This window comes from Calypte anna, chromosome 6, assembly GCF_003957555.1.
Source record: "Calypte anna isolate BGI_N300 chromosome 6, bCalAnn1_v1.p, whole genome shotgun sequence".
NCBI lineage: Eukaryota > Metazoa > Chordata > Aves > Apodiformes > Trochilidae > Calypte > Calypte anna.
In genome coordinates this window covers 32,064,846-32,136,223 of record NC_044252.1, presented here as the reverse complement: position 1 = coordinate 32,136,223, position 71,378 = coordinate 32,064,846, and the positions used below count along the sequence as shown (strand labels likewise).

The 71,378-nt window shown below is 43.2% G+C and overlaps 1 protein-coding gene across 1 annotated transcript; it reads left to right on the top strand.

Moving 5' to 3' along the window:
- The first annotated feature begins 16,729 nt into the window (after positions 1–16,729).
- CHST15 (carbohydrate sulfotransferase 15) lies at positions 16,730–60,858 on the top strand. Its single transcript, XM_030453650.1, has 8 exons — positions 16,730–16,858; positions 45,729–46,811; positions 47,586–47,925; positions 49,765–49,911; positions 53,839–53,995; positions 56,158–56,314; positions 58,878–59,025; positions 60,223–60,858. The coding sequence occupies exons 2-8, from the start codon at positions 46,224–46,226 to the stop codon at positions 60,411–60,413; spliced, it is 1,728 nt and encodes a 575-aa protein (XP_030309510.1). The 5' UTR covers positions 16,730–16,858; positions 45,729–46,223; the 3' UTR covers positions 60,414–60,858.
- Positions 60,859–71,378: the final 10,520 nt, after the last annotated feature.

The following is a 71,378-nucleotide window of genomic DNA, read 5'->3' as shown; positions in this document are numbered from 1 at the left end:
AAAAAGCCCCAAAGAAACAACAAAGCTAACATCTTATTGAAACAAAACCTTGGCAGTTTAATTAGAAAAGTGTATTCAAATTTGCTAGGTCACCTCCAACACTGCTGCTGCAAAACTTCCCTTCTTCCAAATCCCTCTCCATGTCTGTCCCAGCAAGGCAATGAGAAACTGGGAGCTTCATGCTGACAGGTTCTACGAGTGAAAAAGGAAATTTTTGGCACCCTACCATGTCCATCTCTTGAAGCCCAGCCTCACTCTCTCAGTTCAAGTGGCACCTTGGTCTGGATTTGATCTTGGCCCTTAAATTCCCCCTCAGCTCAATGAAGCTGTGGTGTCAAAGTGGGAAAATCAGAGCACAAAGTCTGGTAGAGACACAAAGGTGAAGCTGATCCCAAAAAAGTCCACTTGGTTCCAGAGCTCTTGAAAAGCTTCACAGATTGGTTCTTGCTGACAGAGCTGGGAATGGATGAGGCTGTCAAAACCAAACTCAGATGCAATGTTGTGTCTGTCACCCTGTTGGGGGAATTCAGATAGAAATGAGAAAAAAAGAATTTGTTTCCTCGGTAGCAGAAAATTGCTTATTTTACAAGGTGCCATGGAGAGTGTTATCTACCTGGGATTTATAGGGCAGAGGCTTTAATAATGCATTCCAGCACTGAAAAGAATATTTGTTTTATGACATACTTGCCAGGGCTGGGCTTGGCTTCTGGATGCACCATGCCTGGCAAATTAATAATGCACCTGTCAGAGAGTTCTGATATCACTTGCCAGGAAAGCAGGGAGGATTTGCAAAGGAGTTGGAGCTAATGCTGTCCCCAAGATTTGGGGCTGTAGAGGCACCCTGGTGGGCAGGATACATCCTGGTGGGAAGGTGTCAAGAAGTGGATGGATCAGGAATCGGATGCAGTAAATGCAGCTCAATGATTTGAGGCAGCACCTCTTGGTGTGACAAAGCCATCAGCATTTTATGCCTTTGAATTAAATTCAGTGGGGTTAATAATGGTGCTGTTGTTTTGCTAGGAAAGGCAGAGGACTGGAAAAGACAACACAAAGGGCTTGGATGGGGGGAGCAGCAGCTCTGGCAGCTGAGGGGACCTGAAGCACCCGGCTGAGGAGGGAGGAAGGGACACGGTGTGACAAACACCTGGTAGAAAGTAGCACCAAGGAGTGGCAGAGAGTTATTTATTGCTTAATGAAGAGCCTCTGGAGGTTGAAAATTTACAGTCCTTTCATCCTTCAGTTTTATATGGAATAAAAATAACGGGCAGGGCACGGACCTTGTGGATCTGAGATGTAAAATTGTATTGGCAAGGGAAGGCAGAGGGAGGACACGAGCCAGCAAAGGTCAGCTAGGGCTTGCTGTGGGGGTGGTAATTGGGGCACTAATTAGATTCTTAAGGGCGAGCCAGGGAAGGGAAAATGCTTTACATTAGAAAAAGGAAGGAAAAATTCCCAGCACACTGTCAGGCATCACCATTTGCCTTCAGAACAATCAGCCTCATGATTGCCACCACCAGCCAAATCCTTGTTGAGATCAGGCTTGAGCAGCTGGTGGGGAGATGTGAGGACCTTGGGGCAGAAATAGACACATTTTCCTCACTGCAGGAAAACTAACCTGCTGCAAATCCTTCTCCATCCTCTCCAGGGAAAGCTCTCGGTCAAACAAGAGGGATAAAAGCTGAATGAGGGGCAGAAACAAAGGTGTCCAAGTCAGGGATCATCCCTGAGGAGCCAGAATGCACTGTCTGTCTCCCCAGAGGGTGGAGGCACCCAGAATAAAGTAAATTAAATAGGCTGAAAATCCTATTTCTCCTCCTTGGAGAAAATCAGGGCTTGGTTTCATCCTGCCTCCCTTCTCCTGGTTAAATTGAAAAATCACAACAATGTCATCTTCTTTTTCCTGAGCTGAGAGATCAGCAGTCAAGTCACACCCAAAGATAATCCAAATCGCTTTTTGTTGTTTTATTTTTTTATTTTATTTTTTGCTGTGCTGTTTTAGTTGTTATCACAAAAAGGGCTCTGACTGAAAAGAACTTTTACAAAAGCTTGTTGATTCTGCCAGGCTGGATCAAAGCTAAATCTGTAATCCAGAGAGCAGAGAGAGTTCAAATAGTAAGGAAGAAGGGAAGGCATCTGGGAAACAAAATAAATGCATCAGCTCAGATGTGATTCTTTCACCTCTATATTTTATCATGTTCCTGCTCTTATTATTTGAAGTAACATCTTGGGTGTAAATGAAGCACTGTACCTGAAACTGCAAAAAGTTGCTCAGAACCTTAAGAGGAAAATCAGAAAACTCTAGAAAATATTTCATAGAATCATAGAATCATAGAACTGGCTGGGTTGGAAGGGACCTCAGAGATCATCAAGTCCAACCCTTGATCCACTCCCGCTGCAGTTCCCAGCCCATGGCACTCAGTGCCACATCCAGGCTCTTTTGAAATATCTCCAGACACGGAGAATCCACTACTTCCCTGGGCAGCCCATTCCAATGCCTGATCACCCTCTCCAGAAAGAAATTCTTTCTCATCTCCAACCTAAACCTCCCCTGGCACAACTTGAGACCCTGCCCTCTTGTCTTGCTGAGAGTTGCCTGGGAAAAGAGCCCAACCCCCACCCCTGGCTCCAACCTCCTTTCAGGGAGTTGTAGAGAGTGATGAGGTCTCCCCTGAGCTGCCTCTTCTCCAGGCTGAACAACCCCAGCTCCCTCAGCCTGACAACCATGCTGTAACCAGTGGAAATTCTGATTTAAAGTGGGCAGAGTCTTGAATATTGGTCATTGGTCCAGTCAATCCATAAAATAAAATCCATGAACTGTGGTGGGCCAAGCAGCCAGGAGGAAAACTGACCCCATTAGCATTACACTCTGCTGTAATGCCATGTCACATCTCTGTACACCTTGGAAATAGAGCTCAGGCTCCAGGTACAAACTCTCTTGACTTCAGAGCACAGATCCAACATGGAAAACCTTCCCTCCGAGCCTTCCCATCCAGAGCGTGTGGGGAACAGCTCTTGTAGGGATGGCCATTGGAAAGGATAGAAAGCTTTCAACTCAACTGGAAAGAGTTCCCTATTGAAAAATTACTCTCCAAAACAAGAAAAAGACATGGCAGTGGAGCTTCTCTGGTTGTGACATTCTGAGAATTCACCTCTTTTTGGCAGAGTTTGCACCCAACTTGGTTATGACCATGTCGGGCAGGCTTGTTCTCACACTATTTGGGTTGGTTTCTTTTCTTATTTTTTTCTTGGCTAGCATTAGGCTGAAAAATAGGGAGCCTTGGAAGAAAAGAGAGGATTCTTAACCCAAGTGCCATCCTCAGCTACAGAGCACAGAACCAGGGTGTACATTAGGGTGCTGGCCCAGTGAGTTTATCGGTGCTCACCTTTCCAGGTCGCTCAGCTGGTCACCAGTTTACATGGAAAAAAAAAAAAATGGAAAAAACCTGTTATTTTTCCCAGACTCAGCTGCAGCCCAGTGTTGGGACTTCTTGTTGCCTAAGGAAGTCTCCAGCTGAGCTCCAGGGAACACGGAGTACGGGCGGAAAGGATGGGGCTTTGTTTTCCTTTGCTTTGGGACGGCTCTACCTTTGCTCAGCTGCCTGGGGAAATAGTGGAGCATAAAGCTAAATGTCTTTTTTTCCTCCTGAAATGAAAATAAAAAGCGACTACAACAAAACAAATCAGGAATGAAACCATGATTATAAATACAACCTTGCTGACAGAACTGGAAATAAAAGGAAGTATTAGTAAGGAGAGGAAGAGGAGGACTCGGTTTGGCCGGGCAGGGCTCCAGAGGGCTGGATGGGAATCAGGGAGCATCCTGCTGCAGTCCCCCTGGGAGGAAAAACTTGTCTGGACAACAGGAAAGGTTCCACAGACAAGAAGTGCTGGAACTACAATTTTACATCTCGGGTTGGAAAGGGTGATGGTTTAATCCATGGTGCCACATTGATTAGGGATTATTGCCTTGAAGGAAAACAAACAGAAATGGGGAATTCTGGCTGATGGATGAGTTCCCCCCTTCAGCAAACATACAGGGAGTGCAGAGGGAGTCCCAGGAACCTCCCAAAATTCCCCCTTCAATATTTTAATGAGATTTGCAGGTAGTAATTGACAGCAGCAGTTTAATTAAACAAACCCAGCACGACTGCTCCTTGCTAAAAGGGCAAACAACGCTCATTTTCCAGATATGGATCCCTCCAGCTCTCACTGAGCATAAACACTCAGAGCACTTGCAAATTCTGATAAGGGACTTCAAGCCTGCACTGTTATCTGGCTTTTTTTTTTTTTTTTTTTTTTCTACCCTTTTTTAGTGCTGTGAGGAATAAAAAGGGGTAGAAATCTTTATTATTCTTCCCCAGGGATTCATTGCATTCTGCTTTGCAGTGCTTTATCATATTACCAATTTTCACCGTACATGCTTTTAATAAATACTTATTATTATGAAGATAATAAAACTCTTATCACATTAATGACTTTTCAGTAGTGTAAATGAAAATGAATATTAATAAGGTTAGCAGTAACCTTGATACAGTAGATCACTGGTAACTGGGAAAATATCTCAGTGTTTTATAGCAGCAGAAAGCTTTCTTTGCTGTTTTTCCTCTGCCAGGACGTGAGATAGAAATTTAGATATTTATGAAAAAGTCTCAATGATTATTTCCTATAATAGATCACTGCAGTCAGTTTTATTAAAAATACCCTATCCAGCCCTAATTCTGCCCTTAAGTATTTTTGCTGCCTACCAACACTGCAATGAATGAATGAATGAAGAGGCCATATGGGCACTTGTCTCCCAGCATCTATATGGGGTTTTTTGGGGTTCTGTATGGATCCCAGCATATGGACCAGACTGATATTTCTTTTTTTTATCCAAGAGAGAAAAAAAGCAAAACAAAACAACCATGGTGCTGCAGTAACCTTTCTAGGCAGTTCTGCATTTTCTCATCCAAACATTGCTCCTTTTCCATCATTTTCCTCTCTGGTTTTGTACAGTTAAGCTGTACAAAAGATGCCAGAGCAGGGCTGATGATGCTAACTTGGGATTTGGTTCCTCTGCTGTAATATAAAGCCAAGCCAGAGGTCATGTCCCAGGACAGTCCCATTCCCAGGGAGCTGAGAGCTTCCAGAAGGCACAAATGTCCTGTCCACGGGTGACCTGCAACTGGACAGTCTGTTCAGGTGGCTCAAGGCATGTTGGAGCTCCTGAGTGTCTCCATCTTGAGTCCTGTGTCCAGTTCTGGGCCCCTCAGTTCAGGAAGAAGATTTTGGTGCTGGAGCAGGTCCAAAGGAGGCAACTGGGCTGGTGAAGGGACTCGAGCACAGATCCTATGAGGAGAGACTGAGAGAGCTGGGGTTGTTCAGCCTAAAGAAGAGGAGGCTCAGGGGAAACCTCATTACTCTCTCCAACTCCCTGAAAGGAGGTTGGAGCCAGGGGGGGGTTGGGCTCTTTTCCCAGGCAACTCTCAGCAAGACAAGAGGGCAGGGTCTCAAGTTGTGCCAGGGGAGGTTTAGGTTGGAGATGAGAAAGAATTTCTTTCTGGAGAGGGTGATCAGGCATTGGAATGGGCTGCCCAGGGAAGTAGTGGATTCTCCGTGTCTGGAGATCTTTCAAAAGAGCCTGGATGTGGCACTGAGTGCCATGGGCTGGGAACTGCAGTGGTAGTGGATCAAGGGTTGGACTTGATGATCTCTGAGGTCCCTTCCAACCCAGCCAATTCTATGATTCTATGGTTCTATGATCTATGCAAGGCAAGAGGAGTTGGCCTGGAATGGGTTCAGAGATTCCCTGAGCAATCTTTGTGTTTGATCTGTCCTATGAGAGACACATAGAACATTCCCAGAGGTCTCATTGTTTGGTATAAACCACTGGAAATCTTGGACAAATGGACAAAATCCCAGCCCACCAGAGAAGAAATGTGGAAACAAAGGTGGTGTAGAACTTGCTTCATAAATGAGTCAAACACGTGGAAGTTTGTTCCTTCTTACATAGCATTTTTTTTAAAACAAGAACCAGCTCCAAGCCAGTCATCAAACACCGGAATTTGTGCATCCCTCCAAGCTTCCCAAGGATTTTTCTTTGTTCCCCTCTGGGCTGAATGTGAGATTGGGAGCAAACGAAATTGAGCACTGAAGCTTTTTCCATGATTTTACTACAGCATATGCTGCTCTGACCCAAAAACTCCTACAACTGGTACTTGTATGTTCTACAAGTGAGAGAATAATCTGTTCTGGGCAAAGAGCTCTCAGACACAGGGTATTTTGTGAGCAGAGGTGTGCCAGCCTCCTGGAAGTACAGTCAGAAGAATTAAGGATACTGCAAGGTTTGGAATACGAGGTGTAGGGATTTAAAATGTAAAGTCCAAGGTTTTCCATAAGGTTAAACCGTGAGTTTTCAAGGCTGCAGGATCTGATAACTGTAAAGTTATTGTCTTTGCTGGGCTGAACCCTGTCACACTCCTCATTTGCTTTTATAGTCTGGAGACATTTTTACACCCTAAGGCATAAATTTAACAGAATAAACAGTGATGGGGAAAGAAAAAACCCTGCAGATGGTAACTGCAGAGCAGGGAAGCGTTGGTTCTGAGAATGAATTTAACTTGAAAGTTTTCTGGTTTAGCAGATGGCAGATCTCAAGGCTGACATTGCATTAATGGAACTTTCTTGAGTGCAATCAGTGGCTGGAAGGAAGCACAAGGTCAATTCACAGAGAATCTGCATTAGCTGCTGGTGCTACATTTGCCCCAAATGTAATAACATCAGCCTGAAGAAGGCTGCAGGGAGACCTTAGAGCCCCTTCCAGTGCTCTTCCAGGGCTACAGGAAAGCTAGGGAGGGACTTTTAAAAAGGGTGTGGAGTGATGGGATGAGGGGAATGGTTTTAAAATGAAACAGAGCAGATTGAGATGGGGAAGAAGATATTTGGTGTGAGGGTGCTGAGCCCCTGGCCCAGGTTTCCCAGAGAAGCTGTGGCTGCCCCATCCCTGGCAGTGTCTCAGGTCAGGTTGGATGGGGCTTGGAGCACCCTGGGCTGTGGGAGGTGTCCCTGACCATGGCAGGGGGGTTGGGAATGGATGATCTTTAAAGTCCCTTCCTACTCAAACCAATTTCTGTGATTTTACCTAAAGAGGACAGAAAATGCAAATTAAAAAGCATGGCTGTGTAAGAGCTTGACCTCATCATCACCATAGCCCTTTTTCTCACATTATGTGTTACCAGCACTGGGGATGAATGAGCTGCAGATGCATTTTACAAGATGTAGATGCCAGCACAGGCATTCACCTCTTTACACTGGCATTGCTAATTTGTCTCTCTCCACCACTCTGATTTATAACAGCCCTTAAAATGCAGACTAAGACCTCTCAGTGGTGTTTATGTCCCTGTCGTGTTTTCAGCTTCTCAGTCTGTTCTGCTCTTGAGCAGTCAGAAGCTGTCAGCTGCTGTCTTAAGCATAAAAAAAGGAATTGAATAAATTAATAATGGCCACAGGGTATGGTGGCAACTCGAGGTGGGAAAGAAGGTGGCCAGGTTTGCAAACAGCATGAGCAAACCTGGCAATATGACCTTGGTGGGTTAATACACCATTTGCCCACAACTAATGTGGTAATTTTACCATCCAGAAATACTCCAGGGAAATAAACATTCCTCATCATTGCCAGGAAAGCTGAATTGTGAGCAAATAGAATGATGATGGAATTATCATCAGAAAGTCTTGGTTCTTGAGCAAAGCTCATTATTTCCTGGGACAGGAGGCTCATTTGTAATAGGGAACTAATTCATATCATCAACACAAAGACTAAATACCAACGAGGAGATTTTCTGAAATAAAGATTGATTTCTGTGCCAGTCCTTACGTGAAAAACACACTGACAAACTGAATTTTTGTCTCCAGAAGTAGGCATTTAGATGCCTAGAGATCTATCTGTGCATACCAACAGGCACTTTGCCTTTGCAACTAAAAGAGACACAGTTGAGGGATGACTTTTCCAAATCTGTACTCCCCAGTGGTGTTCCCTGGCTCTCACTTTGAGGACAGTTGGCTCAGTGCTTCTCTGCCCTCAGTATTTCTGGGTAGAATTCAGAAGCTATTGAAGTGCTCCAAGGCACCAGTCCAAGCTCTTTGAATAGGGATGAAGCCACTGCTGCCTCATCTGCTGTATAGTAATGCCTGGTATTAATATTTCCCTTTTCACCAGAAGATCCCAGAGCTCTTTTCAAGCCTAATTAAGGTTCACATCACACTTAAGAATGAGACAGATATCTTAATGACAGGAAAAATGAGAGTGAGAGAACCCAAGTGATTTGCTCAATATCACACTGAGACTGAAATGCAGAGACCTTGAGTCTTGGTAGTTTGCTCTAACCACTAATGAATAATAATGACTGACCATATTGATAATTAATAGCACTTCCCCTCAGCTTAATGCATGTAAAGTGTCACAGAAGTACTAAATCTGATCACTGGGGGTATGCATGGTCTTCAGCTGTAGAGGCTTGAAATTAATAATCACCCCAAAACAGCCATCCTGGCACACTGCTGGCTTCTCATCCAACAAGCCATCTGGACATTGTTGTCACCAGGAGAGCTCCTTGTTTGGTACCCACCCTGACAAGGAGGACACTGCCCTCATTCAATAAGGTTCCAGCAAGTGGGGTCCTGTGGGTGCTCAGCACCTTCTTGGAAAGCCACTGAATGGGGTCACTGCTTGGTCAGCCTGATGGGGGAAAGGGGGAATAGCAAGTGACTCCCTGAACACCCATCTTCCCCCCCTGACTAATTTCCAAAACGTTCTCCAACCAACTCTGAGTGAGTGCAGAGTAGGCTGAGCCTCACCCAGGAGAAGTGGGGCCAGGGGGCATGAAAGAGGCAGGTTTGAAATGCTGGGTGGTTGAACCCACCACTTGAGAATCATTGAATAATTTAAGTTGGAAGGGACCTCTAAAGGTCTAAAGGTCCAAACCCCCAGCAGTCAGCAGGGAGACCCTCAACTAGCTCAGGATGCTCAGAGTCTCCTCAAGCCTCACCCTGAATATCACCAGGGATGAGGCTTCAACCACCTCCCTGGGCAATCTGTACCATTTTCCCACTTATTCTGTTAAATTCTGCTAGTTGTAGTCTGGAGAGTAATATTGTTGTTTCTTGACAAGCTTTATCATCTTGCTCCATTTTAAGTAAAGTTGTGCTTTGTAGAAGCTTCCTGGGCAATGGCCTCAGGGAGCAGAGGATTTAAGAGGTTAATCTTGCTGAATGGGGGGTTAAAAGAGATTAATTTAGAGTTAACCCTGCCCATGGGGCATTTAGAAAAGGTGAACTTGATCCTTCCTGGGAGGGACAGGTGAAAGGAAGGATGGATCTGACCATACTTGGGCTTACCCACCAGGTAGGACATGACAGCATCTTGGGATGTGACATCCTCTTGGGATATGACATCATTCTGCAACCCACTCCACTTTGTATTATGTAGAAAAGCCCTGAGTTAATCAGATACTGCTCCACAGTCCAAAGCTGAGCCTGGAAATGGTTGCAGGGAGAGGTAGGAAGGAGGAAACTCACAGTGCTGGGTTTTTGGTGTGGAAATGAAGTGTCTGAGTGGGCTCTGCCCCGGGGCAGGGGTGGAATCACCATCCCTAGAGGGACTGAAAAGAGATGTAGATGAGGTGCTGAGGGACATGGTTTAGTGGTGGATCCTCTAGTGCTGGGTTAGTTGCTGGATTTGGTGATCTGAAAGGTCTTTCCCAACCCAAAGGACTCTCTGATTGTGCAGCAGGGGGGCTTGAGCTGAGGACTTGTTCTCCCTCCCAGCAGAGAGGGGCAGGATCCATCAGAAGCCCATTCAAAGAGTTTGAATCAGAAAGTTTTTCTCTACTAAGCTTCTGGAGAACCTAACATTGGAGGTAGCAAGCTAGACATGTGAACACTCCTCCTCAAGTGCTTATTATTATTCCCATTTTGCAGGTGGCTGAACTGGAAAGGACAGGACTGTGCTAAATTAGGGGAGCTGCTTGCAGTGCTTGGGCTCCCTCCCTGCTCCCCCTGCAAACCCTTGGAAATGTGATGAGCATCAGAATGCTGAATAAATACCCAGGCAATATGTTGAGGCTGTAAAAATACAGAACCAGTGTCAAAACATCTGAAAGTGCTCTCAGAATTTCGGGTGAGCACCAGGCATGGAATGGCCAAGGCTTATTCACCAAAAGTAATTTCTCAGCTGAGGCCACAGGAATTGGCTTTGCACCAAACTGCCTGATTCAGCAAGATAGCAGCAGTGTGCAGAAACTCTGCTCCTACCTTTCAGCTTTCAGGGCCTGGGGGAGAGGAAACAACCAGCAGAGATTCTTTACAGAGCCCAGCATGGCAAAGCTTTAACCAGGAGAGTAAAACCTTATCAGAAAAAAAAAAATGATGCACTAAGGGCATGTAATATGTGTATGAAATTCATCCTTCCTGGGTTATCTCTTCAGCTTGTGTGAAGGAGACTGAATGGTATCTCTGGGATTTTTTTTCTAGCTGCTGTTCTTCCTGAAGCCAAAATTCTCCCCTAACTGTGGTAGTCATTAAAAGTTATAATATAAAAAAAAGTGTTTATCAGTTCTGTCATTGCAGGTGGACTGGAAGAATGATTGCAAATGGAAATGGTTTTGTAATGAAGCCTGAGTTAGGAGAAAAGGAAAAAAAAAAAAAGCAGAAAAAAGGAATATTCATTTTTTTCTGAAATTCAAAGCAAAAATAACACTTGGAGAAAACATTTATCATTATGTCACCAAGGAGGTAGGTGATTTATTTCTGTAACAATGGTTTTCATAACTCTCATGGTAAAGACAGTAGATCTATTTTGATATTTTTCATATAACCTCCAGCAAGTAAAATGACTCTATTTATGTATTTAAAATGTAGGCTGATCTGGAAATTCATCTCCCTGGAGCTTTCCTCTGGAAAGGAACAGGGCCAAGGCCATCTCTGCTCAGGTGAACCCTCTTAAAAGGAGCCTGACCTCATCCATTGGTGACTTTATCCTTCCAGGAACAGTTCCCTGAACCTGGTACCTCCTGGGCTACAATGGAGCTTGTGAAGCCGTGGAAGAGCTGAAGCTCAGAGATGGCCTCCAGATTTTGTCCTTCCCTGTCCTAATATTGGCCAATTAACATCTTTTCCTCAGGAGTGATGGACAACCAGGTCCCCCCTGGCTCCTCTCTCAGATCTGAGCAGGATTTTCCTCTTCATTGACAAATCTCTGCAGCAACAAATGGCAAGTCCATATGGTGAGCACTTATCCCCCAAACTCAACATGAGCAAATCAGCCTTGGTGCTTGAAATATTTACACATTATGGCTGAAAGAGACAGTTGGGTTGGTTATTTTTTTGAGTCCAGCACCATGAGGTGTTTATCCCAAAAGTAAAGAATTCTTAAGGGAAGATTCAAATGTACACACACATCCACTCAAATGTATTATGTATTTTACTTCATGCCACAATCTGTTTTGGGCTTTTTTTAACTCTGAAGCCCCTGCTGAAGGCTGAAAGTTAGCAAAAACATCAGGTTTAAGCTTGAATGAGGAGGCATTGATGAGAAAGAGGAAAGACCAGAGTATTCAGGGAAAAGAGCTTATGCTTACAGTTAATCTGATTTTTTTCTAGAGGTAGATGGTCAAAATGAGGTAAGGAAATAGGGTGCACATAAAATCCAAGCCCTCATTAAAACACATCCTTGCACAAATGTTATATTTGAATTCAGGAGCTGAAGGAAGGGTAATAAACCACACAAAAGTAAAAACTCCTGACAGTGGAGTGCAGATGAAGTGGCCCAGTGACCTACAGCTCCCTACCAGGGGCTCTGAGATGAAATATGTTGTCACACAGACATAATAGATCTGGTGACAGTTTAAATGTGTGTCACAGAGGGGAGAAGATTACTCTGTAACAGAAACAAAACTCCTCCAAGAGTAACCCCTTTCCTTCCTTATTCCCAAGAGCAATGGGAAACAGCAGAGTGGTTCCTATGGGCAGGCAGAAGGCAGGAGCAGAACTTCTGCTGACTTTGGTGCTGGTGCTGGGTGTCTTCAACCAGGCAATGATCTCTGATCCCTTCAGCAGAGATCTGAGAGGCCTGAGAGCATCTTTCCCCCATTTGGTCTGCTTCAGAGAATCATCAGACACTGGTTTAGGTTGGAAGGGACATTAAAAGCTCTTCCAGTCTCAACCCCCCTGCCATGGGCAGGGACTTCTCCCACCAGTTCACCAATTGCTTCATCCTCCATTCAACCTGGTCTTGAACACTTCCAGAGAGGGGGGATGGAACCCATCAAAGCTCATGATGTTACAGATGATTTTTTTGGGGATTACAGCACACAATCTCAATAAGAGCCTGAACCAACCTAGTCCCAAGCTCCCTGGCTCACCTGGTTACACCAGTGCTTGGTAGGTGTCAGTAGCTAAGGGTGAAGCAGTGTGAAACCCTCAGGCCACCAGCACATCCTCTGAGCTACTCCTGGTCATCACCTGAACCCATCTCCATTTGTCTTGTAAAATCCCAATCTTCTAAACCTTGTTCATATTCCCTCAGAGAATCACTGAAGCCACACATTCCCATTTCCAGGAGGCTCCAACAGGCTTCAAACCTTCTTGTTATGTACAGTGCCACAAAAGCATTCTGGTAATTCTGAGCACTGAACCATTTTAAATCTATTTTAATTGATTCCCAGCATATTGTTAAATCAGTGGTAAATGAAAGTAGCAGGAGGTAACATCTTTTGTATTGCTGCAGGGAGATCACACCTAAAAAAAGGCATTAAATTCTGGAGACATCATTGCCAGGGAGATGCAGACAAATTGGAAGAAATTCATAGAAGAGCAATAAAAATGATTAAGGGTCTGAGGAGACTGAGTTATGAGTGAAGATTAAAGGAACTTAATATGTATCCTCGGGTAAATGATGAGTAAGAGGGGAATGATACCCTTCAACAAGTACTTGGAGGGCATAAATATCACAAATAAAAGGGAATTTGTTAGGCTGCTGAAGGACAAATGATTTGGGATAAAAGGATGGTGTTAGGGAAAAGGAAACTGGCTCTTGACAGACATCATTAAAATCTCACAGACCATTTGTGGGAAAGTAAGTTCTGGCACATTTATCCACTCATGTCTCAGTATTAATTTTTGCCTGTTCTAGGGAAGAAAAGCCTTGTGGTCAATTGAAGGCTGAACAAGAGCTCCCTGATGCACACCAGGGAGGTGGATGCTGAGAGGAATAACTCCCAATCCAAGGTAGGAAAACAGAAAAAAATGAAATAAAATAGTGTTGTGAGGATCTGAAGGTTGATACACCCTCTGCCAAGAGGCAAAGGATGCATAAGATATAAAATTAGTGATCTGTGTTTTAGGACCATGTCTGTTGTCAGGATACCATGGGGAAAATAAAAGTAATAATGCATTTCTTTAAAACATACACACTCCATTAATTCCAGGGAGAATTATCCTATCATTTCCATGTGAGAACAGCCCACAAAGAAGGATAAATCTTCCTGCAATTCTCTTATAGCCCAATTTACAGCCTCAGGGTTGGAAGATTAGGAACAGTCTCCATGGGTATTGGGGGTGGGGGCTGTGCATCCCAATCCCAGCCTGGGTTGGAAAGCAAGGATGGGTTGAATAGGATGGAATATTGGTGGGGAATTGGGCTTGGCTCAGCTCAGCAGAGCACTGTGGCAGCCAGAAGTCCTAAAACTGCTAAATACAACCTACACATCACCTTGTGGTTTGTCAGCCTTACTGCATGGAAACTTCCCCAGCTGAATTTCAAGGTTCCCCACCCAGTAAATGATTTGCTTCCAGCTTCTCCTTGGCTTTTCCAGGCAAAGGAGGAATCCTGAACCTGCTTGCTCAGGCAGGGGAACTGGGGATGTCCCTTTGCTCCCAGCACCTGGTGGCAGAAGGGGGATAGAGATGTTTTGGGGAAGTTTTTTGTCTTTTCCTGTCACAAGCCACATCTGTTTGGGATGAAATTACCACATGACATCAAGGTATGGTTTTATGCTGGTACCCTGCAGCAACATCATGGGGGAAGCTTTGGAAAGCAGCAGCAGGTGATGGGAGGGCTCCCCAAAAAGGGCTCCCCAAAAGCAGCAGGAGTGGGAAACAGAAGTCTCCTGGGTGTTTGGGGGGGCAATGAATTTCTCCCTCTGGCTTTTGAGTTTGGGAGAGAGTAAGAACAGAGGAGAATTATCTGCATTTCTAACCCCTCTTTGTGAGAATAACCCAAAGATGCTGATGCTGTAGGAGGCATGGGGAGGGAGAGCAGTCCATTTCCCCAGATCTGTATCCCATTACAGCCCTGCTCCAAGGAAACAACCTGATTTGCTTATCCCAGGGTTAAATCTGGCTATAAATGCTGCTAGCAAACCCCACCACTGGACCTCACCACCAGATTTCTGCCCCAAACCATGGCCAGCAGCAGTAAGGACTCCCCCCACGTAAAAAAAATCACCAATAAATTTGCACTACCAGTTGCTTCTGTGCTTTAAAAAGGGCTCTCCCATTTTTTCTTCCCAGGGAAACCTGATCAGAGCTAAGCAATATGTACAAACTTGTTTTAAAAGTGAGATGAGCCTTCATATGTTGCAGAGTAAGCACAGCAGAAATCACATTTCCAGAGGTGGAGGTCAGGAGCTTTCATTTTATGAAAACCAATCCAGCTGGGGACAGTTTTACTACAATTTCTGTGTTGAAATGGCTTTGTCTACTCCCTCTTTGAATCATGAGGATTAAAGTCCAGCCTCAGTTTATAGATTTTTTTTTTTTTTAGACTATTTATTCTGTTCTTCTTTGGATTATCATTTTTCCTGGTGACACAATGAGTTGGTGGACAGTGATTTATTATGCCATATCACTTGGCATTTCCCTCCCCACCTCACCAGGTAATGTTTCTATGTGTCTGTGAGATGGGTGAACACAACCTTTAGGGAGTGCCTGGAAGTCTGAGCTTAGATCCCATCATCAAGGTATTTATTCCAGCTGCTGGTTGGTGAGGAACAGAGACTTCCCCAGGGAATAATCTGCCTTCCTTGTCATGTTTGCATGACAGCTTCTTGAGTTTGAAAAACAAACAAAACACCAACCAACAATCCCCAGAAACAAACAACATGAAAAGGAAGGGAATGTAATTATGCAGAAATCTGGCTAAGCATAAGTGCTATTCAGAGCATACCAGGAGGGCTAAATAGGCCTTGGAGGGCAAAATATTTAACCCATATTTAAACACTGACTATGTGTGACTGTTCTATAAATCACAGGTTTCACCCAGCCAGGTGCTTTGCTCTCTGATGTTTGGGTTTTTTAGCTAAAAATTAGGTGAGAATCAGATGTGACCTGTACACCCACTGTGCTGTAGGAAAGCTGAACATGGGTGATTTTTAAGTCAGTTTCTTGGTTATTTATATATGGTCTGATGGTGTAATCACCTATTTGGAACCCTTCAACTGCTTTGCTCCCAGTCAGAGCCATGTAACTTGGAAGCTTCTGTTTCATGCTTTACTATGAAGTTACATATGGTTTCACTTCCCCACAAGTCTGTGTGAGTTTTAGATGCTTCTGAAATCTACAGCTGAAGATGGACTTGAGTGTGAAAGGAAACACTCAGCCCCAGTATTCAGTTTTTCCAGATTTAGCTCATACATCAGCACCTCGACTTCTTAAAAATAACGTTGCTGAACATTAAATATGAAGCATGAAAGGGTTCATTTCATCTTTAGGAGGGCAATATGAGGAGCTTTCCTCCTCCTGGGTGCTCACACACAAACCTTGGCCATCTGTGGACACTCAGAGATGCAGAACAACTTCTGGTCCCATCAGCTTTGCATCAAACCTTGATGTGAAACTGGCTGTGCTGCCACACGGATGACTTAATAGGCAACCTGCACATTTACATCTATTTATCTACACATGGCAGGATCCTCTTTGTTCAGACTGAACCTTGCACTTCCTGAGCAGAAGATTTTGGCTTCTTGGCTAACGTTGGTGCTCTTGCCATTTCAAAATCAGGCCATGGCAGTACATGCTGTGCATCCTGCCAGGTACCTGGCATTAAATTCTGACTTGCTGAAGCAAAGGGGACCTGGCAGCTTGTGAGTGATGTGGTTCTAGGGGTGACCCACCCCAGCTGGGGGTGCTGCTCCCACCCAAACACCATTTGCTTGGGGGCAGCTCGAGTCTCCAGCAGGATGGCTCAAAAAAAGCTCTTTTCCACCCAAAGCTGAGGCTGCTGATGGCCATGATGCCGGGGGGGAGGGGGATCCCCTCCCCCGGAGACCAGGGGGCTCCGTGCCCCTTCCCCCGGCAATGAGGGTCCTGGGGGGCACCCCCGGCAATCCTCCACACTCGGGGGCTCCGGCTCGCTCAGCACCCCCTCATCCCCTTCCCAGGGGACAGGGCTGGGGACCCCCAGCTCTAGCACAGCACCTCCCCCCCCAATCCCGTTCTTGAGGGGCTCGGCCGGAGACCACCCTCCCCCCCCTCCCCGGCAGTGGGGCGGCTCTACCCCCCACTCCCCATCCCCTTTCTGGGTGGGGGTGGACAGCCGGGGACCACCGCGGCGACATGCGGGCATCCCCATCCTTCTTTTGGGGGGGTACAGCCGGGAACCCCCCCCCCCACTCTCCCCGGAGCTGGCGGGGCTGAGCCGAGCGGCCGCCTCCCGGGCTGCGCAGCGCGGGGCTGCTCCCTCCCTCCCCCTTCCTCCCCTTCCTCCTCCTCCTCCTTCTTCTCCTCCTCCTCCTCCTCCGCTCCCCCCTCCCCTTAGGGCAGCGCCGGCGGAGGCGGCGGTCGCGGACGGGAGAACGATCGAGCGGGGCAGAACCGAGCAGCGGAGGTAGGGGAGGGGATGGGGGGTTCAGGGGTGTGTGTGTGGTTGTGTGTCTGGGGGGGGGTGGGGGGGCTCCTCAGGCCTCGGCTCCCCAAGTTTGGAGGCTGCGGGACTTTGCGGGAAGTTGCCGGTACCGCTGAGTAGCGCGGTTCGGCTCCGGGGACGGCACACCGGACCCCCCCACCTCCCCAACACCTTAGGGGGGGGGTGAGGGGTGCGGGTCCGGGCTTGGGGGTGCGGAGAACCCCGCGGTTGCTTCCATCCCATCCGCCTTGTTTTAGGGGTGGGGGGGGAGAAACCTGGAGGTGCTTCCCCAGCAAAAGGGGGGGAGGCTGGGAGAGTTCCCCCCCCAACTCCATGGGAGGGTCTCGGGGTGCCCCCCGGGTGCAGGGTGAGCAGAGATGGGGGGTGTGGGTGTTATTTCTTTTAACCCACAGTAGTGCTGGGTGACAAAGATAATGCCATTTGCTGTCATCTCGGCTGTGCCGGGCAGATCCCTGCTGGGGAACCGCTCCGTGTTTAATTGCGCTGGATTTGCCGGTGGTTTTTTGGCGAGAGAAACCACTTGTATAAAGGCTTTCTCCCAAAGATTCATTGGATTCCGGCACCGCATCCTCCTTAGAATGAAACCGGGGAGGGATGTTGCCCGTTCACTGAGGAGTATTAGGTGGAGAGGGGTATTTCTTAAATGCGAGAGGCTGGCTGGTAAAAATAGCTCCCTGGCATGGTTTTGCTGGGAATGCAGTCAAGGTTCAGCCGTGGGTTATTGTGGGGAAGAGTCTGTTAAGCAACAATTCACCAGCTGAACTTTGGTGGTGTCATATAGGGTTGTTTCTGGGTCTTTTTTTTTTTTTTTTTTTTTTTCCTGTGCTGCTTCATTGTAATACTCCAGCCTTACTCTGCAGTGAATGGACCTGGAGACAGCTGCATTTGTAGGTTGTGTTTGTAGGGTGATGCCTCTAAACACCCAGCAAACTTTCAGATAGGGCACTGGAGTTGTGGGGATTTTTAATTATTATATTATTCCGTGGCCAAAAATTCTTTTCATAGTGATTTGCTTGCACATGACCCAGGTAAGGATGCACTTGATGGCTTGATAACCAGATAAAAAGTCATTAAGATCTCCTGGAGAGCAGACACGTGCCTTTTGTGTTTCCTGACTCAAAATAAGCAGAGGTTAAAGACTGAAACTCCAAGTTTGCCACAACTCTTCATGATGAGTAAACATGTTGCAGGTTTAACTGAAAGCCACATGTGCCAGGTTGAGCAGCTCTGCTCTTGGTACCAGCTGGGGACTGCTTGATCTCTGGCAAAATAAAAGATAAATCCCTCAATAAGAAGTCACAGCATGGATGTGAAATAGAACTATGTATTGATATCTTTGCTATTTGTACACGTAAATGGGTGTATTTTGTGTACACAGACTCACTTATAAACAGCAAATACCAGTGGAATAGTTGTCTCAAAGCTTTTTTTTTTTTTTTTCTGCCAGTGATTAAAACCATGGCACACATCTCTTGCCCTGAGAGCTTCTCTGCTGCTGGTGCCATCTCACTCTTGGGCATTGAGTCAAAGGATTCATCTGGCTCTTCAGATGCCAAAAGAAAATCAATTTGAATGCAGAAAAGGGGGAACTGCTTGTATGAAGATTTAGTAGTGAAACTACCTTTTTTTTTCTTTTTCTTTTTTAATGGCCCTTAGATCCTGTGTCTGTAAGCACGGTCACCATGCAGCTCTGAAATCAGTAAGAAAAACAGTTTTCTGGTTCAGATTTTGTAACACAAGGACTAATCTGAAATTCAGAGTGTTTTATTTGGTGGTTTGGAACAGGGACACGATGAAACAGTGGAGATTTACATGGCAAAACACTTAATTCCACTAATGCAGTGCAAGACACTAATGGATGTTATCTGCTTTGCTAAACTAAAAGTAGGTGTCTGGGAGCTGTATAAATGAAAAGGGTGAAGCAGACTCTAGTGTTTGAATTATTTTATGTCATTTAAGTGGAAGGATGAGGCCATGTAAGCCCCTTTAGAAGGACAGGGTTTATCCAGGCATAATCATGGAGATACAAAGAAGACATTACTCATATTTTAACATTATTTTAAGCAACGTGTGGCAGGAGTTGTAGGAGAACCAGGAGCTTCAGTGGGCAAAGATGATGTTTGTAGCCCAGGTGATTTCAATGTTATGCCACAGGTTTTTAAAGCTGGAACTGTGTCCCAGTACTAAAGTAGCAGCTTGCAAAGGAGTTGTATGAAAGGCCAAGTTGTTAGGTGGGTGGCAGCAAACTCTTCCAAGGCTCATAGAGTGTTGCTAGCTGTGATACTACAATCCCTCCACCTCTCATGAAAGATTTCTTACCAAATTCCTCTACTGGCTAGGAAGGGAATAATTACTAGTAGCTTCTTTTCCTGTGCTGAGGATTTCCTTCTAGGTTCATGGGAGTGAAATTTTAAGAAGTTTCAGCTCAGTGTTGTGTCACTCCTGGGGCTTTAATGTTGCTCTGATCTGTTGAGCTGATTTTTCTATCCCAAAGCTGTCAGCAGCCTCGTCTTGCCTGATTGCCATGATGATTTAGGAGCTTAGAATACCTGACTGCGCTTCTCTTTCAGTACAGAGGCATCACTTGGGTGAAGAGAGACTTAAACAGGTGCCCAGAGATTCCTTCTGCCTCCCAAACCTTAACTCCCTTTGCACTTACTCCATCTTTAAAGGCTGTAGAGCCAATAATCATCACTTCCAAGGAAATTTGCTATTCAGTCCCTCAGTGCTGCTCTGGATCCTCCTGGGATGTCAATCACCTGGTTTCCAACATCCTCTTAGAGTCTGCAGGACCTCCCCCCTGATTTGAAGCAGGGTCCTGAATCTCTGTCTCAGAGTCCTTAATCTCTGTCTTTAGGCTTTAATTCCTCCCTTTACCTCCCTCTTTCCCTCTTCTTTTCTTTTACCTGAGGGGTAACAGAATCCCCACCTTACTCCTTGGCTGGAGCTAAGTTGTTCAGCTGGCAGGACCCAAAGTGCTGTGGAAAACCAAGGTACATTTTCAATAGGAGCAGATTTTCCCTCCCTGCTCCCCCCTGTTTTCTCCTACAAATTAGTATTTTGTGTTTATAATGTTTTTTAGTGAAGTGCACTGTTTTTCTTGCTGCCAGTGCCAGATTTGGAGTCTAAATGCAGCCATTCACATGAGGGCAAGGGATCTGGGAGCTCCTACAAGTTCTTATCTCAAAGCAGCCTGAATGGCACTGATCTCCCCAATTATGCTGCAGTTTCACTAAAATTACCTAATTATGGTCAGCATTGGAGACCCATCCCCTTAAATTCTGCAGGCCTGTTCATCTATGTAACAGAACACTGGCTGTTTGTCCCTATGAATTTTTATTTATTTGTGTTCCCTGGGCTGAAAGACACAAATCCAGTTCTGTCCTGATTGCTTGGTTTGGTTTTTACCCATGAGGGCAGCAGGCTGGGTGCAGTGGGAGCTCTGTAATCCTTTGGTTACACAGCTGGCCCCTCCAAGCCACTCCAGGAGCAAGCAGTTAATGCAGCTTTTCCAAGGAGTATTTATTCATTTGTGTTACACCTGATGTCCATCAGCTCTTGAATGGAAGCACTGGTTTTAAGGAGCATGGCATCCTCTGGGAGATAACCTGGTAGCTTAAGAGTAGCTTAAGAGAAGAAACAGAAAGGGAAAATGAAGTCCAGTTGGGTACTGGTGGCTGATGGAAAGGACAAGGCAGCTGGGGTGGTGCTGAGAGAGCAGATGGGCTGATGAATGTGGAGAGGAACAAGTGGTCCATGGCCAGCTCTGTCCCAGTGCCCAACCTCTGTCCCCTGTGGCATCACACCAGAGGTCATGGACTCACCAGCTCCCAATCTATTTTCTTGCTTTTTCTCATTCCTAGATCCAGCTTCTTTTATCCAGCTTCTTCTGCCCCTCTACTCTGGTGAGATCCCACCTGGAGAACTGTGTCCAGCTCTAGGTTCCTCAGCACAAGAATCATAGAATGGGTTGGGAGTGACCTTAAAACTCATCCTGCCATGGGCAGGGACACCTCCCAGAGCCCAGGGTGCTCCAAGCCCCATCCAACCTGGGCTGAGACACTGCCAGGGATGGGGCAGCCACAGCTTCTCTGGGAAACCTGGGCCAGGGGCTCAGCACCCTCACAAGAAATATCTTCTAATATCCAAGTCTCCTCTTTTTCAGCTTAAAACCACTCCTCCTTATCCATCCCCTTGTCCAAAGTCCCTCCCCAGCTTTCCTGGAGCCCTTTCAGGTACTGGAATGTTCTCTAAGGAGCCTTCTCTGAACAACCCCAACTCTCTCCACCTCTCTGTATGGACTTGCCAGCCCCAGCCCACTTCTCTGCTTCTTTTCATTCCCTGATCCAGCTTCTTCAGATTCCCAAACAGCTTCTCCTGCCTGAACCTGCTGTTTTTCAAGCCCCTGAAGTGGCAGGGCTGCTGCTTTCCCCATGAACCAGCCAGAAATGAGGCAGAACACCCAAACTAACCCAGCTCCAGAACCATTTTTGGAGCTCCTGGTGCAGGGTAAGAGAGAAACTCTAAAGCCCCTGCAGCATTTGGGATGGGGAAAGACAGCTGGGTGCCTTCTGGGTGATGGGTTTCCTTTCAAATGAACACAGTCCTGTGAAGAAATGTGATGGGGAGGTAGGAAAGTGACTCAAGATTTTATTATTTTATATACCAAGCACCACTAAATCCCCACTTTTTATCCTGAAACTCAACGTGCTGTCACTGGGACTCATCAAATACCCACACCACTTTATAAATAAGTGTGGGGTTTTTTTAATGCACACTTTGTATGGAGTGTGGGTAGCAGAAGGTGCAGATCTGGACCTAAATAGCAAAGTATTAAGTGTGACATTTTTCATTTGCTTCACGCCTTCCAGTAGGGAAAAGTATGGTTTTACAACCTATTTTTTTTTTTTTTCTGTAAAAAACCTTGATGTTCAGTGTGGGTGAATGTACTCTCCTATTTTACCATAAAATTAGAAAAAATTAGAAGATTGAAAAAAACCTTTTGTGTTATTATTTTCTTGCATACATTGAATACATTGCAGACGTTTTCATGCACAGCTTAAATCTGCCAAGTTTGAGTTAGACCTGATTATTTCTCTGTGGGGCTGTGTGGAGTTGAAGGGAAAACCTTTCTTTCAATTAATGGCAGTCATGGTGCTAGAGGTGAGTTTTACCTGGTGAGAACTGGGAGATCAGGCAGAAAAAAAAAAAAAAAAAAAGGATTGATGGATGTTTAGGAAAAGCAAAACCACCTTGAAAAAGACACAGATTTCTGTAAGATAAAAATAAAGATTTTTCTCTGCTTAGGGGCTGGAAGAAACCTGGTGGATAGTGGTGGGGAAATTGTGGAGCATGGTAGTTGTGAGTTGGGAATATTGGATGGTTTCAGATGAAGATGAGAACGACCTTATCTGATGTAAGCACCCAAATCTGGGTCTTGCAGGGGGAAAAAAGCCCTTGATTCAAGAGCATCAGATCAGTGAGATATCAACAAGTAGGAGAGAGCCCAGGAATAAATAAAAAAAAAATTAAAAAGCAGTGGAAATCAGGATTCTGGAAGGGTTTGCATATGGTTTACATGGTTTGAAGACAATGTGAGGACCTTAGCATGTGATGGCCTGGGAGTGGCAGGATTTATTAATCTGAGGAAGGAAAAGGAATGTGGTGCAGCCAGGAGGTTTGGTTGAGTGAAGCTGGAAATGGAGAGAAGGGAAAAGGGCAGTTTAATAGATTATTAGCAGTGGGTATTGTGTAATGAGATGGGTTTGCCTGCAGGGCCAGCTCTTGAAGCTTCATCTCCTGAAAATACTTAAAACCAACACTTTTTTTGCAAGTCCATCCAATATCTAATATTTCTTTCCAGTCTCTTCAGCTTTATTTACTTGTGAGTTGAGAAATTTGTCTTCCAGCTGAGCTATATAAATATTAAATAAGCAATCTCAAATAATACCAAAGTGAAAGGGATAATGAAATTCCTAGGTAGAGGAATTACAATGCAAGCTACACTGGGGGGCTCTGCATTTAAAAAAAAAAGGCAAAAAATTGGTTTTCCAGCACTTCAGCATTGACCATTTCAGTTTTCCACCCTGGGCAACTCATCAGAGCCATTCAGAAAGTAAATAATTTAAATGCAAAAGTTGTTAAATTATAGAGCTATGAAAACAGTATCTCAGGTTGAAGATTAACCTGCCTGAAGAAGAGATAAGGAGAAATCAGAACCAAACCACTATTGCTCTTGACATTTAGCATTAGAATTACTTAGCAAAGCTATTTATACCTCCTTTCAAGCAGTTTCAACAAGAAATTAGTCATGAGAGGTGAACAGGAGGGAAGAGGGGAACCTGAGCTCATCCATCTTATTATAGATAAGGGGAAAAACTCCTTTGTCTCACATGGGGCTGTTTTCAAAGTGTTGAGCTCTTCAGAGAATATTTTTATACCTTGCTAAAGGAGATCAGCAAAATTAAAAATACAGCTCATAGTAAAATGGGATATCTCTTGGTATCCATGGAAATCCCACGTGGATTTCTCTTGCAGCAGAGGGGATGAAGAGTAATTTCAGTGCTGTCAGGGGAAACAGCATCTTGCTCCTCTAAATAGTGGGCACTGAAGATGTTTCCCATTTGTTTTGGGTGAAGGTTTTGCCATTTATTGCTGAAAAGTGTGGTTGTAGAGGAGAGGCTTGGTTAGCCCAGCCTAACACTCTGAGCAGCTTTTAGCTTAACTTCCTACTGGTTGTTTTTTTTTTTTTAAAACCCAACAGATTTCATTAACTCCCATGTAAAACATCCCTCTTCACATCACTTGCTGCTTGTTCTGAACACAGCTCTAAAAATTCAGTGTTCTGTTGTTTGGTACCAGAGTTGCTAGGTGTCAAGAATTCATAGAATCATAGAATCATAGAATTAGCCGGGTTGGAAGGGACCTCAGAGATCATCTAGTCCAACCCTTGACCCACCGGAGCAGTTGCTAGACCATGGCACTGAGTGCCACATCCAGTCTTTTTTTAAATGTCTCCAGGGACGGAGAATCTCCCACCTCACCGGGCAGTCCATTCCATAGCCTGATCACCCTCTCTGTGAAGAAATTCTTTCTAATATCTAACCTAAACCTCCCCTGGCACAACTTAAGACTGTGTCCTCTTGTCTTGTTGAAGGTCGTCTGTGAAAAGAGTCCAGTTCCCACCTCGCTACAGCCTCCTTTCAGGTAGTTGTAGACAGCAATGAGGTCTCCCCTGAGCCTCCTCTTCTTCAGGCTGAACAGTCCCAGTTCTCTCAGCCTCTCCTCATAGGGCCTGTGCTCGAGTCCCTTCACCAGCCTGGTTGCCCTCCTTTGGACCTGCTCCAGGACCTCTACATCCTTCTTAAACTGAGGGGCCCAGAACTGGACACAGTACTCGAGGTGTGGCCTCACCAGGGCTGAGTACAGGGGAAGAATCACCTCCCTGGACCTGCTGGTGACGCTGTTTCTGATACAGGCCAGGATGCCGTTGGCCTTCTTGGCCACCTGGGCACACTGCTGGCTCATGTTCAGTTTCTTGTCAATGCAGACTCCCAGGTCCCTTTTTGCCTGGCTGCTCTCCAGCCACTCTGTCCCCAGCCTGTAGCGCCTGTAGCATTTTGATGCAACACCAGGAATGCACAAAAAGCTTCTGTTGGGTTTTGATGACTTTTTCTTTCCATAATGCCCATTAAGTGGGTGTAGGAATCTATCCAGTTTCCCATTTTTTCCCCCCAATTTTTTTTTGTTGCTGTTTTTTGTTGGTTTTGGGTTTTTTTGGTCATTTTGTACTAGCACGTTGCATAATAAATGAAAAAAAAAAAGGATTTGAAAGCAAATACAGGTAGCTGTGTAAGTATCAGCAGTGATCTTTGTTGCACTATTATAATTTCTAGCTTCTACAGGCTTTTCAGGGTTAGAAAATAAGCTGTAACTTTACAATTTTTATTTGCACCTTAAAAATCCATCCCTGCTACTGAAACAAGGCTATTCCAACCACAATCACTAAAAATGCTACATTGCAGCACTTCAACAGCCTTCTTGGTGTATCTTTAAAGATAACAAATAATTCTGAACCAGCAAATATCATTAAGTTGCATTTAAGAAAAAAAAAAAACCTGAGCATTTCAAACTAGATAATATAAATGCTGTGTTGATTCCAAACAGCAATTCTCAGGATGAACTTCTGGCTTCATTAAAGGCAATGAAATGTCTTCCTGCTGACTTGAGTGTGCCAGGATTTACAGAAAAATAAAATAAATTGAAATGGGATCCTTAAAGGTTTGCTTCTTGATGAGTTACTGGAGCTGAAGGCGTTCAGCTGTATTTTCTTGTGCTTATGTTCTTTAGTTAAGCCAGGAAGTCTTAAACTGAAGGGAATGGCTGGTGGGGATGAGGGGATGGGAAAAGGAAATCATAATTCTCTTTGAAATAATATATCAGTGGTTGTGTTATCCCAGAGGTTCCCTTTCTTAGAATCCCAGGATGGTTTGGGTTGGAAGAGACCTTAAAGCTCATCAATTCCCACCCCCTGCCATGGTCAGGGACACCTCCCACAGCCCAGGTTGCTCCAAGCCCCATCCAGCCTGGGCTGAGACACTGCCAGGGATGGGGCAGCCACAGCTTCTCTGGGAAACCTGGCACAGGGGCTCAGCACCCTCACACCAAAGAATTTCTTCCTAATTTCTCAGCTAAATCTCCCGTCTTCCAGCTTGGAGCTTTCCCCCTTTCTCCTATCCTCCCGTGCCCTTGTCAAAAGTCCTTCCCCAGCTTCCCTGCAGCCCCCTCAGGTACTGGGAGATACTTTAAGGTGTCCCCAGAAGAGATGAGGCACAACAACAAAGAAGAGAAGAGGTGTCCCCCTTCCTAATGGCCGACCTAAATCAACCCTCTTCAAGTTCTAATTGCCAAACTTCAGGCGTGTCCCCATTTCAATGCTGAGGGACACTGCCCCTGCAGGTAGCCAATTCCTCTTCAGGATATTTAGGACTTAAAAGTGCTGGCAAGCCCCCAAATCAAAATCTTTTTCAAGTATTCCATTACTACATCACGTGGGGAAGAGCCTGGGCAGCCTTTTGCATCAAGTACAACATTCAGGCATGGGTTTAGGGACATTCTTAGCTTTGTCCTTTGGGCATCAAGGATTTTCATGCTGCAGCTGAATAGGAGGAAGGAATTAATTTGATTTAGGGATGTCAAACTGTGAGTGAAGTTCCTCCTCTCACATCCTTCGAAGAAGGCTCAGAGGCTCTGGATGTAGCCTGCCCATCCGCTTGAGTTTTGCAGAGATATTTTTGAACTTCCTCTGCTGATAAATATTTAGAGTCTGTTTAGATTTCATCTCATTTCCGTTAGTGCTTACAGATATTTTTTTTTCCCCTACTTATTACCAAAGAAATGGGTGTCACAAGCCTTGAAACTGCAGCGTGTGCAGTTTTGCAATTTTAATTTGTCACTGACTGACAGCTTACTTATTAATTATCCAAGAGAGGCTTCTGGCTTTCTGAAAGAGAACTTTATTTCAGGGCTGTAGAAGTGGAGCTGTAATTGCTTTATGTCTGGAGGTGCTGGTCCAGGTGTAGAAGCCTCAGCTGAATTAGATGTGACCATCACTGAGGATCAATAAAGCACTAAAAGTGGACAAGGCTGTTTCAAATTGGTGGAAGTTTTAGTCACCAGGATGCTGCTGAGCTCAGAATGAAAATTGCAGCTGTATCTTTTTTTCTTCTTTGTTTTTTGTTACGTTTAATTAAAATCTAATGAACCCTAATAAACCCAAATTGACATTACTCAGAGCACTTGAAGGGTTTTCTCTGCAAAATTCTGTGCAGCCTTTCCTTACATCCTTGCTCAGCAATTCTCCCTGCTGTTGCCCAGCTAAATCTCAGTGCTATTTGCTAATTCCTTTTTGGAAGTCTTGGTTTGTTGTGGTTTTTTGTTTTTTTCTTTTCCTGATGTGAACATGACAATCCCACTTGAATTAGGTAACAGTGGTTGTCAGCAGGCATAAAGATCATGGTGCCCAGGAGTCTCAGAAGTGTCTGTGTCAAAATAAAGAAAGAAAACAGCTATACTCAGCCCTGGTGAGGCCACACCTCGAGTCCTGTGTCCAGTTCTGGGCCCCCCAGTTCAGGAAGGATATCGAGGTCCTGGAGCAGGTCCAAAGGAGGCAACTGGGCTGGTGAAGGGACTGGAGCACAGATCCTATGAGGAGAGGTTGAGGGAGCTGGGGGTGTTGAGGCTGGAGAAGAGGAGGCTCAGGGGAGACCTCATCACTCTCTGCAACTCCCTGAAAGGAGGTTGGAGCCAGGGGGGGTTGGGCTCTTTTCCCAGGCAACTCTCAGCAAGACAAGAGGGCAGGGTCTCAAGTTGTGCCAGGGGAAATTTAGGTTAGATATTAGAAAGAATTTCTTTCTGGAGAGGGTGATCAGGCATTGGAATGGGCTGCCCAGGGAAGTAGTGGATTCTCCGTGTCTGGAGATATTTCCAAAGAGCCTGGATGTGGCACTGAGTGCCATGGGCTGGGAACTGCAGCGGGAGTGGATCAAGGGTTGGACTTGATGATCTCTGAGGTCCCTTCCAACCCAGCCAATTCTATGATTCTATGATTATATGAAAAAGCTTTCCTAAGAAGCATAAAACTTCAAAAAAAAGGAGAAAGAATTGCTTAGCAGCACTGAAATGAGTTACCTTATAATACAGCAAATTGCCACCAGATGTCCCTTATTTTCTGCCCCACTGTGCTGGGGAGAAATCTGCCCTTGGTATAGAAAAGAGAAAAAAAAAGAAAAGCAACTTGCTTGAAGTGGCTTTGTTTCTGTTTGTATTCAGAGTTGGCAGCTGTCTTCCTCAATAAATATTTCCATCTGAAAACTAGATTGTATAGACTTGTTTCTCCTCGATGAGATAGACTTGCATTTTTAATGAGGCTTAAATGCCAGCAGTGACATTTTGCAATCCAGGCTTTAAGGAAATAATTAATAGGCTTACTAAATTTCCCAAGCACACTGTATGGAAAGGACAGCTTTATTATTATGAACTTCACTGCCATTAAAGACACTTTAACCAGGAGCTTAAAGGCCAATTTATCTTCAGCCAAGTTAAAAGCAGTCAGATGAGTCTCCAAGTTGAGCAGGACTAAAAGTGAGGTGAAAGGACCACATAAAAAAACCAGCAGCCACTTACAGAAGGATGCAATTCATCCTCAGGGCTTAAAAGCCTTCCAGAAAAGTGTAAATAAAGACAAGAGAGATGAGGATATATCTTTAAAGCTGGGAAGTAACACTTGGTACCCAACACAAAGCTGATTTTCCTGACCCCAGGAACATGACCAACATCAGGAGCAGGATGAGGCTTCACCATCTGGCTCGTGGTGTTCAGTGGTGGATTTTTTTTCCTTCCATTACCAGAGATGTTCAGCTGACAAGTGCAGACCCTCTTCCTGCCCCATGGCCCTATAAGCCTCATGCTCATTTATTTTTTTGGTCTCTCCTCCAAGGCAGCACCATTAGGAAGGGGAAATTTAATTTTCTGGACTTGAAGCAGAAAGACTGCAAATTGAGTGTTTTCCTGAAGGGTAGTGATTAGTGGCTTTTTATTCCAGTGGTAAGACTGTGGTTTCTTTTCATGCTTTAAATGTGTCTCCTGTCTCAGATTCTGGTTTGGGATGGAGTCACACTCACTGTGTAGCCCTCATGCAGCTTGAAGGAGGGAAATCCATTGCTCCCAGTCAATGATGTCAGGGTTGCTTTCCAAATTATTTGCTTTTTAAGTTACAGAAGCAGCTGTTTGGAAAGACAACCTACCTTCATTTTTCACCTGTGGTGATAAATATACCCTGGCATGGCATTCACTGGCTGCAGGCAGAGGCTTTTTTCCTTCTCTATGCTAGAGGAAAAAGAGGGGTGAGCAAAGCATTCCTTAACTAATAGAAATGGGGTTGCCTGCTAAATGCAGAGAAGTGGTGTTTTAGCAGCTAGAATGAAACAAATTATATTAATGAGGGCTTTAGGGTCTTAACTGAGAGTTCTTTCTGAGGCTGAGGGTTTCACTTCCTTGCTGCAGGTCTTGCAACCTCACTCCTGAAAATGCCACCTGCCAGCTTTGAGCCCCAAAATTCTGGCTGCAACCCTCATGAAGTGGAGTCCTGGCATGGGTCTGGAGTGGGGAGCCTGATGGCAGGGTGGGAAGGATGGAGAAATGAACTTCTCTGTCTTCTGAGCTTCTGGAAAGGCTTAAATTCACCCTGTTTAATAGGGTTAATGGGGGAAATTTAGGTTCAAGGCTGTCTGCCTGGGATGGCTTCTTTAGAAACTGGATTGCCACTGACTTTCTGTCTTGTACAGAACATATCTGGATTTTACTCAAAGACCCTGAATCTCCATTTGATGGGATATGGGAGAGCGAGTTAGGAGATCAAGATTTTTCTTGGACTTTCTTATTTTATACCAAAGTACAGGGGTAAAGCTTATCAGTGCTCTGTCATTTTGTCATCCACAAAGCCAGAACCATTCTGACATCTGCCATGGGGAGCTCCTCCAAAATGCTCAACTCTCTCCATGCCCTAAGGCTCTGATGCACACAAACACATGGGAGTTGACTCCAGGAGTGCTCTGACTTTGCTGTGGATGGCATGAATATTTGCCATGAAACCACCCCCTTTACTCATTCAGGTAGTTTTTCAGGTTATTAAAAGGTTGTTAAAATAATGCATTTGTTTAGGGCTGGAGAACAGAGTTTCCCTGGTGCAGATCAGTTTTGTGGATGTAGTTTATCCCCCTGTAGGAGGAAAGATGAGAATGACTTCAAAATTTTCACACATAAAGGAAGGAAAAGCACATAATTGCAATGTTTTCTCCTGATTTCTTATGATCAAAATGTAATTTCTAACACTAACCCAGGCGTTGAAGGAAATGAGATGCATTTTATGTGCATATAAACGTTTCTGTATTTATAGACAATTCTGAACTCCTGGAGTCTCTTACTTTGGTTATAAACATTGTGGATGCCGAAGGCATTTTTCAGGATTTTAACACTCAGGAAAGTTGTAAATTAAGTCAAATGGTCAGTGGTGAGCCTATAATTTCTCCTACATGCCCAGGATGAATGGTTTTCCAGCATGCCTCACTTCTCATACTGGTGAAGTAACTCCCATAAAAGCAGCAGGACTGACTCAGTTGTTCCCACACGAGGTCTGAGTTTTGTCCACGAGAAAGAGTTGGTTTCTCAGGGCCAGAGAACCAATCTTACCTTGTTGTCTTTGGTCTGAAGCTCTGCTCCAACCATGCCAAGCAGATCCTTCTCTCCTGGAGCACTTTGGGAATGCCAAAGGGAATGGTCCCAGCCAGCTGCCCCTTGGAAGCATCAGCAAGGAACTGAACTCATGGGACTCTTTGGTTGCCAAAGAGTGGAGGGTGTTCATGGGGAGAAAATAAAACAACCCAAACAACCAAACCAACCAAATTGTTTTGTAACCTCATTGCCCAGGCCCTCACATCTGGATGCCAAGGATGCTGAATTGGATCTTAGAGTGCTGGAATTGTTTCTGTTGAAGCCAGGCCCAAAGAAGAGCTGGGGAGATGGGGGAAGCTTTGCTCTTCTGGGACCTTCTCTGCTGAGGATGGAAGTCAGGACAAGCAGTGTCCAAAACTCCTGATTTGGCTGCTGAGTCCCATTCCTGAAGCTCTGATGGGAGACATTGCATTTTGGGGCACTTTGTTGCATGTTGCTGTCTTTAGATGTGGGAGCAGAGTGACCTTTGTAGAAACCAATGACTGGTAGGGGCTTTTGCTTTTTTTTCATGGCAAATGCTGCCTTTTCTTAACAGCATTTCAGAGGGTGGAAAACATCAAAAGGAAACTGAACATGGACCAACTTCTACGATGTTTCTGACACCACACCACTCCTTTTGGTGTCCTCTAAAAACAAAAAAAAAGGTGCAATTCAGTCACACCATTGATACAACCGGTCTATAAGGACCCATTTTTCACAGTTTTCTGCCTTGATTTTGGTGGAGTCCCTGCTGCAGACATATATTAAGGAACTGGGAGTTTATTTCACATTTAAAACATCCCAACACATCTGTATGCTCTTGATGCTGTCTTAGTCTCCTCCCTGTCTGAAAGCTTTGAATGCATTCTCAGCCTGACCCAAGTTAATCCACTGATCCTGTGAAATCAGAGATCTGTGTCTTTGACTCCAGGTAGAGTAAATACTGTTGGTAACAGAGAAATTTAAGAGATAGAAATGTATTTCAATACTTGGGAGGTATTTTTGCTGGAGATGGTTTTTTTTTAGATGTGTTCATTCTGCTAACGTTGGAGTTTAAAGGACCTGGCAAAGTATCTTCTGGGGGATTTTCTGGAGAGGCTTCTGGTTCTTTGCAGTGTTTTATGATGTTAATGCTTTATCTCATTTTTTCTGCATTAGAAACTTAGCTTTTTTGGGTGATGATTGCAGCCATGCATCTGTTCTTGCAAAGCTGGTTGCCAACTGGAATTTGCTTCATTTTCAATTACTTCTGTTAAGTGCTTCAGTAAAGTTTATTTCAGCTCAGGGGGAACCTGAGCTCCAGGGCTGTGTCCTCTGAATTCTGAATTCCTGCTGCCATCTTCTCAAGCATCTCCATGTCCTCCTCTATTTGCCTAGCTTCAAACATTATCAATAAGCACTCCTGTTTCCAAAACAACCCTGATTTTTTTTTTCTCCTGCTCCACTCCTGAGTTGTGCCCTGCAGCCCCTGGGGACACCAAGATTTTTCAGCAGAGCATTTGGAAAAATTCCTCCCCTTTCCTCCTTCAAACTGCATCCTCTGGTCCATCCTTGGGCTGGACCACAGAGAAGATGAGGGGAGCATCCTGGTTCTGAGCATCCTTGCATAGCACTCACCTGGGGCTCAATAGGCTCAGTAAGGACCACCATGTGAATTGGGACTTGTGCCATCCAGGAGCTCCATCATGGGATTTTTTTTTTTGCAGTTTTTCAGTGCAAAGCCTTAAAAGGTGAATTTTAACCCCTGCAGCTTCAGCAGAGGAAGAGGGGTTAGTTTGAGACAGACTCCCTACAACAGAAGTGAAGTAATAACCTTCTTGGAGAGCTTTGCCTCAGTTTGCCTCTGCAGAGCAAACACAGAGCATGGGCTTTGCTGGGCTAAACGTTGCCTTTATGTTGGCAGAAGGGGCAGGGTGTGAAGGCAGGGATGCCAAATTTTTCTTGGTGCCTTCATCATTTTGCAGAGAGGGTTTGTTTTGTGGTTGGTTGGTTGGTTATTTTTTGGTTTTGATTGTTTTTCCCAGGTTTCTTTCAGTGGAAATTCAGTAAATTCAGTTCTTAGATTTTTGCCTTGTGTGTTTACCATCTGCAGCCCAGCTAAGTGCCATGTGAAGCATGAAAAGATATTTGTGGTCATGTTCTTTCCAAGTGGAAAACAAGGATAATGAAACCAAACACGGGCAGAATCTGGAGGAACAGAAAGTCAAGCCCAGGCAGTCAGTGCAGCAGTGGCTGGAGAACAGATTTATTATATTATTGTTCTCAATATTACAGTATTTCCTTACTGAGCCCATAACATAGCATGGTTTTCTTTTTTTTTTTTTTTTTTTTATTTATTTTGTTTTTATTGCTGTAAAAGGGTGTTTTCATGCAGCTGTGAGGTCACCAGGCTAGAGTTTACCATGTTATCCAGAGCTGGGATTTTTTTTTTTGGTGTTTTGAGGCTGGTGACAGCACGTGAGATGTCCTCTGCCTTGTGACAGCCTGAATCAGTACATGAAGATAACTGAATTTCTTTGAAGTTTGGAACAAAAGTCTTGCCCTTTAGCTGTGATGAGCTGAAGATGCCAGAGAGGAGAATGTTTAATCCATTAGGAAATGGCATTAGGTGCCACACCAAGTGTGTCCTCTGCTTGTAAGGCTGTGGGCAGCCATGTGGAGATGTCCACAGAAGGACAATGTCCAATGTGTCTTGGAAGCTGTTTGGTGACAATTTATTGCCCTTTTATGCAGTTTAGGAGCACGTAATGAAGATGAGTGATGGAGTCAGAGCCTTGGATGGAACCCTTGTGAATAGTGGCAGGGGGTTTTGGAAGTAAATGTTGCCTGACTGACAGGGAACAAACACTTTCCTGAGAGGCTGAAAGTGATATAATAGATTCCATCAGAAAGGTTTGGCTTAATTAAGTGTAGCCAGAAGTTTCCTGCAGGAATACTGTGTTACTCTTACACAGGGAACTAATTAGCAATTTCTTGAGACTACTTAGACCTTTCTGGGTGTCTCCACTTGAACTTTGAATGCACTTTGGAATGAGCCTGTGGTTTCTTGGTACTTTAATGGGCTGAGATTTATCTGCCCTGCTGTTGCTTAAAGCATTAAAGTTGTTGAACATTTATGAAAAGTTACTTCTAAGCTTGGAACACAGAGCTGGTTTTCTTTTTTTTAAACAAAGCCACAGTTGTGATTTGGCACCCATGAATAGTTTTTGTTGATTAATTTTTGTTTGAATTTACAAGAAACTTTAATGGCAGGCTCTAATACTGAGTTTGTCTGTTCAGGATGCAGCTGTGTATGTTTCCTTTCACCCACTCAGCACTAGATGAAAGATGAAATGCCCCATTCATGAAAAAGTACTTACACAGTGCTTATGTACAGATGAGATATGTTTTTCCATCCAGCTTAATGTATGTCTCATGGAGAAGGTACCATCTATGAGTCATAACAAAACATTCCAGATGACTGTGCTAAGATAGTAAAGTTTAGGGAGAAAATTCAGGTTGGAGGTGGAGCAAGATCCCTTTTCAGGCACTAAGAAAAAATGAATGAGCAGCTGTTAGCCTATAGGTTGCTCTAAAATTGTCACAACAATATTGTGTTTAAAGCAGTGCTAAGCATCCCCTTCAGGAAGATTGCTTTTTTATGAAACATGAAGTGAATTCTGATAGATACCACTCAGTTGCCTTATCACCTGCCAAAACCTTTCTCCATGCCCTGAGATAAACATGCACCAAGAGCATCACACTGTGCATATTCTATTTATCCCAAATAATATTATTCATCCCCCCAAAGCAGCCTTGAATTAACCACTGATCTCTTGCAGCCCATGGAATTTACTGATCTCTTCTGTATCCCATGAGCTCTCAGAAGGTGGAAAGCATCTGTTTCTTGCTGTAAAGCAACTCGAGGTGGCAGCTGCTAAAATCAAGTCAAATCAAACGTGGAAAAAGAACAGGATGGTGATCAGAGCAACATCACTCTGAGTGCCCACTATTTGGCAGTGTGCTGAGGTTGATGATGCTTGGCAGGGGCATTGGAAAAAGTCTCAGGATATTTTTCTCCCAAGTGCTTGTTCTGGACCAGTAATCAATGCAAGAAACAAAGACATGGGTTGAAAATACCACTTGGACACTGAAGCTTCCTGGGAATTCAACTGTGCTGCTGTGCTCTTCATCCTTGAGTACGAGTCAGCTGGGCTCTGGATAGGAAGGTTTAATTTTCTGGAGCACAAGGAGGGGTTGGTGTTCATCTCCCCTTTTCCTGGAGGTGTGGATGGCAGATGCTGCCCCTGAGGCACTTGGTTGTAACCAAGAGAGGGGACTTGGCTGTCCAGAGGAATTTCCCCCTGTTCAGATAAAAGTGATGAAAAGGAACTGCCCTCACCCAGCCCAGCTTTGCATGAAGGGAAAATCCCTCTCTCTGAGCAATCACACTAAATTACAGCAATCTCTGTCCAGAGCCCCAAGCAGTGAAGCAGACTCAGCAGCCTGAGCACGAAGCAGGATGGGCAGCTGTCAGAGCAAAACCTCTAAAAAAATAAAGATAAAAATAGCTTGTATTTGATAAGTCAGCTCTGTCAATACCAGACCAATCATTTCCCTCTGGAGGTTTCAGAAGATAAATACTTATTTATTTTTGATTACAGCCTGACCGCAGGGCATAGGGGAGCTGTATTTAGAGATGAGTTTTTTTCCCCCACCTGCCAACCCCTAAACCCCCTGGATTTCTTGGATAAAAATATCTGGAAGGGAAGAGTTTCATAACAGATTCAGCCTCTGCTTTGTGGTTCCCTGATGCATTGGTGCTTATAGGAGGAATTTGGCTGCTGTGTGGGATGATAGAGTGATTTATTCCCTCAAAAGAACATGTAGGCAAGAATTTATGTTATTATAAAGTGATATCTTGTGTTGGGAATGAAACTTCCACTGCTGTTTGAGCTTATTAAAAATGTAATAAAAAACGTTTGGGGCAAGAGCAAGCTCACAGCTTTTCCTCTGGACACCTGAAGTTGTATTCCAGGTGATGTTTTTACCTTTACTGGCAGCTCTTTGGGTCTTTTGCTGCCTAACAAAAGAAAATCAATATGGCAAGTTCAGCCTGGAGAATTCTCTCTGGTATTGAATCACTGAATAAAAGACCTCTTGTGTCTGTCTTCATCATACTTTTGACATTCAGGGGCTTTGTGAACATTTAAGAAAACATACATTTTCTTAGCAAAGGGTGAAAATTTCTCCTGTCAGCATCAGTATTTTGTGTCTGCTCAGGATCTTACTCATTCAACCATTTTCATAGAATCATAGAATTGGCTGGGTTGGAAGGGACCTCAGAGATCATCAAGTCCAACCCTTGATCCACTCCTGCTGCAGTTCCCAGCCCATGGCACTCAGTGCCACATCCAGGCTCTTTGGAAAGATCTCCAGACACGGAGAATCCACTACTTCCCTGGGCAGCCCATTCCAATGCCTGATCACCCTCTCCAGAAAGAAATTCTTTCTAATCTCCAACCTAAACCTCCCCTGGCACAACTTGAGACCCTGCCCTCTTGTCTTGCTGAGAGTTGCCTGGGAGCAGAGCCCAACCCCCCCCCTGGCTCCAACCTCCTTTCAGGGAGTTGTAGAGAGTGATGAGGTCTCCCCTGAGCCTCCTCTTCTCCAGCCTCAACACCCCCAGCTCCCTCAGCCTCTCCTCACAGGATCTGTGCTCGAGTCCCTTCCCCAGCCCAGTTGCCTCCTTTGGATCTGCTCCAGCACCTCAATCTCCTTCCTGAGCTGAGGGGCCCAGAACTGGACACAGGACTCGAGGTATATTTTAATGAAAGATTGTTCTGGTTTTTTTTAGTTTATTTGGTTTTGTTTGGCTTTTTTGTGTGCTTTTTGAGTTTTTTGTTTGTTTGTTTGCTTGTTTTTTTTTATTAAATACATATGATTTCTGCATACCAAAACTTTAATCTGGTTGCAGACTTCTGGGAGAGGAACCTGAGACCCTCATGGAATGGAAGCATCAGTTTCTCTCTTTCCATGGGAGGACTTCAAGGACTGTCTAGGTTATACTGGGAGATTGTTTGTGGTTACTATAAGGATTAAAAAAAAAAAAAAAAGATATTAAACTTTAGCCATGAATAGTGATTTTTGAAATGGGCTTAAAATGGCTTTGCTGTGAGCAGACACTCACTGGAGTAATTTATGTAGAGACAAAGTTTTTCTACAGTGTGCAATTTTTTTTTCATAGTCAATATAAATCTGTCAGTGTTTCTGTACCAAGACACTACGTGAGATGAATGGGAATGAAGGGAAGTGAAAAGATGAATTGCTGGAGATGTTGCACACCAGAGGCAGCAAGTTTTGATCAAGGGTGGAGAAGGCAGCCTCTGCTCTAAGCAAATTGCTGCTCTCAGCAGCTAAATCTGAGCATGGGAATCACAGATTGAGGAGAACAGGAGTTTATTCCATGTCTGTACAAGGGGGAGGACTCCAACACCTTGGTGCCAGCTGATGCAGGGTGGTGGATTCATGGTGCCACAAATCAGGTGGCTGGCATTAGTGGGTTTTTTTTTATTTTTTTCCAAGCTTTTAAAGTTTTCCTGAAGAAGTTCTGATGCCCCAAATCCCCATCCTTCTCTGAAAAACCCAGCAGTCTAAATGTTGCCTGGAAAATGACCTGAGGCAGGTGGTGATGCTGAGGAATTGCTGGCAAATCCTCAACCCCACCTCAAACGTGGAGGAACCAGTCTGTAACTTCAAAACCTCTGTGCCAGTTTAGGTCTAAACTAGGAGACCTTAAAGAAGTTTGGGGTTTATCAGTAAGCCAGAGGTTGTTCTGGTTTATTTTCCTGTCTGGCCCTTTTATTCTACAAGCAGCTCAAAAATAATTGGTTTGAGGCTGACTTGATTCAGGTGAAATGTGAATTAAAAAGCAACACCAAGGTGGATAAAATGTTTAGGTATATTTTGTATATTTTTATTTAATAAATATTTTTTTTGCACTGAAAAGTAATTAATTTCCAAATGGATAATGCCAAGCTTAATTGTAATTTTCACATTTCCATGGCACATGAACCTATCAGAAGATGAAGATGTGGAGTGTGAGGAGGGGGAGAAGGTGAAGCTTGGAACTCCCTGGTACCCTGCCCAAACCTTCAGAGCTGGGACCAGGTTTCTGGAGGAAGGAACATCCCTGCTGCAGCTGATCCAGGACAGTCTCCTGTTCCCCTTCCCTCTGCCCCTCTTTTTACCTTGCTTCCAATACTCTGTTTATTCAGGCTGTGTTTATGCCCTAATTGAGTGCTGATTCCAACTCAGCAACTATTTCCTGAGCTCTGCAGCCCAAATAATTAGAGTGGGACCTTAATTATTTGCAAGGATTGCCCTGCTGCTGATTTTAGGGGAATTTGCTGATTATTTTGCAAATGGAGGGTATGATTTGTTCCCTTCTTGCTTTTTCTTTGGAAGTTGGTGGTGAGGAAGGAGCAGAAGATCTTTGGGTTAGTTCTTGAGAAAGAAACCAGGTGGGTTATGGAATAAACCAAAGTTTTTATTTGGTGAGATTGCTGATGCAGTGGGGATTCAGGAGGTTTTCTTTGGCTTTAAAAGGTTTCAGAACTGGAGCTTTTAAAGGGTAATTTACACTTGAACAAGCCTTCAGCAGGTTAAATCTGTAATCATGGGTTCTGACCACATCTCCCAGCTTTGTGGCTCTTTTTCAAGTGATGAAAAAGTTTGTAATGGGTTTCTATAGTTTCTCAGGAGTTGGATTTATTGATTTTTATTTGATTTATTTATTTTATTTTAGATATTTTCTTTTTTAGCAAATGGTGGAGCTTTACATAACTTCAATCTGCAGGAGGCTGCTGAGCTGTGTAATGAGTCCTGCTGCTTTTCTAAACCACTGCAATAGCTTTTCTTTTATATGTTTGCAAGGAGATTGCTCTGGTCAGTAATTCATGATTCTCATTTTATTGATGTATCTTCTCCTTAGCAGCTTGCTGTTTTCTCTGAGTTAAATAGAGATCAATTCAGGGGAAGTTTATTTCCAAAAATCTTAACCTGGGGGGATCCAAATGTGTACAAGAAGCAGGAGAGAGAAAATCTCTAATTGTTCATCTTCTTTCCTGAGCTCAATTTCTTTATTTTTTTTTATTTTTATTAGGTTTTTATGACTTGTACTATTTATTTATGAAAGCAGCACAACTTGCCCACTATCAGGATGAACTATGCTGTACAAATCCTTCACCACACTTGTACCAATACTTCAGCTTCTTCTGAGGGAGTAAAATCATTGTGCAGCCTCTAGGCTGGTTTAATCCTTACCCTTTCCAGCAGGCTTGATAGCTCAGAAGTATCTCTAAGGGTGAATGTTTTCAGGCTTTTTTTAAATGTGTTTGGAAATCATAAATGCAGTTTGCAGAGGCTAAAGAGCTGCTGTGATCAGTTTTTCCCCATGGCCCACGTTGCAAAGGGTGGTGGAGGAATGGCAGAGAAAATACATGGTTGGGCTGCACTGCTATTAAACGTTGTCTTTTTTGTGGTTTGTTTTTTAATTCTTAATATGAAAATTTAATGAAGGTTTTACTCTGCCAGCCTCACTCTGCCTTTCATGTTCCCATTCCTCTTCACAGGAGTCATGGGAAGTTTGTCAGGGGATGCTCATGTGCAGCCCTGGCTTCATGGGAGCTCCTGAGAGTGAAATAGGCCAAAGGGAAGTTAATTTCTGGAGTGTTCATGGAGGCTGTGGGATCAGCTTTGCTCTGAAATTAAAAAAAAACAACCAAAAACCAACCACAAAACCCATTAGCAGCACAAACTGAGAACTGGTGTTAAACAAATCCTCCTGATTTGACAGGGAAGGCACTTAGAGGGTCTGAATATTTACCCATGATTAGTGAAAACAATTAGGAGACTGGATGAAACCACTGGGCTGTTACTCAATGAATGGCATTAGATATTATTAAATCAGGAGCCAGAAGCTGCTGACCAGATGAGATCCCCCAGTACTCTCCATTGCTTAATCCTTTTTAATTATTTTTATTTTTGCTAAAGTTGCTTATCCCTATTTTTATAGCATCTGTAGCTTCCATTTTAAGAAAGAAGAAGGGGGGTGAGGGGTACCCACTGCAGAGGAGATGTTCCACATGTCTGCTTTGGGTCTTGCTTCAGCTGGAATATCTTCTTGTGGTCCAAATGGTTCTCATCATGTGGGGAAGCACCAGACATCCCACTAGCTGAAGGTCTTCCCATAAGAAGGAAACAACAGAACAAGAACATGAAGTGCTCTTGTGTTTCCACATGTTAACAGTTATAGTCCTGCTACCCTTGCTGAGAAGTAATAGATTCCTTGGGGAAAAAAAACCAAACCATTTTTCTCAGCTCTATTAAGCACATCAACACAGAAATTCTTGATGTGCTGCCTTCCATGAGTGGGAATAGGAAAAAAGGAGAGAAAATATGTTTTGTGAGGCTGCAGAGCCTCTCTGGGGGGGTTTGTAGCTGAGGGACACCCTTTAGCTTGGCTTCAACCCTGGGAGTTGCTGGGTTATTGTCTTCCACATCCATATTTCCAGGCCATGCCCAGCCCAGCAGGATGGTCACAGCTTAAGTCCTCAAGTGCCACAGTTACCTCTGTCCCTTCCTCCTGCCTCTGGCCATGGCCAGGAAATAAATGCTCAGTGAAAGAGTGTAAGAACAGGTATTAATAGATTTATTAAGTTTTTTTTTTCCTTCCTAGCACCTGGGAATCGAGCCTAGCAGGCAGGGATTTCTTCTCCATGAATTGTCTGATGTCTTTCAAACACATCCAGGCTTTTGGCCCCAGTGAGTCCCCCATTTTAATTACAATGTGTGAAGTGAGGAAATGGAGTGCTGGGGCTCCTCTGACATCAAACAGAGGAGCAGCAACACACCAAGCTGAGAAATGTCTTCTTGGGGTACCTGAAGGGTGTTGCCCATCAGTTTACAGCAGGCCACGTGCTCATGGGGTAGGAGGAAAAGGATGAATTAGATTAGAAGTAACAAGGCTGGTCCAAAATTTAGCCTTTAGGCTACTAGGAAAAGTTTGGTTTATCTCTGTTTTAAAGAATAATGAAGAAAAGGAAGCACATTCAATATTAAGGTTGGTGATCTGGACAAAAGGTGAGACAGATAAATGTCCAGAAGATGTGTGTGTGTGTGTGTTTGTGTGTGTGTAAAACTTGTTCCATCTCTTTCAATTTATTCATAGAGGAGAATTTTAGTTGTTTTTAGAATTTTAAGCTTGTCACTAATTTTGTGACAAGTTAGAACTAAAAGAAGAGAGAAAGAGAAAGTAGAAGAGAGAAAGAGAAAGTAGAAGAGAGAAATTCTAAAAATGCTGAGCATATGAAAGCAGTTTCGATTGCAGCCTTCACTTGCAGTCCTTGAAGAGAAAGGAGAAATATTTAGGAAACCTTTATTAAAAAAAAAAAATTCTCAAAATCAAAGAAAACTTCCCCAAGAAAAGTGTTGGACTGAAGGTATTCAGTGTAACCCAGCCATGAGCACATCAGCACTTGGTGAAGGCAAATTCCAGCCCTCTGGAACAACAAGAGGAGCCAGGACATGGCCAGATTTCAACAGATTCTCAAATGTTTTCTACATAGTAACCAAAAATGTGTGAATGATGAGAAATCTGACGTGGTTGCTTGGTTTTTAATTTTTTTTTTGGGTGGAATTCATTTTTTTATTATTCATTTTTATCTTCCCATCCAGCAGTGACCAGGCCACAGGGGATACTGGATTTATACAATAGTTGGGAGGCTCCAGCTCTGCTTTGTGCTGGTTGCTTTGTGGCTCTCCCAGGTGTTCCCTGCCAGCATCCTGCATCCCTCATACCCAGCAGACCCCCTGTTTAGATAGAGAAAGAATTGCACAGGCAAACTAGCATGAAAAAAAAGCTCTCACCTGTTTACTACCAAGTTCTGTGTTACATGTAAATATATTTTTCAGGGCATGCCTCAACATGAAGCCATCCTGCAGGTCTCCTTGGGTTCAGCAGGAATATGTTGAAATCTAAGATAACTTTTAATTTTATCCCCCCTCCCACCATGTGCCACCTCTTATATCCATGTTTCCCACTTAGTGAGCTTCCCAAAGATCCTTATTTTGGGGAGGAAGCTTGCTTTTGGCCAAGGAGCTTGGAAAGGTTGGTGTTGGTGTCTGCTGCATGGTTAGAGCTGGGCTGCATGTCTGGCCAGCAGACAAATACCTTATAGACAGGAGCATAAATAATTCACCATTCATTGCAACAAGAGGAAATTACATGCTACATTATTCAAGAATACACAAAGACTCTGCTTGTTGTGTAAAGAGGGTAAATGTTCTGCCAGTGAACCCACAGCAGTTTTGCAGCTGTAATATAAACAGACATAAATGCTTTAGTACCAGCTCCAATCTCATAACCTTCATTCTGTCTGCAGTTCACATCCTTCTGCTTTCTATAATGAAATAGAAAAAAAAAAAAAATAAAAAGGTGAAGTGTGTCTGAGGTTCTGACTGCTGGAAATGTCAGCTGGGAGGAACAAAATGATAATGTGGGAAAGATCCTGGCTTGCTGCAGGACATCCTTCATTCCATGGTGAAATGGTTGAGGAATGAACTTTAGTTAAAACCTTCTTGGCAGTGGGGGATTATATCCTGACTTTTATGTGTTTATGAGGGTTGTTGGTTTTTTTTTTTTGTTATTTTTTTATTTTTTTTTTATTACATGAACCTGAGAGGGGGAAATCATGTCAAGTGGGATGCCTGCAACAGGCAGTTATTAAAAATCAAATCAAATCAACTGCTCTGTTGTATTAAATGCCATATTGGCCCATGGTGGGGAATCAAACTGATGATGCCTAAGCATATTTAGTATATTTTATTTTTTTATTGTTGGGTTTTTTTTTCCTTTTCCCTTGTATCAGCTTTTGCATGAGCATTTTCCTCAGCTGTCAAAGATGTATTTAATGTGATTGTGTCTTGAGTTTGTAATCTTGGTGCTGGAGTTCACTCAGTGTCTGCATCTGGGAAGTGCTCAATAAATTCCTCTTCATTTTATTAACACAGAAGTGGACATAAAATAGGACTGAGAAGCTTAGGTGGTTTTCCTGAGCCCCTGCACCCTGTATCCATTAATGTGTCTCTGATGGCTCTTTTTAAATATTGAGAATTAATGTCAAATACACAAGAACTGATTCTGCAAACTGTCTCCAATAACTCTGCTCAGTCAGTGTTACTGGGCAAGTTTCAGGTCTGTGTGAGAGGAGGATTGGGAAGGAAAATGGATTTATTTTTCTTTCAAATAGGTAGTTCACAGTAACTGGTCTCTCTAAAAATAAACAGGAAGGAGCTGGAGAGTCTGGGACAATATTGAGAGATTTGCTGGGTGTCAAAGGGGAGGAGTTCAGGGTGGAAGAATTAGACAAAAAACAAATATATGTAGCACATGATTACTTTAATGAAGTGTTGCTGCAGGGTAACTTCTGCTCACCAGAGCTTTGGATAGCTCTCTCTGTAACCTAAAGCCTTTTATCCATAATTTTCTATTCATAATTTTTATATTCATAATTTTATTTTTATTCATAATTTCCCCCATAATTTTATTCATATTTTTATTCATAATTCTTATATGGTATTTATTTTCACCTCCCTGTTGTTATCTTCTGTTATGGCCCTCAACTCCATCCTCTTTTTCCTCTCTCCTCTCTCCTCTCTCTCTACTTTTCCCTTTTCCCTTTTCCCTTTTCCCTTTTCCCTTTTCCCTTTTCCCTTTTCCCTTTTCCCTTTTCCCTTTTCCCTTTTCCCTTTTCCCTTCTCCCTTCTCCCTTCTCCCTTCTCCCTTCTCCCTTCTCCCTTCTCCCTTCTCCCTTCTCCCTTCTCCCTTCTCCCTTCTCCCTTCTCCCTTCTCCCTTCTCCCTTCTCCCTTCTCCCTTCTCCCTTCTCCCTTCTCCCTTCTCCCTTCTCCCTTCTCCCTTCTCCCTTCTCCCTTCTCCCTTCTCCCTTCTCCCTTCTCCCTTCTCCCTTCTTCTCCCTTCTTTTCTTTTTGTGTCTGTGAGATTCTCTCTGTTTTCATGCTTTCTTTTATCCCCTCCATGGATGATGTCCAAATCTACCCTGGCAGTACTTGAGTCTCCTCCTGACTCCTGCCTTTTTGAAAGCTTTTGTTCCTTGCTGCCTGGAATGTTGCCTTGCAGAGGGGACACTGCTCACTTCTCATCAGGTCCCCTCTTCCTCATCCTCATCCTCCTCCTCTCCAGCAATCAGGACATTGGTGGTGCTTGGACCAACCATTCCCTGCTTTAAATCTTGGCTCCTTTCCATAGCTTCTCCTTTTCTTTTGGACATTCCTTCAACAGGAGGATATTTTCTGTTTAAGAAGCATAAACTTTCTGGTTCTGATATTGCACTTCTGTCTCTGGTTCAGTCTCTGGATCATTCAGACCTCTGTCAAACTCAGCACAGACTCATTTCTTAGAGATGTTTTGAAGACTGATCTCAGGGAGAAGTCTTCCCCTGATTTCTGTCCCTTTACACACAGTCAGTAATGCTCATGCTACAATTTCTCTCTGCCTCACCTGACTCGTAGAATAAACTCATTGAGGAAATGAACTTTTTGTTGCAGAAAGGTATTTTGCAAATGCTTTTGTTCAGTAATTATCTAAGTAATTGTTGTTGAGCCCTGGAGATGCAGCCTGCTGACTCTGATTGCAGAAATTCTCCAATATGTGAGAGAAACAACAAGAATACAAATAAGTTTCCCAAAGTTCTTTGTCTCATACCCAACTCAAAGGTTGATGTGCAAACCAGGAGCTGAAGTGCCTGCCCCATCTGACATGGACACTTCTGTGTGAATGAGTCAGGAGTTCCAAATAGAGTTTGGTCAATGATTGTCAAGAATTAAAAAGAAAAGTTGGGTTTTCTAGATGAGGTTTTGTAGAGAAGCAGCAACCAGTTTGGCTCCAGAGGGGGGACCCACTAATAAAGGAATGAGAAAAAGAAAAAATCATACGTGGTTACTGAGGTTTAATCTAACAAGAATTGCACCTATATGAGAATTCAAACAGTGCTGGGGTTTTGTGTGTGTTACTTTGATAACACACTTCTAAGTGTGAGTTATCAAACATCTCCCTTATTCCATATTTCAATTATGGTGATGTATGGAAATGTGTTTTAATTTAAGTGGTAAAAGTGAATGTTGGAACTTTAGAGACCCCATAAAGCAATGAGCTCTGGTCTAGCAAAGTTAATGATAAAAAAGGCTAAATTTAGATGAAAAATAGTTTGATTAATTGGCATCTCATTATCCATAGTCTGTGCAAAAGTGATTATTCTGTTTGGATAGAGCTGTCAGGCTTCTTAATTCTCCCAACTTGTTTTATATATACAGTGGTTTATGTTCCTCTGGAGTCTGTTTGTCCTTCATTGGTCTTGCACATAAAGGTCAGTCATAAAGGTAATATTGAACTTCTTCATCACAGTGTGGTTAAAACTGCTTATTGCTGAACTATTCAGGTTCATACTGGGGTGGTCTGTGGAAAAATGTGGGTTGTGGCAGACCAGGAAAACATAGTTCTAGAGGAACTATGCATAAAGATGCTTTAAGCACATCTCCAAGTTGATGATTGTTTGTGACAAGGCAGATATGGACCAAAGCTTGACATTAAAACAGTTCTGGTCAAGCAGCCGTGGTGTTGAAGTGTTTCAAGGAGGATGGCACCTACCCTGTGCAGCAAGATGCTTCAGCCTCTGGTCTGTGTGGACACAGAGACCTCCACAGGACCCAGGAGTGCAAAGGGACATCTGCTTCTGCATCACCTCTCCCACACCAAAATGCACATCATTAAGAGGATCTGCTGGATCCAGGGTCCTGTCTTGAAGCTGCAGCACTGATTGTCCATTTAAGTGACATATCTGGCTGGTTTTAGTGCTGTTTTGAAAACATGTTTGGCTCAGTAGAGCTGAAAGTCTCTTGGTGGCTTTGCAGGGAGTCACAGGTGGCTGCTCTCATCTCAGAAGAATTGGGTCCAGGAACCAGAGATCCTGTCACAAGTTTTGCTTGTGTCCATTATTTAATCCCTTCAGTTTCCTGAAGGTTTTACTTGTGGACTTGGAGGATTTATTTTGTTTGTTTGGATTTTTATCTCATGCTTGAGAGGAGACTCTTGTAATTGCCTTGGGTCCTCTTAACCACCAGGACAGCTGGTTTCAGGGCACAGATAGAGAAGGAATACTTGGGAATACTTAAACCTGTGTTAGTGAACACTGTCCCCAAAATCCTGCCATCCTCAAAGAGCAGCTGAAAATGTGTTGGATGGGTTGGTGAGGAGCTGAGGGAAGGGGGTGATGTTACCTGTGGTACCATCAACTGCACGTTCATGTCAACAGATGGGTGATGGTAAAGAAAGGACAGCTCACTGTGAGCATGAATAACCTGGGTTTAATATCAAAATTAATGTAGTTAATACACACAGCAAAGAGATGACATCTTCCACGTACAGTTGTGAAATTACTTGTGGTAGGTTTTGAATGAAGGTGAATTTTATGCCTGTCTGTTTATCTATTTTTCTTTTTTCTTTAGGTTGTACAATGCAAATCTTTGAAAGCACCTCTGGGAAGATGAAGCTTCCACCAGCAGCAGTTTGGTGTGGAACCCACTTGTTTTGAGGACACATGGGACTTTCTACCCATATTTGCCTGCTCCAGCATAACTCAGAGGACAATGAGTTATTTTTACCTTTTGCATATTACCAAGCTACGTAACAGTTTTTCTTCCTTCTCCTTTTCTTCAATGGGAAAAACTTGAGCCAGCTCCATAGCTGCTTTTTACTTCACCACATTCCTCTTACTGAGCCAAATTCTTGAAACCACATCCACAGCACCTCTGGTTTTCCCTGTTGGTTGTGGGATTTTTAAAAATTTTTTATTTGATATGGCATTTGTAACTATTTGAGTGCTTTTAACTCTCCTGATTTGAACCTGTCCTTTTGCATTGCTGAGCAGTTGTAGGATCCCTCAAGGAATTAAATAATTCCAGCCTTACAGAAGATGACTCCTACGTTTCAGCAACATTTTGATGGCTGTGCTTGGCTCATTAATACAGGAGTTCAACAGCAGTAATATGAGATATTGCATTAATTGCTGCATACATTTATTACCAAATGACTTGCACAGACACTGCATCAGATGCTGTGGACCCAGTGGTAAGAACCAGAAGTGTCCTGGTTGCAAAGGAGCAAATCAGGTGCCTTTGTACACCGACAGCAAGCAGATGAAGTTGTTGGCAGTTCTGGAAGTAAGGACTGATCCCAGCGAAAGCTGGAATGGATTTTTCTGCCTGAGGAAGGGAAAGCTATGCAGCTTGATATTTGGGTTGATCATAATGACTCTGGTGATGGCATCATACATCCTAACTGGAGCCAAGCATGGCTTGTTGTTAATACCATCTCCCTTCCATTATGGAGCTTTTATTAGCAATCCAAGCTTAATGGACAATGAAAGCCTTAGTGACTTGAAAGACCATTACCAGCCTTCTAAAATGAATATTTCATACGTAAAGGATTATCCAAGCATTAAATTAATTATTGACACTATTACTTCAAAGATAGAGTTTGTAACAAGGCAGCGCCCGGATTTAGCAGAGCTGAGGAAACAAGAGCCACATGTGAGTATGAATTTAAATGTATCTGAAACTGCTGTGTACTTATTGATTTCAGGACTTTTGGGTCCATCTTTTTGCCAAGATTAAAGTGCTTGGATGTTCATATAGTGGTTTACACCACCCAGAGCCTCCTGATTTAAGTTGATGCTATAGATCCCACCCTTCTGGGTCCTGGGCAGAATAGATGAGTTACAGAAATGTTCTTGACATCTGAATCAAAAAATCAGGCAGTCTTCTGGCAGCTTTACAGCTTGAAATTTCAATTGAAAATTCAATTTAAAACTGAATTTTTATGTTGTCTCATACAGCTGATACTTGCCAGTCACCTAAAGTGGTAAATAAGAAAGGAGCCTTTTTAAGACCTGATTACCAGTGTAAAAATTCCTGCAAACCTCGTATTTCAGAGTTCAAAACTGGAGGATAATTTAATTTGGGTATTACATGTTTACCTTCAAAAATTAAAGGGGATTTAGGGGATTATTGAGGTCCTTTCTGTCCTTAAAGGATTTCAAAATGTTCTCCTCCTCCCAGTCCAACCAATTGTACAAGATTCAGTTCCAGGGTCATAAGAATAAATAGGTTCAGTTGGTGATCTATAAAATCCCTTCCACCCCAAAGCATTCTGTAATCCTGTGACTCTGTAGCTAAAAAACAAGGCTTAAAATGCCCACATAGTGTTTCTCTAAGTGTTCTTTTACAGTGCCAAGTTAAAGAAGTAAAACTGTTAATTTTATTTTCGTGCTGCTTTGACTGAAATTGTTGTTCTTTGTGTTGCAGATGTTTTCAGTAATTCCTAACAAATTCCTTCCAAATAGCAAGAACCCTTGTTGGTACGAAGAGTACCGGGGAAACACCACCACAGACCCTTATGCAACAAACTCCTATGCACTCTATTCCAAACGCTTCCGGATCATCTTTGATTACCTCAGGAAGGTATTTTGGAACCACTTGTACCATTTCCAGGACAAACACTACCGTTTACGTTGTCTCCCCCATTTTTACATCATTGGGCAACCCAAGTGTGGCACCACGGACCTGTACGACCGCCTCAGGCTGCACCCTGATGTTCGCTTCTCAGCAATCAAGGAGCCACACTGGTGGACAAGAAAAAGGTTTGGTGAGTAGAGGTGTCCACTGGTGTCCAGGAGAGTTGGTTCTGTTAAAATGTGATGTTTCTTGGGTATATCTGGGGTGGAGTTTATGGATTTGCTCTTTATTGGCTTTCCTTGCAACCGCTGGAGTCAGTCGTGAGCAAGCAGGGTGATGGGTGCTCCAAAGCAAGGTTCCAGCTTGCTTTGGTTTCATGAAGTTTTGGGGTTAAACCTTGAGAAGGTGCATTATTTATTTTTAAATAAAATGGATTTGCTCTTTATTGGCTTTCCTTGCAACCACTGGAGTTAATCGTTCTGAGCAAGCAGAACGATGCTCAGGAGGTTCCAACTTGCTTTGGTTTCATGAAGTTTTGGGGTTAAACCTTGAGAAGGTGCATTATTTATTTTTAAATAAAATGGATTTGCTCTTTTTTGGCTTTCCTTGCAACCCCCAGAGTCAATCACTCTGAGCAAGCAGGGTGATGGGTGCTCAGAAGGTTGCTTTTGTTTCATCAAGTTTTGGGGTTAAACCTTGAGAAGGTCCATTATTTATTTTTAAAAAAGAGGAAAAAAAAAAGAAATAATGGAAAAGTATGATATGACAAACAGACTAACAAGTGAAACTGTTAGTTTCCCTTCTAATGGGTATGACTCCAAGGCTCCTGGCTATGAGCTTGGTTCAGTTTATAACATTTATCTGGAGAAGAAAGTCTCTTTGTTTATGATTCAGTGGATTTTTTTATGAGACTGACTAATTTCAGCTGAAGCTAAACAGCCCTCCTGGGGATGCCCCGTTTCACAAATCACCACTTTCCAGTTCTTCTGGGATGGTTGATGCTCTACAGAACTTTGTCCCAGTTTGACTGTCTCCCTTTCCTGGCTATTGGCCACAATTTCTCTTCCCATAAGTGGGGTGGCAAAAACCCAAGGCAGACTGTAGCACCATGCATGTACTTTTCATCCCCTCCAAACAACTCAAAATACACTGCTGAGCTTTCTCCTATCCTCATTAAATCTTAATTGATGATTATTTCCCTTGTGGGAACAGGAAAGGGAGAGCTGAGAGGTCCTGCTCCATGCTCAGTTTTGCTCCTGTTCTCTTGTTTTCCTGCTGTGGTCCCTGACCTCTGCCTGCTTGAGAAACTCTCTTGTGGAGTGGTGAGAAGCAAGGATGCAAAGAGGAGCATGGGCAGGGTTGATGGAAAAATGAAGTGACTAGATTGGGAAAGAAGAGTGGGAAAAGGAGTATAAAAATCAAAATTATGGCCTGAGATCCTGAGAAAAGCAGGGAGAGGGTGGTGCTGAGTACAGCCTGGGGTGTAAGGAAGAAAGGGAGAAGAAGAAGATGCTATCATGGAGCTTTGTTGCTGTACTTGGGAAAGATAAAACCATCAATAATTTCCCACTTTCCTGACTTTGATAAGTGCCTGCTGATTTGCATATCTGGCACCAGAACCTCAATACAGTGGATTTAGTGGGAGGCCAAGATGACTTCAATATCTATAGGTAAAAAAAATGAATGCAGGATCTGCTCTTTAATATTCATTCCAAAACTGAGAAGAAAACAAATGCAGGCTATTCACACAGGAGCCATAAACCAGAACACTTCAGGTATTTCCTAGCTCTGTGAATTTTACAGCTTAATTGTGCAGGATCTGGAATCTCCCCTGCTTCACTATTGACACTTTTATCTGAGGGTTCCACTTTGTTGGTCTAATTTTGGGCTGCTCTTAGCTGGCTCAGCTCCAGCCACACCAATGAAGTAATATCTTGCTTTACAGCTGCAATTAACTTTGCCCTGATATTGTTGTTGTTGTTATTATTATTAACCCTGGGTTTATTTTCTCTCTTTTCACTGTTTTTAGGGATCATCCGCCTGCGGGATGGGTTTCATGAGCGTTACCCAGTGGAGGATTACCTGGATCTCTTTGATTTAGCAGCTCATCAGATTCAGGGAGTGCTGCAGAGTGAAGGGGTCAGAGAACGTGGCAAGACGAACAACATCATCATTGGTAGGGCAGCTACAGCCTCTGAAATGGGGCTCTTGTAGCTTCAGGTGGGCAGATTCTGTAGCTGAGGCAGGAGGAGGATGTTTTCCCAGGTTTGACTGGTTCATGGCACAGAGCTCCTGAGATTGGTTTTCTCTGGTGTGCAGGGATGGTGCAGAAGTTCTTTCTCAGGAGGGTGGTTAGTTGCTTGGTGAAAAAGTTGTGATTAGCTTTAGAAAAGACCTGAGCAAGCCATAAATGTCTGATGGACAGCAGCATTTAATTTAATTAAATCTTTTTCTAAAAAAGAGAGACCCTGGCGTGGGTTGCCCAGGGAAGCTGTGGCTGCCCCATCCCTGGAAGTGTAGAATTCCAGGTCGGATGGGGTTTGGAGCAACCTGGGCTGTGGGAGGTGTCCCTGACCATGGCAGGGGGGTGGTACTGGGTCATCTCTAAGGTCCCTTCCAACTCAAACCATTCTATGATTCTACAAAAAAAAAAAAAAAAAAAAAAAGGGAGGATGACTTTACTGACTCCTTCAAACTTCTTTTTTGCAAGTTTGCAAATTCAAGAGGCATTTCCCTGCTGAAAAAGAAACTTTTCAAGTAGACCTGAAGTCATTTTTCCACAGAAAATAGAGAAAAAGATTTTTTGCTGCGTGCTCTCAGAGGGAATAACCTCAGAATAACTTTTTTTTAATGTCTCATTCTAACCAAAAAAATTCAACCTCTTGTTGGCTGGATGAAATGTGTAGATGTTTGAGGCTGTTTAAACCAGAAGCTTGGTTATAGTCACATTTGTTCAATACTTCTCCAGCCTCCCTTTAAGACCATCATTTGCTTCATTAAATACTCAACATTGAGCAAAATTTGCAAGATGTGGTCTTGAGAAATGTTGCCATCAAGGACGTCTGGAGGTTTTCCTCCTCCTTACAATTATATCTTCTGTCCTTTCATGGGTGAAGTGCTTCTGCTAATTAAGTTCCCTAATCTAATTGGCAATGTTCATCTTCAATTCCTTACCTCCTGTTACAGCTTTTTTGTAGAGTTCACTTTGAGTTTTTTTCCTGTAGTCTCGTTTTTTGTTTCATCAAGGTTCTGTTTGCTTTTCCTAATAAGTTTACAGGAAAAGTCCTGGATTATTCTACTCATTAAACCAGTCTTTTATGACCTGGGTAAAAAAACCAACCAACACAACAAAACAAAGCTAGCTGGGCTGAAATGATTCTGTATAAATATCAGGTCTGCTATGAACACTCCATTTGTTTATTTGAGATGACTAGAAGGAAAAATGAAATTAAAACTATAAACATTTCAGTAGTTCATCATGTTACATTATTTTGAACAGTTAAGCTTCTCTGGATCTTATTCTTAGTGGGGAATAATTGCATTTTCCCAAGAAACCAAACATCTGCTTAGAGATGAACCAAAGAAGACAACTTTGTTCTAGCCTGAGGCTTCCTGAGCAGGTCTTGTTTATTTGTGGAGAAATTCAGAGGAATGTCTTAGGAAAACACAGTATGATCTTAATCCATTAATGACTGAATAAAGAGGTTATGCACTTAACTTTTTGCCAATTTAGTAATTTGCATGTTCTTTAAGTCCATAAAAATAATTTGTTGGGTTTTTCTTTCTCTCTCTTCTTGGTTGCACTGCAGTAATTTGACATAATCACTGTAGCAGTGATTAATTTATCTGATGTTTATTATGGCTCATTCTCTTTACAGATATTTAATCTCTGTTCTAAACTGGAAAAGAACACTGTCATATTGTCAGGAGTATTTTTGGCTGCTTCAGGAAATTAAAACAATAAAAGTCAGGAGAGACCAGAATTATGTTTGCAATTTTTCCCCCTCTAAGCTTAATTCTTTGGCAGTCACCTTGTTTTGGTCAGGTTTGCCTTCTTGAAACCCTGGACCAGCTGCATTAGAGCAGCACCTTGAGCCCCTCTTAAAGGTTCTGTAGGATTTGGCCACGTGCCTGTGGTCCTCCCTTATTCCTGAGCTTCCCACAGATTTTGGGAAGTGGGAGCTGATCCAGGTGAAGCAGGAATGGGCTGCCCAGGGAAGGAGTCGATTCTCCATCCCTGGAGATATTTCAAAAGAGACTGGATGTGGCACTGAGTGCCATGGGCTGGGAACTGCAGCAGGAGTGGATCAAGGGTTGGACTCGATGATCTCTGAGGTCCCTTCCAACCCAGCCCATTCTATGATTCTATGATTCTATAATGTCTGGGGAGGGTTCTGCTGTGGTTTCAAGAGGTTCTGCCTGTTTCAGTGTAAAGGCACTGGGTGGGTTTCACAGTTCTGATAGCACATATGTGAACATAGAGGGAAAAATCAATGCTCTGGTGGACACCCAGCTTTTCTCAGTGGATCACATCTCTTTCTGAAAAGAGGCAAATTGAACATGAGAGAAGATTAATGTGTTTCCTATCAACTCCCAGACTTTACTAATGAATCACATTATGTAAAACTGAAGTCTGAAGCCACTAACTTTTTCATGCCATGTTTTGGCCATATTTACTTCTTTAGAAGACTTTCCCAGGAGATTTAAAAAAAAAAAAGAGATCATGTGCAAGTCAATAAATCTCCAACATTGTTATTTTTTCATCTCATGCCTTTTGGTTAAAAAAGACATCATTAAGAAGAATTGGCTCTCACTAGACTGTCAAAGAGTGGAAGTTTCCACAAATCTTCTGTATATGTTTTATTAAACAGCAGTGTGCCACAGAAATGGCACTTAAAAAGGACAGGGAAGATAAAACAATTCAAAACATCATATCAGATCATTTATTTAGCAGCTGAAGCATCCCATAACCTGTGCTGAGACTTCACTGATTGTGTTTCTCCCTGTAGCATTACTTTCAGATCAAGCTTCTTCAGAAATTAAGGATATCAGAATGAAGCATTTAACCAAATGCTTGATTTATTCCACAGACTTCTTCTTTTGTTTAATATTGAGTAATTCCTTATATTTGACTTAATCTGCATGAATAATTGTAGTTACATAGAAAAGCTCTGCCAAGAGCTAATTCTCAAAAAGGGATATTTCAAACCACAGCAACACAATTCTGCTGCTTAGAGCATTTAAAAAGAAAAACAAAACATCTTCCATGTGCTCACTGACTCTCTTTCTGCTCTTAACACTTTTGAGCTGCTGGAGTGATGCTTTTCACATTTTTTTTTCCTTTAGTTAGTGTCAAGTGGTACAATTTGTTAGCAAGTGACTTCTCTGAGGTGAGGAGCATTAAAACCAACCCTTGGAGCTTTTCCAGAGAGCAAGCAGCTCCTGCCTCCAGGCTGCAGGGTCAGCCAAACCCCTGAGCAGTCCCTTCCAGCCCAGATCAAATATATTTACATGTGTTTCACATATATTTACATGTGTTAACCACTAATGGGAAGCACTGTGGTTAGTGGACAGGAATATTTTGGGTGGAAATCCATAAAACCTGCTTTAATCACCACAATGGTCTCAAGGCACGGGGCAGTGGCTCTGGGCAGCATCGACCCATGGGCATGGAGCAAGGGGAGAAGGGGGGGAATGGTTTTAAAATGGAAAAGGGGAGATTAAGATTGGATATTAGGAAGAAATTCTTCCCTGTGAGGGTGCTGAGCCCCTGGCCCAGGTTTCCCAGAGAAGCTGTGGCTGCCCTATCCCTGGCAGTGTCTCAGCCCAGGTTGGATGGGGCTTGGAGCACCCTGGGCTGTGGGAGATGTCCCTGCCCATGGCAGGGGGGTGGGAATGGATGAGCTTTAAGGTCCCTTCCAACCCAAACCAGTCTGGGATTCTATGAACCAGATCAACTTGGAAGAACCAAAGTATATTGAAATTAACAGAGTCAATTTTAAACAATCTCCATTGGTTCAAAATTCAGCCCATTTCTACTCCAGTAGTGAGAATGAGCTGGGTTACTAGCAGAGATTTTTTATTTTATTTTATTAATTTCCAGGGGAGGCCAGTGCATCGACAATGTGGGACAATAATGCTTGGATTTTCTTCTATGACAACAGCAGTGAAGGAGAACCTCCCTTCTTAATCCAGGATTTTCTCCATGCCTTCCAACCAAATGCCAAACTCATCATCATGCTGAGAGACCCCGTTGAAAGGTAAGCAAGGATCACACGGGTGAAGCATGCAAGAAAAAACTATCTTTCTATAATCATTTCATTCACTCTGCTCTCTTGGATGAAAACAAATGTTCATGTGGCACTGGACAGAGTTACTTGGCTCATGATGAGAGCTGACAGGGGGGTTTGTTCTGTGTCTTTTGGCATATGAGGTTGTGATGAGGTTTTAAGCAGCACGTGAGCATCCCTGCCACTGGGAATGCCATGCAAATCAGTGCTCATTTAGTTGGTGTCTCCTATGGAGAGTATTGGGTGTCTCTGCCTCAACTTCCATAGGTTGCTGTGATTTTTTTCTTCTAAAAATATATATTTATAATTGAATTAAAAGCATCCAGCAATAAACACATCCCTTTCTTCCCTTCTAAACCAACAGAGTCTTCATTGTTTCAGATGGGAATTCAAATCCAGGTCTTGCAAAACACTGACATAAATAATGAGTGCAGAGGGGCTATTCCTGTGCTTAAGTGCTGTGCTGGACTAGGGCCTAAGCTTTCTAAATTAAATGATAGGTTTTTAAGTACCTGTGGAAATCGAGGGAAGTTAAAAAAAGAAATAGAGTAAGTACAACGCAAAAGGTTACTGCAGCAATAAAATGAGACCTAAATAAATTGATTTTTCTTTTTTTTTAGGTCATTTCTTAGACACCTGTTGTTTTGGTTTGGGTTTTGGTTGAAAGAGGCTGAACAAAATAGCTGGAATTTTGAGAAGTGGGTGCTATGGAGGTGTAATTGTGCTGCAGAAACACTGGGGGAAGTGACTCCTTCTCAAGTGTTACAAAATTGTCTCAAATCCTGAGGTATTGTTGGGGTTCTCCTCAGAGATTCGAAGCCTAAATGTGAAAGAAAGTTCAAATATTATGTTCAGCCACTCTAATATTTATGCCATGTCACAGCATTTCCCTTGTCTCTTTGAACCATGTGCATCTTGGAGAAGTTTCATTGAGGTTTCAAGGATTAATGCTGAAGTAGATATTTTACTTGCCTGTAGATTTTGGGTTGTTTCAAACAACCCGAAGAGGTTTGAAGTTTTGAATTTAAATAATCATTTTAAGCAATTGTAAAATGTGTCCTCAAAGTAGAGATGGGGGTGGTTGGGGAAGGCAGCACTACAGACTGTAGCACAACCATTCACCTGGCTGCAGTATTTCAGCTTAAAAAACCAAAAAATGGAATGCTTTGAATTAAAAGGTTTTGGTGGAAATTCAATGTCAGATTGGAGGCTGAGCTTTTTGAAAAACCCCGAGGAAATCTGGACTCTTTCCTACTCTTGATGGTAGCCAGGGTGGAGATCATGTAAAAATCATTTTCTGACCCATCCCATCCCTCTGTAGTTTTTGAAATCAGGTTGAAGCTTTTGAGATGAGGACTCTTTCCATCCATGGAAGTGGGGAGCACCCAATATGGTGGGGCACCAGTGTCAGCTGAGGGCAGTTCTACTCTTCAAACACAAAGTTAAAGTGATATACATGCCTTTGGGAGAAAATATTGTCTTGAATCTTTACCTAGGATCAGGTTCCCAATGGATGTTGACCTTGAAAGCAAGGTGGATGTTTAGCAACTCCATGGAGTGGATGTTAACCTATTAAAAGAACAGTTCCTACATAGAGAGGCTGGAGGAGCTGGGACTTTTCAGCCTGGGGAAGAAGAGGTTGAGGGGAGACCTTATTGCCCTCTACAAGTACCTGAAAGGAGGCTGTAGTGAGGTTGGGGTTTGCCCCTTTTCCCAGTGACTACTGATAGGATCAGAGGAAATGGGTTCAGGCTGCACCAGGGGAGGTTCAGACTGGATATTAGGAAGCATTTCTTCACCTAAAGAATAGTGAAGCATTGGAGCACGTTGTTCAGGGAGCTGGGGGAGTTGCCATCACTAGAGATTTAAAAGAAATGAGTAGATGTGGTGCTCTGGGAGATGATTTAGTGGTTAAGGTAGTAGGAGGTGATTTAGTGGTTAAGGGTGGTGGAAGACTGAGGTTTGGTCTCGATGATCTTAAAGGCCTTTCCCAACCACGATGATTCAGTGTCTCTAAAAGTGGGTATTGTTTCCCAATACATTTTTCCTTCTCCTTTCCCTTGATGCAAGCAATGGAAATAAATCTTCTTTCCTTTCTTCCACCATTCCCCCCACCCACCCCTTGCTTGCAGGCTGTACTCTGATTATCTGTACTTTGCGAGCGCCAATAAATCCGTGGAAGATTTTCATGAAAAAGTGGCAGAGTCCCTGCAGCTGTTTGAAAACTGTGTGCTGGATTCTTCCCTACGAGCCTGTGTCTACAACAACACCCTGAACAATGCCATGCCTGTAGGTATTTCCAAGAACACTTGATTCCTTCCTTCCTTCCTTCCTTTGTGCTCCCTTGGCTCCAGGTTTTTTCAGATCCCAGGTAAATAAGCAGCGAGAAAGAAAGCTTTTGCCCTTTTAATTTGTAAAGCAGGTGGTATAAATATATATTTATCAGCATGTAAAAGCTGATGTACTGGCTCAGCTGCCTCCTGGGTCTGTTCCCTGGTGAATGCCAGCAGCAAGAACACAGCCTCTCTATTGTGCAAGTGTGTGGACAGCACATTTAGGGAAGATTAAAGTTAAACATGTAAGATTTGTGCAGATCTCTCCAAAAAGTAGCTCTTGGCCAAGACCTTTCTGGCATGAAATTGCCTCCAAATCAGAATAAATTCTGTATTCTTTCACAAGAAAAGGTTGCCAATAACTAGATAAAACCTTTGCTTTTTTTTGTGCATGTGTTTGGTTTTGTTTTGCTTTGTTTTAAAATTGTGCACGTCAGGAAATGATAAAGGGAAACACAGAAAGTGTTGGCAGGGCAATGGGTAAGTTATTACAGGCTCAGTATTCCAAAATTCACATTTTTTTTAGTGTTGAGCTGCCTTCAAAATTTGCTTAAGGAGGGAGAATAATATGGGAGACAGACTTGAAGTATCACATCTGGCCAGTTCGCCTTTCAATCCTATTTTATTTGCCTCAGACTCTGAAGGACTTAGAGGGAATAATTCCTTCTTTTGTCTCCAGGGTGAAGTTATTGCCTCTTACACTTGATAAAATAACCATAAAACTCTATTGCACAGGCTTGTAGGGCAAACAAGACAATTCTCTTGCTTATCTTGGCAGGAGCAGCTGGTCTTAGATGATGGCCTGCAGCACCTCTGCAGCCCCAAGCTGCTGCTGGGCAGTATCCCAGGGCTCTCCAAGCCATCTGCTTCCACAAATGCTTTTCTTCCAGTGTGGGGAGACAACCAGGAAAAGTTTTTCCTCTTCTCTTCATCCTCAGGGTGTACAACCAACACCCCACAGATGAGGCTGCACCTCAAATCCTGTGATCAGTCTTGGGCCCCCTCACTAGAAGATGGATATTGGGGGACTGGCCTCAAGCTGTGGCAGAGGAGGTTTAGATTGGATTTTAGGAGCAATTTCTTCCCCAAAAAGGGTTGTCAAGCCCTGGCCCAGGCTGCCCAGGGCAGTGGTGGAGTCCCCATCCCTGGAGGGATCTCAAAGCTGTGGAGATGCTGAGGGACATGGGGCGGTGGTGGCCTTGGCACTGCTGGGTTAGTGGTTGGACTGGATGTTCTTCAAGTCTTTTATAACCCAAACAATTCTGTGATTTGATGAGTCCTTTGTTGTCTGAGGCAGCTCCCTGAAGAAGAGACTTCTGGAAATGAGCAGAAGTTGCCTCTTTCCAAAGAGCCACAGGCAGGTGTTCCCAACAAAACACAGATGCTCAGTGTCCTCCTCCCTGGGCTTTTATAGCTCCTTCTTCAGCCAAGTTGCTGCAGTCTGGTGTGTGTGTGGTTTGCTATGTACTGCAAAAAATAAGGGTTATTTTCCACAGTGAGGTCATTCTGTTAATTGTGTGACTGCACCACGCTGAGCAATAATTCAAAATACAGCTCCTTTTACTGGGGTTTAGGTATCCGTGTAGGTCACACAAGTCAGTGTCAATAAAGAGATTATTTATCTGACTTCTGTGATAATGGGATTGGAAGACTTTAAATCTCTTTTATGAAAGATGCTTATGACTTGGGTTTCATGTTTCTCTCTTCTGACCCTGAAGGCATTCAGAAAAATATTTATAAGCACAGTTGGAGGCTGGACTTTTAAGCACACCAGATTCCCCTTTTTATGTTTCAACTTGTTATGTAAAATTGAGGAGGGAAGAAAAACAGAGATTAGGTCAGGACAGGCTGAAAAACTGGTTCTTCACATCATTGGTCTTAACAGAGTCTGGTACTCTCATTGCATGGCCCAAAAATGGACCATGGGCACTGGTTTGTAGGTACTGCTGCTGCAGTTTGGATCTGCTTTTAATGATTGCAGTCAGAGGATAAAGCAAATACCCCTAATTCCTGACACTGAACACGGCAGTATGATTTGGTCCAGCTGATAACCAAGGGGAAATAAACAGCTTTAGTCCCTGGAGGAGGCAGCAGGACTGAGCATCTGCCCTTCCACTTCTGTTCATCCAGGGGCTGAAAGGTGTCCATGTGTCCATGAAGGTTGGATCATCCCAAACATGGAGCAGCAGGAAGGGGAGATGGCCAAGCATCCTTCTGCACAGGGTAGAGTCCATGCAGGAGTCAACCAGACTGTGGCTTAAGCAGTAAATTCACAGCCAAACTCTTAGGAAAATGCCATCTCTGACCAGCAGAATGGCTGTTTGCAAAGTTTTCCTTAGGCTGCACTAAAAATCAGGAAGATGAAAAAATGTTCAGCTACTGCCTTTCCATGATTCCTCTCAAATTTGGTATTTTTGTCCAGGAGACAGAAACGAGTCTTAGTTTGTTAATCCTGGACAGTTGTAAACTGAATGAGTGTTTATTTTTTGGGTGTTTTTTTCTTGTGTGTGTTCTTACAGGTTAGGTTGCAGGTCGGGCTCTATGTTGTGTATCTTTTGGACTGGCTGACAGTTTTTGACAAAGATCAAATCCTTGTTCTTCGCCTGGAGGATCACGCATCAAGTGTGAAATACACCATGCACATGGTGTTCCAGTTCCTGGAGCTGGGTAGGTGCCCTCTGCCTGTTTTGAAACACTTGCAGAAAAGCACAATTATTCTTCTTCTAAGTCCCAGAAACTTGGGAATTTTTCTTTAAAGATGCATTAAACCTTGTTGTCTGGAGTCAAGCAAAATTAAAATTCCCACATTCTGATAGATTGGTGTTAGAAGGTCTTAATAAGAGTATATATATATATATATATATATATATATATAAAAAGATCAAACCATTGAGATTGTAGGGATGTGTTTTATCATACAGAAGCCAGTCCTGCTTCTGCAGGCATTCAAGACTTGTTTGCAATGGGTTTACCTAGGTGCAAGAGCTACACCACACAGTTTAAACAACTTGAAGTGTATCTTGCTGCCAGGTTGGCCAACCCAGAATTTCAGCTTAAGCATGAAGAAATGTTGGGTTTCCATTTGGGGAGGAGGAGGAAACTGTAGTTTTGCTGTGTTGGTTAATGTGAATGCATCTGTTGTTCATCCTCAGAGAAAGGGTGGCAGACAAAATGCTGCCCAGTGTTTGATTTGAGAGCAGCAAGAGGATGAAAACGTGGCTGGAAAATAGTCTGGCTGGTCCAAACCCTGCTCTAGAGGATGAGAAAGTTTGCATGGAGCAGATTGAATGGATGAAGAGCTTGGCATCTTCTTCCTGACCATGGGTTATGCTGGAAAAGCCTGGGGGTTTTTGCCTTCCTGCTAAGGGCTGTCAAGGGCTGGAGGAGGAGCATCACTGTACCTGTGAACCACTTCAATCCCAACTCCAAAAACACACAAAAAAGGCTTCCATGAGGGAGGGTTGTGGGGTTTCTACCAGGAATGAAAGAACTCACACCATAAAATGAAATAAGAGTATAAAGTAATTGCAGCTCCAAACCAGACAGGATGTTGTACTCAATCTCAGAGTTGTTTTCTGAAAACAATTTTTTTTTTTTCCCCTCCAGAAATGGTTGATGTTTCTTGTTGTAGAGATGATTAATGAATGTGAAAGCAAAACATATCAAAACACGTCCTTTCCATATTTACTACCAGTGATTTATTTTACTAATCCAAGCATGGATTCAATATTCTGAAACATCATTCCTGCTAACACAAATTCCATTTTTCTTCCCTTGGCAAACCTTCCACGTTACTCATTTGTCTTCTTTAGCAGGGGCATTTCTGATGAAAGGATTTTAAGATAATATTCTATTTTTCCACAGGGCCACTAAGTGAGAAACAGGAAGCTCTCATTACCAAGAGTCCTGCCTCAAACACGAGACGACCTGAAGACAGAAGTCTGGGACCTATGCTACCAACCACAAAGGCAATTTTAAAAGATTTCTATAGGCCTTTTAATACAAAACTGGCACAAGTTCTTTTTGATGATGCTTTTTTATGGAAAAGGACATAATATGTAAATTTAACGCCAGAAATACAATGCTAAAAAAAAAAAAAAAAAACCAAAAAGGAGTTTTTATTTTTTTAAATTCTATTTTTGTGAGTGACTATTTACATTTTTTTTCCCATTCCAAAGAGAAGATTGATGAGCTGAGACTCTCACCTTCAGTCAGCACACTTCACAACACTTACACCCCATTTTCCCTCTGAGAATGGAAAGCATCTTACTTACCAGTTTATTGCAACTTCTTTTATCCTGACAAAAGACTAAGGGTGGAAGAGCATTAGTACACAGATGGTATCTTGCACTCCACGGGGATGCTGAAGTTTAACCTTCTGTAAGATGCTGCAACACAGAATTAACATCAGTTTCCTACAGTTATGCTTGTAATCTCATTTTCAATATATGTTATCCATTCATTTTTTCAAACTATCAATGTCATTTAGTCATTAAAATTTTTAATTGAATTCAAGCTAAAATTTTGTTTCTTTTTTTTGTTTTGTTTTGTTTTTTTTTGTCAGCATAGTCACAAACGATCTTCACTCTCAGGTTTTTGTTTCCTTATTTCTGAACAAAGAAACAAAGATTTCTGAAACAAAGATAAAGGATAAGTGCATTTTCATAAATTTCCAGCTCTAACTTGTAACTTGAAGAGGAATGGACTTCCCTAGCCACAGTTCTTGCAAAAGAAAATTTTATGTTCCAGGTAAGGAGGGGGTGACTGAAATCTAAACAACTGCCCACAGTTGGTGTCCAGTTTAATGAACCCATTGACCTCCATGTTTTGTTCATGTAGATACAAATAGGTCTCATTTACTCAGATCACTCACACGTTTTCCCACTGAAAATGTTTGCTGTACAGTCTGCTGCTGGCCATGGAGAGCTTTTGCAGTGCTCTCTGTTGCCCCTGTGCTCAGCCCTGGTGAGGCCACAGCTTGAGTCCTGTGTCCAGTTCTGGGCCCCCCAGCTCAGGAAGGAGATTGAGGTGCTGGAGCAGGTCCAAAGGAGGCAACTGGGCTGGTGAAGGGACTCGAGCACAGATCCTATGAGGAGAGGCTGAGGGAGCTGGGGGTGTTGAGGCTGGAGAAGAGGAGGCTCAGGGGAGACCTCATCACTCTCTACAACTCCCTGAAAGGAGGTTGGAGCCAGGGGGGGGTTGGTCTCTTTTCCCAGGCAGCTCTCAGCAAGACAAGAGGGCAGGGTCTCAAGTTGTGCCAGGGGAGGTTTAGGTTGGAGATGAGAAAGAATTTCTTTCTGGAGAGGGTGATCAGGCATTGGAATGGGCTGCCCAGGGAAGTAGTGGATTCTCCGTGTCTGGAGATATTTCAAAAGAGCCTGGATGTGGCACTCAGTGCCATGGGCTGGGAACTGCAGCAGGAGTGGATCAAGGGTTGGACTTGATGATCTCTGAGGTCCCTTCCAACCCAGCCAGTTCTATGATTCTATGCTCCACAATTACTCTGCATTGCAAAGGAATTTGCAGTTGACAGTCATGGTGCAATGTGGTTATTGGATGCATAAAAGGGCAGGATGCACAATATCTTGCCTCTTTTTATAAAGGGTATGTTAACTAATGAATTAGTTACACATTATACACTTTTCTTTTCAGGAAAGGTGTCTTTTAGTTTAAAAAGTTGAGATGTGCAGACTTGAGGAAGAAAGAAAAACATTTTGAAAGTGAAGGAGGAACTTAGGACTGTCTGAATGAAAGCTTTTATTTTATTTGAATGAAGTGGCCAGATTTTTATCTACATGTGTATCAATATTTGATTTGAAACCTGCCTGGCTAGGGGCACTGGCACCTATGGTCTTCACTCTTCCTGCAGGTGGAACTGGCCAGTGGAGTGTATCTAGGCTAGGGACTTTTTAAAGAGATTTTCTGTTGATAATTTCCTTTCAAGACCTAAACTGCTTGTTTCTCCTCTGAATCCCTGCTGAGTGGATCAAATGAAACTGGTGTCTAGGTAGCAAAAGCCCAAAGAATCCTCTCTAATTGACTACATGTGCCCTTTTGAGCTTTGTGTTCAACCCCCAGTAGAGATTCAGAAATAGATTTCCAAATACTAAAGGTGATTTATTCACCATCCTCCTCTGGGGGGACATGTTCTTCCCTCTTGTATTTCTAAAGAAGGGGTTAATGCTGAAAACTTACAGCCCTGAACATTTCACACATGCTAATGTGACTGATGCCATGAGATTTTTGTAAGAGAGACCATTCCTAGGTCCTTTGACACCTGGTAATGTGCTGTGTAAAAGTTTGGAAAGCTTAAAAGAAGTCATTTAGGGAAGCAGTTCCAGACAACCAGAGCAGAATAGGTCTGGCTCAGAAATGCTTACAGAGCAAAAATGGTTTGAGAACTGAGAAGGAACTATTTTACTGGTACCAAAAAAAAAAAAAAAGTGTCACAGCAGCATGAACTGAGTTGACAATTTATTTGCAGTAAAGATTTCTGCCAGCTGTGCTCTGAGTTACAGTCAGCTCTGTGTGGTCAGCAGAACCCCATAGAGTCTTTTGCTAACCTGATCAGATATTTGTATTGAGTTGTCAGCTACAACCATGACCTAATGATATTATTTTACCAGACCTAAAAGCTAATGAATGTATCTGTCACTATCTTTTAGCATGAGCATTAATTCTATGGACACACCACACGTGTTGGTTTGGGGCACACTGAGGGATGGTGCTGAATTTCAGCCAGCAGACCCCTGTGGTTGGAGAGATTCTCTCTGCCCTGTACCCTAAAGCCAAATAATCCTTCCTAAATTTTCTAATTTAGACTGGATCATATTTAGCACCCTGCTAGGTCGTTGTCTTGCCTAATTCTGACTCAGAGGAAGAAGAAAATTTGAAGGTTCCCTGGATGAAGATGTGTCCAAGTGTGGGTAAGCTCAACAGAGGTGGTGCCCTCTGGTGGTGCCCTGAGTTTCACTGTGTGGCACAATAACACATGGGGAAGGGGTGACAGCTATTGATGAGCTGTTAGAAGCCTGAGGTCCTTCTGAAAGTGGAATTTCCAATGAGGAAGCTTTTATGTCTTCATCTCTTTTGTGAGCTCCAAAATACCATCTCTTGATTTCAGGCATTGCAACCTTTGGGTTTTGGCACGGCTAGATATCAAAAAGTAGCAAATTAACTGGCACATCATGGAGGGAAGGATGTTGCTTTTTAGTCCAACCTGTAAAAATAGTATTGATCTGGTGACTCAGAGTAAAATGAAAAAAACCACCTGATTTTGAGCAGTGTGTCCATGCTGGGCACCAGACCCATGGAGCAGAGAGTGGTACCCCTGCCATTCTCTGCCTTCACTCCCATCTCACAGCAAATCCTTGTGTAGGATAAAGCTCACCCCAAGTTCTCCCAGTTCCCTTTCTGTTGGTGATTCTAAGGACGAAAGAATTCACTATTATTATTCACCCTAGCCCCGAGCTGACTTGCATCCCCAGCCTGGTAATTTGTTAAGAAATTAGACTTGCTACCAAAACAATATTATCATCCTATTTGCCAAAGCGTAGCAGTGGCTCTTTGCAAAGAGCTCAGCAAATCTCTGTCTCATTCTGTTTTCCTCTTATCTCTGCTGAACAAAAGTCATCAAGCAAAGATGCAGCTCCCCAGAGCACGAAGGCACTGAGGGAAAGGTCGGGTCCAAATGTTCTTGCTACTACTGCAGAGGAATGTGAAATGTGGGGGTTTTTTGCAAGACCTTGTGTGGTCGGGCCAAGCCTCTTGGAAGGAGGAGAGTAAAACAAAAAGTCTCCTGCTAAGGAAAACAGGCCCTGGTTTACACCCTCTGTGTTATCTGTTGGGTCTGGGCACAGGCGTGTGTGTGCTCCAAGGTCAGAAGCTGCAGATAAAGGGTGAAGCTGCCACACTTCACGATAGATCTTTTTCCTCACCAAGACAAACGTCCTTTTATTAAAGGAAAAGCTCAACGGTGTCATAAAAAGTTGCTCCTGGGAGATGAACTTTCTGCAGGGCATGTTGGAGGCTGTGTTTGAAGAGCAGCTGGAGTTTGGAAGGGGAAGGTTTGTGTTCCACTCCCATCTTGTGGTCATCATGTGCAGTGCTCTGTGCTGTGCCCAGCCAGGGATTGCTCTGGCATCAGGGAATCAGAATTATTTGGGTTGGAAAATACCTTTCAAAGCATCAAGTCCAACCCTTAACCCAGCAGTGCCAAGGCTACCACTGCCCCATGTCCCTCAGCATCTCCACAGCTTTGAGATCCCTCCAGGGATGGGGATTTCACCACTGCCCTGGGCAGCCTGTGCTCGAGCCTGGTGACCTTTTTGGGGAAGAAATTGTTCCTAATATCCAAACTAAACCTCCTCTGGGCCACTATTAATGATATATCTTGGAGAAACAGTGGGGTTGTATCAGCTGAGCCCACCTCAGACATGACTTCAGCCTCAGGGTGAGAAAAGGTGGATATGGGATCCACAGAAAAGTGGGTTCCTCAGGGTTCTACTCTGCTTGTACAAACTGCATTAAACAGGGGTGGAAAAATTACTGAGAGGGATGAGCTAAAAGAAGAACAGGACTGGATTCAAGGGTGCAGCACTGCAAATACAGCTAAGAAGGGAAAACGAGTTGGCATCAGGAGATTTCTCAGGCATCCTTCGTCCCTGCATGCAGGCTCTAGGTGGGAGGCCCCATCCGAGGGCAGGCCTCTGGTCCAGAGGATGTGTAAGAGATGGCAAAAATAGAATTTTCCTTTAATTTTGGGCTTGTGAGAAGGTGATTTTAGGGGCAGGGTGTGATGCTGCTGCTGTGGGGCAGGAGCAGAGAGGGGGGTGCAGCACAGTGCTCCCCAAAACCTGTCTGCATGCAGAGTTTGCACATTTCCCTCCAGCTGTGAGGGATCCACCAGGGAATAATTTTTTCAGGGGTGCAGGAGCAGCAAGAAATGAGGTGTGATTAGGCCAGCAGGATACCACAAGAGGGCAGAGCAATATCTGGAAATTCAGCTGCAGCTGGGGAGGCTGCTGTGCAATGGGCAGCCCCTTGCTCTGCTGCCTTTGGGTTTCTTTGGGTTTTTTTTTTTTCTCCAGGTAAAAAGAGACAGAAGAAGAGGAGATGGCCTCAAGATTCCAGGGGAGGTTTGATATGGATATGAAGGATAATTTCTGCATCTGGCCAGTGATGGAGTCGCCATCTCTGGAGAGATTTCAAAGCTGTGGTGCTGAGGAACATGGTTTAGGGGTGACCTTGGTTTAGAGTTGGCCTGGAGGATCTTAAAGGTCTTTTCCAAGCAATACCATAGCATAATTCAGTAATTCACACATAGCTCAACAAAGAACCCTGGGAGACTTAGACAAAAAGGTGGGAACATGCCCAGAATACTATTACCCTTCTCTCCTGTGGGCTGGAGTCACCCCACACCTTCCTATTCACCTGTGCTGCTGAATAAAAAATTCCCTCTCAGTCCTCAGTGCCTCTCATATGGATTTTGGAGGTACCAAATGAAAATCCTGCTTGCTTATTGCAAGGATCAAGCACAAACCTGACTTCTCTGCATTTCTTCTTTCAGTGCATTATTTAGTTGTCCTGCAGCACAAGATTTTAGGAAAAGAACACAGGGACACTTCATGGCCACTGAAAAATCCTTCTGTGGGGTTTGCACAGGCAGCAGGCAGGGCAGTGTTTATGGACTCATGAAAAAATATTTACTAAGCTATGTGCTGCCTCACTATGATATTACCAAACAGAGTGGTGCCCAAAATACCTTTTACTATCAAAACATGAGCAAAAAGTTCCTCAATTTGAAAAAAAACCAATCCCATATATTTCATTAATACCTTCCAAACAGGTGCCTATGAACCAGTCCTTGTCTGTGCTGTGCCATAAGGCCCAGGGTGAATCCTGAAACACATTTTCTCAACCCAAAGCTGGATGTGCTTGATGCCTGATTCAGGACTGAGAAGGTGCCTTTCTGCAGTTGATTTACTAAATATTTCAATGCAGCAGATGGTGCTGCAGAGCAATCCTGGCCTCAGTGTGGCTTCTGCAACATTACAATTTGTACATTTACATTAAGCTGATTTCAAATAGGTTTTGTCTTTCCTCTTCTCTTCTCTTCTCTTCTCTTCTCTTCTCTTCTCTTCTCTTCTCTTCTCTTCTCTTCTCTTCCCTTCTCTTCTCTTCCCTTCTCTTCTCTTCTCTTCTCTCTCCTCTCCTCTCCTCTCCTCTCCTCTCCTCTCCTCTCCTCTCCTCTCCTCTCCTCTCCTCTCCTCTCCTCTCCTCTCCTCTCCTCTCCTCTCCTCTCCTCTCCTCTCCTCCTTTTTTTCCTTCTCCTTCTCCTTCTCCTTCTCCTTCTCCTTCTCCTTCTCCTTCTCCTTCTCCTTCTCCTTCTCCTTCTCCTTCTCCTTCTCCTTCTCCTTCTCCTTCTCCTTCTCCTTCTCCTTCTCCTTCTCCTTTCCTTTTCCCTTTCCCTTTCCCTTTCCCTTTCCCTTTCCCTTTCCCTTTCCCTTTCCCTTTCCCTTTCCCTTTCCCTTTCCCTTTCCCTTTCCCTTTCCCTTTCCCTTTTCCCCTTTCCCTTTTCCCTTTTCCCTTTTCCCTTTTCCCTTTTCCCTTTTCCCTTTTCCCTTTTCCCCTTTCCCTTTTCCCTTTCCCTTTCCCTTTTCCCTTTCCCTTCTCCTTCTCTTTTTTCCTTTCTCCTTTTTCCTTTCTCCTTTTTCCTTTCTCCTTTTTCCCTTTCCCCTGTGTCCCAGAGGTGAATATTACTCACTGAACACCCTGGTAAGTAAATGGTTCTGGGTAATTAAAGGCTGGGGGGGTTAAGGCAGCACAGCAGGAGCTAAGGGAGGTATTGGGAACAGAACAATTCAGCAATCAACCCCCTGACTTCCTGAAGCCAGAAGGTTCAAAGCACTTGGAAGAGCACAAGTGTCCTAACAGGAGGATGATAAAACCACAGGAAGCAGAAGCTGGGGGTGTCCAGCACCACAGGAAGCAGGATTTGTGGAAGTAAACTGCTGGAACAGCCAGGAAATAGGGAATTTTAACGTTGGGAAGTACAGGAACTGAGGTGCTGGAGAGGCTGGGACAGAGAGAGATGAAAGGCTCCAAGCACAGCCCTAGCAAGGGGGTGGGGGAGGAATTTGATTTAATTTAGAGAAACTCTGGCCTGTGCTGGGTGAATTGGTCCTCCAGCTGTAAAAGGAGCAAAATTAGCAAAAAGTGTTCAGTGTTCATTGTTGTTTTGGCAGCTATCAAAAGAAATGTTAGACTTTAAAACCTGAAACACCTTCAGCTGTGGTGTTGCTGGAACAGGCAGAGTTATCTGGGCAGGGGGTCACCTTGGGTAAGGTTTAAAGGATCCTTCTGGACCAAGCATCCCTCTAGATGGGCTACCTTGCCCTACACAGCATGGGACTTGATGCTCCAGTTGGTCCCTGTTAGTAAAAGTTTGCTGTTCCAGGGCTCTTTCAAATTGCCCTGAGGAAGCTGTTATATAGGGAAGAGAAGTTTATTAATAGTCACAATAATGTAATATTAAAAGAAGCTTTGATCTCTTTACACTTATCATCCCCCTCCCTCATGAAAACTATCATGCTTTTCCTTTATATGAAAAAGAAAGCAAAAATTACTATTTGTATGAAGTATTTTCCAGTCCAGTTATACTTAAAATAATCTTCCCAAACTACAGAATTTATTTCTTTAAGGATGAACAAGATATCCTGAAGCCCTGAGAAGGGTCAGATCCCTCCTCACCTCCTTCCTGCAGCCTATCTATGTCTTATCTCGGTGTGTGAGATATGTTATACATCCAGAACAGATATCAGAGCACTTCCAGTAGTCAAAAAAGTATTTTATAACAATATCACTACCCAAATATAAAGTGTCTTAGCAGAGGAAATCATCAGCCATGAGTATCTGAGACCAAAGGCTTTTTAAGATTCAATATTTCCTTTTTAAATGGTGGGTAAAAAAAATCATTGAACTGAATTCTGTTTGTGTGGGAACTCTTGTAAAATCCCATTGCAAACTTCTGGATAACAGACCATAATATTCAAACAGAGGTAACATCCCCTCCATGGAACAGCAATATGAGCAGCATGATTCTAACGGCAAGTTCATTATTGCAGCTCCTCCTCTTTATTAAACCTCATCATGCAGCCTGGAATATTGAGCTATCTTTTCAGCCACTAAAGTCCCTTTCCCCTCCTTAAAGTATTAAAAATATCTGTTTGAGAGAAAGAGCATCCAAATGTTTTCCAACTCTTTCATTTTGTCAGCTTGCTGGTTAAAAGGATTTGCAGCCAACACTTCTTGCAGTCACACTTGAAGTTCATTTTCCATCAGTTCCTCTCTGCTTATTCTTGGCATTTCAACCACTAAATTTAAACTGCATTTCTCAGTCTGTTTGTAAGAAATTCTTTTTTTTTTTTATTATTTGGCTTCAGCCTGTCAGACTAACCAGCTACCAGAACGAGCTGCTGCAGAAACTGTTGTACAGAAACCAGCCCATTCCTGGATGGAACTGTCTTTAGAGCAGGGAAACCTTCAGGCCAAGGGATAATTTCCTGTATAATTCTCACCATCTGGAGAAATTTGTCACACTTTCTGTCTTTAGAAGCATCATAGCCAGGCTTGAATTTTCCATTTATGAGGAAGCACCTTTTTCCAGGTCAATATTGCCTTGCTGAGCTTTGTTCTTCTTTCCATTCAACTCTGAATTCAACTCGGGTTGAGACCCACTTTGCTTCTATCTTCTGAATACTCTTTGCTACCATTTCCAAAGAGAATTTTCATCATTAGAATCCTGCCTCTCATCCTCAACGTACTTGTAATTAGTGGCATTTTTTATTTTTCATATATTTATATATTTATATTTTTTTTATATTTTTATATTTTTATTTTATTTAATCTATATTTTATTTATTTTTTTTATTGCACATCCTTTCTGCAGGCTTCTTCTAAGGGAGACAAAGAGAGCACTTCCACCCCAACTCTGCACATTCTGCATTTTGATGTATTTATCTTTTCCATTTTTACCTCTTATAATCTTATAGTAAGTTTTACATCCTGTACCTTTTCAGCTGGGAGTCAAGTTCTGTGTGTGTTTGTTGGTTGTTCTTGTTGATCAGAGATTTGCACTTTGCTTTTCAAGGAGAATTTCTGGTACTGGATCCCCATGCTGAGTGATTGAGAGGAAATTCAGTTTAATCTGTTGCTTGTGGAAGAAAACCCAACTAAAACTGGAACAACATGAAATACATGTGAATGGTTTTGCTGTTTCTCAGTGGACTTCACACAGGTCCAAATTAAAAAAATTATTTGAGAGTGGACTTGGGACTTCTGCTACCAGATTAATTCTACCCACTCATCAAAATACTGAGTTTTATTGATATTATCAAGCACCAGGTTTATGTCTCTAACTAAACCTCAGCTCCTAGTGGTCTTTCCTATCATGCACACACCCTTTGTGGGGGAAAATCCAGGATGGCATCTTAATTGTTACAAAAGGTGTGTTTCAGCCATCATTAGCAGGTAACTCATCCTGTAAAGATGCTCTGAGGGATGCTGGTTTTCCTGAGCACTCCTGAATAAGGTTGGGGATCTCTTGGACCACAGTGTAGCTGCAAAAACCCAGCAAACCTCCCTAAAAACCCCCAACCATTTGGTTACATAAGGAATCCTCGACTTTCAGTTAATTCAGTTTTAATTAAAAGTATTCTATATTGCATGTGAACTGCTGCTAAGCCCTTGTATTGAGTCCAATCCCATGAAATATGAGATTAATTAAAGAAAAACACTTGGGCTTTTCCTGGAGCTCGTGTTTCCCTCTTATCCACAGGTTTCTATTTCATATTCCTGTTTTGCCTGCAAGTTTGGGGGTGGGAAAGGAACTCCTTTTTTAAACAAAGTTGAGACTCTTACCCATTAAATAAGTTTAGCTGCTGGACCTCTAAAGAAAATACTCATTGCCATGACTTGTAATATAATCTGTCCTCAGTGTGTGTAGTGTTGTTCTTCATGGGCTGGGGTCTTCCAGTGGTTCTGTGGGGTTCTGATGGGTCCTGTACCCTCAGCCCTTTTCCAGGATTGAGGCAAACTTTGGGAGCCAGGCAGTCAGGTTAAATCCATAGGTTGGCTGCTGGTAGGTTGGTCACTAAGGGTAGAGTTCCTCAAAAGTCAAGAGTTTGCATTAATTTATTTTCACATGAGATTCTGCTTATATTCTAACCTTAAAAAAATTGCTATTTTATGCTTTTACTGTGGCAAACACTATATAAATAAAAAAGCATTTTTTCCTCCCAGCACCTGAGACTCTTAGGAAATACCAAATCTGAGCTAAAGGAGGAGGAATTGCCAACACAAGAACACAGAGCACTCCTTGAACTGATTAACACCACATGTTCTCATTTACCATATTTATTATGGTTTCTATTAAAAAGCCAGCTCTTGCCCAGTTACATAATGCCATTGTTTTGTGGATGGCAGGACTGGAGCTGTCTCTATAAAATCTGATATTCTTTTAGCTCATTATTCCAAGAACTTTTTCACTTTCCTTCTGCTAAGTTTAAGGAAGCAGAACAAGGATGATCCACATAATTTAGAAGGAAATAGTTACAGATTTGGTAAGATAGGAGTTAAGTACTAGTTGTAGAGGTGAAGTGAGATGTACCATCACAGTTTCAGGTGTCATCATGGTGCTCTGGTTACCATTAGTATAGAAAGTGGAACATATTCAAAGTTTGGCTTAAAAATTAAAGAAAAAGACTAGAAAAAAAAAGAGTAGAAGTGACATCTCATAACATCATTGTGGAGCCTTTTTTTTCTTTGCCTCTCATGGTTGTTGAACAACCGTGTTGATCCATGGTTTGTCAAGAGCCTCCTCAAAATGGTTTCTCTTTGCAGAGCTGGCATTTAACATCTGGAAACAAGCACAGAAACAGGAGTTTGTGTCCCCATTTAATAGAGGATAAATTCCACTGATTCCATAGTATTTCTTTAACAATAATTGGCTTACTTTTTTT

Excerpts from the sequence above, each read along its gene's own strand:
- CHST15 (XM_030453650.1), top strand. The coding sequence starts at position 46,224 with ATGGCTGTGCTTGGCTCATTAATACAGGAGTTCAACAGCAGTAATATG. Across the intron at positions 46,812-47,585 it reads TGAGGAAACAAGAGCCACAT|ATGTTTTCAGTAATTCCTAA; the intron begins GTGAGTATGAAT and ends TTTGTGTTGCAG. Across the intron at positions 56,315-58,877 it reads CCCTGAACAATGCCATGCCT|GTTAGGTTGCAGGTCGGGCT; the intron begins GTAGGTATTTCC and ends GTGTTCTTACAG.